This window comes from Ovis canadensis, chromosome 1, assembly GCF_042477335.2.
Source record: "Ovis canadensis isolate MfBH-ARS-UI-01 breed Bighorn chromosome 1, ARS-UI_OviCan_v2, whole genome shotgun sequence".
Taxonomy (NCBI): domain Eukaryota; kingdom Metazoa; phylum Chordata; class Mammalia; order Artiodactyla; family Bovidae; genus Ovis; species Ovis canadensis.
The window spans coordinates 231317519-231389607 of record NC_091245.1 but is presented as its reverse complement, the minus strand read 5'-3'; the positions used below and the strand labels follow the sequence as shown (position 1 = coordinate 231389607).

General features: G+C 40.3%; 1 protein-coding gene across 1 annotated transcript; it reads left to right on the top strand.

The window, feature by feature from the left end:
* Positions 1-26646: 26646 nt before the first annotated feature.
* Positions 26647-51029, top strand: IQCJ (IQ motif containing J). The gene is made up of 3 exons (XM_069561768.1): positions 26647-26705; positions 35889-35969; positions 49503-51029. The coding sequence occupies exons 2-3, from the start codon at positions 35902-35904 to the stop codon at positions 49813-49815; spliced, it is 381 nt and encodes a 126-aa protein (XP_069417869.1). The 5' UTR covers positions 26647-26705; positions 35889-35901; the 3' UTR covers positions 49816-51029.
* Positions 51030-72089: the final 21060 nt, after the last annotated feature.

Sequence of the window (72089 nt, the reverse complement as noted above, 5' to 3'; positions counted from 1 at the left end):
TCTTTCCTAGTGCAGCTTTGGTGGCAGTCACTGTTCCAAGTATTTTATATAATCAATACATGTAAGTCTTAAAAACAACCCTATATGGTAGTTTTTGCTATTATTACCATTTTAAACACGACGAAGCAAAAAGGTTAATTAACTTGAATGTTTCAGTTCATATAGCTAGCAAGAAGAGTTACTGGGATTTGAACCCAGGTAATCTGGCTCTGGATTCTGAGTTCTTAATGAATAGCTGAATAAACAAGTATAGTTGAACTAGTACAGAGTTACAGATGCCGAGAGGCACCATAAGTGTGGCTTTCACTTAGGTGTGCTCTAAGTGAGTATGCTGAATTATTGAGATGGTAATAATCACATTTCCCCAAAGAGAAATTGTGTGTATGTGTGTGTGTTTCTGTGTGTGTGAGAAAGAGAGTGGGGAGGTGAGATGGAGAGAAAGATAACATATTATCAGAAGTTTAAATACACAAGATGCAAGATTATGACAAGTCAGTCAATGAGATGACTCAGGAGCGGTCAGAAATGTAAATATGTAATACTGTGTCATAAGCTTTTGAATCAGCTTGTCTTTGTCTTTTGTATAAGAAGAGAGGACAAGAAGTAGTGTCAGAATCTCCCTGTGGCTTAACCGGATCACTTGAAAATCCCTAGGTGATCTGGCATGGGGAAAAGTGTTTGAGAGTTCAAAGTCTCAGAACTGTTTATATCGTCAGTGGGGTAAATAAAAAAAGTAGGCATAATTTTCTATTTCAAACTTTATTTCAGAGTTGTATGGATTGAAACTTTTTATTAGTTTTCATTGCTGTTGTAATGAATAATTTTAAACTTAGTGGCTTAAACAACACAAATTTATTATCTTGTCTACCTGATGGTCAGAAGTCTGAAATAAGTGGGTTTTACTGAGCTACAATCAAGTGTATAGAAGCCTGCATTCCTTCTAGAATCTCTCAAGGAGAACCTGCCCCCTCCTTCTAGAGACTGTCAGTGTTCCTTGTCTCCTGGCCCCTTCCTCAATCTTCAGTGCCAGCAGCAGAGCATCATCAAATCTCTATTCTCACTCTGACTCTATTTCCTTCCTATAAAGATGCATGTGATTACATTAGCCCATCTGTATAATTGGTCTTCCCAGGTGGTTCAGTGGTAAAGAATTCGCCTGCTAATGCAAAAGATGTAGGAGACTCGGGTTTGATCCCTGGGTTGGGAAGATCTCCGAGGGGAGGAAATGGCAATACACTCCAGTATTCTTGCCTGGAAAATTCCATGGACAGAGGAGCTTGGCAGGCTACAGTCCATGGGTCACAAAGAGACACTACTGAGTAACTGAGCACATACCTGGATAATCTGCAATAATCCCCCCATCTCAAGACTCTTAATCACATCTGTACTGTCCCTTTTGCTACATAAGGGAACACAGATTCCAGGAACATCATTCAGGGTGGGGACCATTATTCTGTCTATGACGAATATGAATGATATCTGAGAAAAGCATGAGTAGCCAAAGGACATCCGGTTGAGAGCATTGTAGAAAATAAATCCAAAGACTTAGATTTTTTAATTCAAACTTACAATGTGAAAATAAACTACTTTTAAAGAGAATTGTGTTGCAGGAAGGATGGAGGGAAGTCTTCCCAGTTAGAAGCTTGGGACTATCCTATCTCAGTTCAGTACATATCAAAGTTACTGGCCTTCTATACAGGAGACTAGACTAGGACCCCACATCCTCTGACCTGTAGTTAAAAGAGAGGACCACCTCTAGATGTATAAGAGAGACAAGACTATCTGGTGCTTAACAGAGGAGGCAGAGGTAAATTTTGTGTCATCAATGAGCAAACTTCAAAAAGGTTATCTGAGAAAGAGAAAGAGTCAACTCCAGATCTTTCAAAAGGATCACAACGTTTTTCCAATAAAGCATTAAGGGTCTCTCCTTTGCTAGAGGCTTTAATTTTTTTTTTTTTTTTCTAACTGTACTGGCTTGTATCCCTGACATAATGGAATGGCTGATCTCATCAGGATATACACACAGGCTTGCTCATATTTCTGTATATGAGAAGTGACTTTTGGTCTAAGCTAAAACAACTTCTTTATAACTTCCAGTTCACATACAAGTCTGCAATATTCGCCAGCGGTTGGTCCCATGGGATGAGGCCCTGGATGAGTGAAAGTGAAAGCCTAGTTAAATGGGATGCTTTCCTCTGCACTCAGGAATATCTCTGGAGCAATTTGACGGGTTTCTCTCTGCCCTTTATGTTTTTTGAAATTTTTCTCTGTTGAGGCATGAATAAATCCTAATGGACAAGCAGTGAGTCTACAGCAGGTCTGTTTCATTCTTTGTATGTCTCAGATTTCCATGACATGTGCTCCCCGATATTTCCTTTTTCACTCTCACATTAGACTTTGAGAGGCAGCCTCTGTAAGCAGATTAGAAATGGGAGGAGTTTTATAGTTTCTGGTCTTACTTACATTTAGATCTTTAATCCATTTTGAGTTTATTTTTGTGTATGGTGTTAGAAAGTGTTCTAGTTTCATTCTTTGTACACCCGTGGAGGATTCATGTTGATGTATGGCAAAACCAATACAGTATTGTAAAGTAAAATAAAGTAATAAATAAATAAATAAATAAATATATATATTTTTTTGTTTAATGGGAGAAGATTATGGGATTGAAGTCAATGCATAGTTCTCTATGGTCTCTGTTTTGGTCTGAATTTTGCAACCCTCCTCCCCTGAAAAAATTCCTGTACTGACATCCTAGGTGACTGTGTTTGGAGATAGGGCCTTTAAAGAGGTATGCGGGCATGCTAAATCACTTCAATTGTGTCTGACTCTTTGTAACCCTATGGACTACTATGGACTGTAGCCCTCCAGGCTTCTCTGTCCATGGGATTCTCCAGGCAAGAATACTGGAGAATCAGAGAGCTTTTCTTGTATCTGCTTCATCTCAGCTGCTTTCAGCTCAATAATTAAAATGTCAAAGTGGCATATTTGGGGGGTAATATTGCCTTCTTCAGGGCATCTTCCTGACCAGGGATTGAAACCACAGCTCTTATGTCTCCAGCTTTGGTAGTCAGGTTCTTTACCACTAGCACCACCTGGGAATCCCTTTAACGACATAATTGAGGTTAAGTGAGGTCATTAGGGTGGAGGCCCTAATCCAACAGGACTAGTGTCCTTATAAAAGGAGAAAGAAAGGGAAGTATATACATAGAGAAAAGTACATGTGAGGACATAGCAAGAGGAGATGTCTCAGGAGAAATCAACCCTGTTGGGACCTTGATCTTGAACTTCCAGCCTCCAGAACTGTGAGAAAATAAATTTTTGTTGGTTGAACCACCCAGTCTACAGTATTTTGCTTTGGGAGTCCCAGAAAACAAATACACTGTCTTATTTCTAGTCATGAAACAGCTGAACTGGAAACACTTCAGGTAGTATCAAAGGGTGGTTGCTCCATCGGCCTGGGTCTCAATCTCAGCACAACAAAGACACAGCAGCTCAACAGTGGATCTCTGATGAATATGGAACACAGGCAAACACTTTAACTCTGTGGGTTTAGAACACTAAGATTTGGGGCTGCATATCCTGGCTGCTGACTATGGTGGTTGTTATTTTCATCTTCAATATTGGAAAATAAAGTTGATAGTTTAGGTGACTTGCCCAAGTTCTTCTGTGTCCTGAACTAAAGCTTCCATTTCTTTCCTAGACTCCTTCCTTAGCAGTTGTCATTTACATGTTTGGTTTGTAGGGGAGGGAAAAAAATCTTTTTCCTCTGCTTCTTTTAGATTCTCAGACTTGGGTGCCTTTATTAGACTGACAAAAGACAGAGTAACAGTGAGAGAATATCAAACAGAAGCTGATTAACATATGCATTACATAGACATGTGGGAGCACTCAGCAATGAGTAACTCAAAGGAGTGCTTAGAACTTGGGTTTCATAGCATCTTAACAAAAGAACAGTATTTTTTTAGAGCACACAAGAGAGGAAAGAAACTTTCCTAGAAAGTTTCTAGGGCAGCAAACTGTGAAAGTAGTAAATGTATGATGGGACTAATGATAGATAAGTGCTAGTTTCAGCAAGATGTGTTATGTAGATTCCTCTGGTGGTCCCTGCACTGATAAAGGTTCAGAATTGTCTCTGGAGATTACCGCCTGTCCTTCCTGGTGAAGAGGGAAGGGGAGGGACCTTTATAAATTTATGTCTTGCTTTAAGGCAAGTAGGAAAGGTCAGAGAGCTTTTCGTGTATCTGCTTCATCTCAGCTGCTTTCAGCTCAATAATTAAAATGTCAAAGAGGCATATTTAGGATAGCATATTGTGCTACCCTTCAATTTCTTTCAGGATTTGAAAGACCTAATGATATAAAGGAAAAATCTGTTATGGAGAGGATAACAGTCAGGTTGCCAACATTTGAAAGGTTATTTAGAATAATCCAGCAGAGAGCAGGTAAATTAGGAAGTCAGAAACAACAACACCTGGGTTTTGTTTTTGTATCTTTCAAATTTCAAACAGAATGTGACATTATTTATAGTCTTGAAGTGAGAACATGTCTGAGTTCAAATGCCCACCCTTCTGTATAATCTTAGACAAGTACTTAACCTTTCAGAGTGTTAGCATCTTCCTCTTTAAAATGATGATGATTGAAATAGTGTCATAGGCTTGTGGGGGAGAATTTGGTTGTGTCATAAATGTAAGGTTCCTGATATAGGATAGATGCTCCGTTAACTTCCAGACACCTTCTCCAGTACCACAGATGCTTAACAAGAGACCTTCAAGAATTACGTAATGCTTTTCTGAAAAGTTGTTCTTAAAATTGTATCTCAGCCCTAGAATTCTGAAGGAAAAAGCCTGAAGGTGATTGAGTCTGAGAGTTTTCCTACAGAAAGTGAAGTGATTATAAATTGCAACAAGTTTTTCTGAGTAGAGACAAACACTGGGGCTTTAAAAGGCACAGACTTCTTCGCACAGACTTCATGGAGATATGAATATAGAATGCATGTCAGCTTTCTATTTGGTCCAGATTCTTCCAAATGACAAAAAACCCTGCTGTCTCAGTCCCTTAAGCCAGACCACAGTGGCTATTAAGAGAAGTTTCTCCTCTATTCATTCTTTCCAATCTGGTGGGATTATCCTAGATCCAGCCTCTCTGCCAGGGAGATGACAGAGCCCAAGAAAGAATTGAAAATAAAGAGAGAAACAATTTTAGAATTGAACATGAAACTAGAAGACACATGAGTGAATACGTACACAGACCCATAAGAGAAAGAAAAAAGTAAAAAAGAGAAAAATGCTTAAAATCCAAAAGAAATGGAAGAGAAAAAAAAGATTTAAGAGAATATGACAAATACTTAGGACATGTAAGAAAGGTCTAACATACTCAGTCCCTAAAGAAGAAAATAAAATCAAGGAAACCAAATAACATAATTCATCAGGAAATTTTGCCAAAATAATTATTTATAACTATATGTTGAAAGAGAATCCTGTGTACCCAAACCTATCAATCCATAATGTCAAATATCAAGATATATTCTAGTGAACTTTTTCAACGAAAAAGAAAAATAGCCATTGAATATCTAGGCAGGAAGAACATGTGATTTACAAGGAAAAAAGTTAGATTACCTTTAGATTTTTCATTAGGTCCAAAGAAAATGGAGTAACATATTTAAGAGATTCAAGTAAAAAAAAAGTATGCCAAAGAGTTTATGTATTCGAAATAAATTTTCCAAGTGTAAAAGTCTCTGTAGGGGACGAAAAAGCCTTTCCTCTACTCCAAGTTAGTTAGCTGGGGCTTGGAATAAACTGATAACAGGTAGATTAACAGGAAAAAAAAAGACCATTACTATAAACAACATTTATTATTAATATGACATACACAGGGGTATCACAAGGGAAAGTAAATACTCTAAAAGCAGTGAGCTTTGAGAGTTTCTATAGCATCATAATAGGGGAAGGGGAGGGGATTGATTTTTAGGGAGGATGAATGGACCCTTAGAAAACTGGCTGGGAGAGGTGGTCATTTGTGATCAAGTTGTGTGTGGTGTGGGCCTTGCATCTGCTCTCTGTGATGGTCAATAAACCTCCCAGGGAAGGGATTTGTGACAATCAGCTTCCTTTTGGAGGATCTGTCTTAAAGCAGATAAGAGGAGTTCAGAGAAAGCCTGTCCCTACTTTTGCTATTTTTCAACTTCCTCCAGCTCAAAATAATCAGTGTAACAAGCATCACATTTTGGAGTGGCATGAGCTAAACTTCTTCAGTACAAACTCTTACAGACATATAAGAACGTAGGGAATTTTGTTTCTAAGAGAAATTTACTAGAGAAAAAACTTCTGAGAACCAAACTGATTAGAGAGATGCAAGCTGAGGGCGTGGTGGTCTTTATTAAACATAAACTCACTGAGTAATTAAGATTAAGGTCAGGATCAAAAAAGGGAGGATATAGTATACAATGGCCACAGGCAACAATGTAGATATAATAAAGCTATTTAAAGAAGTGAGGGATCAAAATGAGGATGACATATGTAAAAATCTATTTTTGGTAACTGTAGTGGGTGGTAGTGGTATTACTAATATTACATTTGTAAGTTCTTCTGTGTATAATGTTATTATGTAGTGACTAATTATGCAGGATTCTAATTCTATTATCTCCTATGTCCTTGAGACCAGGACTTCAGTGTGAGAGATGGAAATAGAGATATTTATGAAAGAGGTTAAGCTAAAACTCTGCAGTCCTGAAATTGAATTGGAAATCTCAGTAGGAGCCCGTGAGGTATTTTATTATATATCCTATCTCAGTCTACTGAAAAGTCCTTGAAATAATGACCAGTGCAGTGATAATGAGCATTCCTACTGCCCAGATGATGATATTAAAATACCATTTCCCACTAAAAGAAACCAGGGCTTCTTGAAGAAATGGCTGATTCCTGGTTTGTGGCAGGAAATATATAAGTCTGGATTATTTTGTCAGAGTAAGCAGCCAGGAAGCTATCAGAGATTACAAGGCTGTATCAGAAGGACATAGGAGCCAGTTTGAAGGGGATTCTCAATGCTCCAAAATGGCACAATTTGAGTTTTAATAATAAGAAACACAACAAAAATTAAAATATGTAATATTTAATAATAAGGAAAAAACAAATTTAAGTTCATAAATTCCTAGTTAGAAAAATAATTGGCCATGTTTGCAGGATGACAGAGAACCACTTCATCTTGAAAACTGTTAAAACAATCAAAATTTACCCTGCCTCTCCTATATCAATCTACTAGTGGGTAAGCAAATAGTAAGTAAGGGAAAGTTTCTTTATAAAATTATTTTATATATTAAATACAATAAAATCATTTAATTAGCACACTATCATTTTGCAACTCACTCCCCAAAATTAATGGATATAGACTAAGCAGGCACTAGGGTCTTACCAGATGGCTCAGTGATAAGGAATCCACCTGCCAACACTAGAGATGTAGGAGATGTGGGTTCAATCCCTGGGTGGGGAGATTGAAATGACAACCCACTTCAGTATTCTTGCCTGGAAAGTCTGATGGACAGAGGAGCCTGGTGGGCTACAATCCATGGAGTCACAAAGAGTCAGACATGACTGAGCAACTGAGCAGATGAAGCACTAAGCTTTAGTGGTTACTATCATCAGAGATATATCAGACCATGATGACCTCCTGATGAGAGGAAACACAGCCACCCAAGTGCATGCCTAGAGGACCCAACTAAAATCTGATGATGCCTCTGGATCCAACTGTATGCACAAATTCATCATGAATATATAAACCAGTGAAATCCAGACTAGGAAACTCTGTAATTCAACTTGCCTGAGTTTTTCAACAAACATACTTTTAGAAAAAGAAAGAAATAAAGGGAGAATCTGTAAATTTAAAAAAAAATCAAGTACATATCAAAAAAATTTAATGGGGAAAACAAAGTATTGGCAAGGATGCAGAGAAATAGGCTAACTCCTGTACCTCTGGTGGGAATGTAAAATAGCACAGTCACTCTGGACAATAGTTTCAACAGTTTCTTCTAAAATTAAAAACACACCAATCATATGACCCAGAAATTGCATTCTTTGGCATTTATCCTAGAGAAGGAAAAAGTTATGTTTATACCGACATCTATATATGAATGTGCATAGCAGCTTTATTCATGATAGTCAGAAATTGGAAACAATCTAAATGTTCTTCAATGGATGACTGGTTAAACAAACTGCGATATGTCCATACTGTGGAATACTACTCAACAATAAAATGGAACAACACAGTAAAGAATCTGCCTGCAGTGTGGGAGACCTGGGTTTGATCCCTGGGTTGGGAAGATCCCTGGCAGGAGGGCATGGCAACCCACTCCAGTATTCTTGCCTGGAGAATCACATGGGCAGAGGAGCCTGGTGGGCTGTAGTCTATGGTGTTGCAAAGAGTTGGACATGACTGAGCAACTAAGCACAACACAGCATTCAACAATAAAATGGAACAGTACTATTAATACACACCACAACATGAATAGACCTCAAGGATATTATGTTATGTGATAAATACTCTCAAAAATTACATGACTTATGGATGCATTCAGGAATATTCTGGGAAGAAATTATGGAAATGGAAAACAGATTACTAGTTGGCAGGAACAGGATTGGGAAGAGGAAGAGGTGGCTGTGGCTAAAAAGGGGCACATAAGGGAGGCTTGTGGTGATTAACAGGTATCCTGATTGTGGAGGTCACTGCACAAAGCTACATGTGTGATAAATACTGCATAGTATTATAAACACATACACACATAAATGAGTGAATATAAAATTGATTAAATTTGAATAAGTTCTGTGAATTGTATCAATGCCAATTTCACAGTGCTCCCAGTGCACAATAGTTATTCAAGATGCTAATATTGGTGGGAGGCAGGGAGAGTGAAGGGTGCATGAAACCGCATTGTAAATTTTTTGTAATTCCCTGAGAATCTATAATTATTTCTCAAGAAGTTTTAAAAATAGGCAAAGCTAGACCATAGTGGTTAAGTCTGTGCAACTGGATGAGAAAACTATCGCAAAATGAGAGGAAGTGGCTCCTGTGTAAGTTGTGGTGAAAGTGGTTCTGGAGGGAGTGAGGAGGGAGTTGTAATCAGAATGGACATGTGAAGGGGCTTCTGACTTGTTTCGTGAAGTTCTCTTTATTAGGAGATAGTGATAGGAATATGCATAATAATAACTGACCAACTTTACCTTTTTTGTGCAAGTTTTGTGTCTGTGGTGTGCATGGTCATACTTGTGTACACTCTCTGGATGTGCTTTTGTTTGTGGAGCAGAGGAAGAGGTGAGCAGGGACCATTTAAGCACACACAGTAGATTGCATTCAGCTAATACTAGACAGCTGCTGAAATCGGAAGGCTTAATGAGCTGGTGTAACAGTCTTAGGTTTATGTCTTTGCATTAACAGGGAAAACCTCCAAATGATCCAGGTTTAAGAAATAAGATGCATTCTGAATGGTTAAAATTAGATTATTTCGGTAGCAATGAACGTAGACAATACCATGCTTCACCTTGAGAATGCTTGTTTTTAAAGATATCAGGAAATCCATAGTTTTGGCTGTGGTGAATTATAACTTAATGAATTTGCAATTATCATAAATTATTAAGCCACCACAAAATTGCAGCTAATTGGATTCCAAGGCCTATTAAAGCTTATAACCACTTACATTGATATTTTCAAGACCTTCTAACAGAGTGAGAATCTTTATTATTTTTTGTGTAGGATCAGGGTGGGGGTGGAAGCATGACTATTTTCCTTAAAGCAGGTGTCCCAGAATGCATTTGCCTGCCCCACTCACCTTGCATCTGGGTAAATACTGGGGTGTATTATAATGGCCTTTAAATGTGACATTGTAGATTCATTCATCTAAGGCTGTCTCCCTGCTTTAGCTCTTCAAAGCTGCTTGATGGCAGAGAATGACCAGGTCCAGAGTGGACTCTAAACAGATGCTAGATGGATGGAGCCTATTGTGTGCATCAAGTTTTTCTTGAAGACTGTGGCTGAGAGCATTCTTCAGAGAAGATTCTGCCAGATTTTCATATAGCAAAGGAGAAACATTTACCTGAAAACTATGGGGTGTAAATTTTTTGTCAAAGAAGGATTGTGTTTTCAGAAGAGCTTTCTGTTATTGGTAGGGACATGGAAGTTACAGAGCAGGTGTGCATGAAATCACTGGAGAATTCAGAATGAAATCCTCAATTTGAAGATTTTACAGATATTGAGAGTGACTATTTCATTTGAATAGGGAGGGCTAAGTGATAGTCAGTAAGGCAATTTAACATGAAGAGAGAGACAAGAGATGAGCAGTCTAGTCACCAGGCTGGGGATGGGAGCTTCAGGGAGCTGCTCAGAAAAGTTAATACCACTCATGGGTTTAGTAATCCAGATGCCATTCCATATTGTGTTCCAATAAGTTATTTTTATTTTCTTCTTATTTATCTCTTTTTATTTTTTTGTTCCAGTAATTTCTTATTCTCTCTTCTCTTTTCTTCTTCATCTTCCACCTTTAGATAACCACTCATTTTTGCCCCCATGTATTCCCTCTTGGTTTTTAGATAACAATGTCACTGTATCTTGAGTACATAGAGATTGCATGTCTAAAAGATGTAATAGTAATTTTAATAAAAGAGAGATCAACTGAAGTTAATATCCTCTTTGGTGTTCTTTCTGAACATTCTGCTATAGCTGTTGAAAGAAACATCAATTCCAACATACCTCAGTTCAGAATAAATTACTTCTTATCAAGTTGTTCAGCTACTTGTTATGAAGCAATCTGGGCAATCACTAAAATCATGAAATGTAATGAGGAATTTTCATGTATAAGCAGAATAAAGTCATCTCATTGGGAATTTCTTTTGTTTTTGAAAAGTGATGTCCTGTTTATTTGCCCTTCAGCATGGGTTTCTCTGCTCAAGAAAATTAACACTTAATTTAGAATGGATAATCTATAGAAGGAAGCATTATTATTCAGTATGATCTGCCTTTGGTGTTACTAGATGTACGTGATACTGAATTATTAATAGGTTATAGTGTGCAAGGATTAACTAGGCATTCTTGTTTGTGATGATGTCATGGCTGATCGTGTGACAAGCCAGATTCAGACACCCTGTCTTCTGTTCTCTTGTCTGCCTGCCTGCCTCATCTCTGCCTCCCTGTAGACATGTCATGCTTATGGAACTAGCCCCTGATATGTGCCCTAGAACTACGGCGCCATTTCCATCACCTTTGCACCCTGCACGCAGGCACACCATTCTAGCCAGCTGGTAGGAGCAAGCGCTCCACCATGAGCACATGGACCCACTCACCTCCTTTTCTTGGCCCTCTTCGGATATCATCGTTCAGACTCTCTTGTCACACGCACAAGGGTCCGCCTTATTTGACTGATCTGCATTGTGTTCTGAGTGTCAAAGTATTTAAACCAGTTTTTGAGTAAAAACAATCTTAAGACAACTCCTTGGCTACTTAAAACTCACCTTTCCTCCTCTGGTTGTTTTTGGACCTTTCAAGGGGCAGGTGGATGGCTGTGTCTGCTTGTCTTTTCCCTGGGCTCCATTGTTTCCTCATGCCTAGCACAGTGCCGGACATGAAGGATTATATTTTCATTAAATCATGAGTGAAACCATGAAAAAATGACTAAAGGACAGCTTGCTGACTTGTGGAGCCTCTTCTTCACGTTCTTCCTCAATCTGTTTTCAGTTTCATACTTCCTGTGTTGTGGCCTCCATTCACTGCTAAGTGTCTTTGTCTTCTTTTAATGACTGTTTATTAAATATCCCTCTTAGCAGTCAACTTATTGCTGAGTCCTAGAATTATGCTGGGCGCTAAATTTATCATATTGATGTACCCTTGAGATCATAATCCAAGCTCAGAAAGCTCAGCATTCACTGGATCTGATGGGCAATCAGTTGTAGGAGTGAGTTTTCCCTTCCATAAGTACAGTGATGTCTACTTCATTTGATCTCATATGGACAGACATACATGGATTCCACTTCCCTCTTCAAAACCAATGAGTGCCACAAGAGAACTAGAAATAGCCTTTCTGTAGAAATATAGTCCTATGGCAATGAAAAGAACAGTGTTACCCTTACAGGTACAAAATGTTTCTTTTTTTAATTCATTGTTGATAGAAATCATACTATTGCACACTGCTCAGCAATATTAGTTTTAAAAATACATGAGAGTCACTTTCTTTCCTGACTAGGGTCAGTTCAGTTCAATCATTCAGTCATGTCCAACTCTTTGCAACCCCGTGAATCACAGCACGCCAGGCCTCCCTGTCCATCACCAACTCCCAGAGTTCACTTAGACTCACGTCCATCGAGTCCGTGATGCCATCCAGCCATCTCATCCTCTGTCGTCCCCTTCTCCTCCTGCCCCCAATCCCTCCCAGCATCAGAGTCTTTTCCAATGAGTCAACTCTTGACATGAGGTGGCCAAAGTACTGGAGTTTCAGCTTTAGCATCATTCCTTCCAAAGAAATCCAGAGCTGATCTCCTTCAGAATGGACTGGTTGGATCTCCTTGCAGTCCAAGGGACTCTCAAGAGTCTTCTCCAACACCACAGTTCAAAAGCATCAATTCTTTGGTGCTCAGCTTTCTTCACAGTCCAACTCACACATCCATACATGACCACTGGAAAAACCATAGCCCTGACTAGGGTAGTGCTTATCGAATTCTCAGACAGAAATATCAAAAGCATAAAATAGTGAACATGTATATAACCCACTTCAGTATTCTTGCCTGGGAAATCCCATGAACAGAGGAGCCTGATGGGCTACAGTCCATGGGGTCGCAAAGAGTTAGATATGAATTAGCAACTGAGCACATATTATTATTAGGGGTTATGAGAAGAAGTTGCCATAAGGAAACCTAAACCTTATTTTAGGCCTTCTGTTTTTATTTTAAAAATTGATGTAAAACTTGAACTGCATTTTAAAACCTTGCATTTGTTATCCTTGGGATAAACTGATGCCCTGGGAAATTGTGTCCTAATCTCGGGTTCCTAGTTCCCCTGGCCTGTTGCTCGCACACCCTAGTTTGCCAGATTCAGAAGTAGGGTTTGCAAGCTTGAAAGATACTTACACTTAATGAAAAAAATTTTTTACTCTTAAACATTTAGGTAATATTAAGGAAAATAAAATACAAAATATATGAGCCACATAAGGGCTATACCCAGTGTAAACAAATACAAGGTTTCAGGAAATTAAAATTACTTTAAAAGGGGAGAACTTGCAGGAAGTTTTCGAGAAAAGGCAGCATTCCAGGCAGTAAGAATTTTCCATTGCGTGTTCAGTGAAAATATAGATCAGGATCCACTTTCTAGTTTTTCTGTTTCTTCTTCCCACATTTAGTCTGAGAACATCTCAACTCACAACTTCTGATAATCTCATTTTTTTGAATTTTTTTATTTGCTGGAAGTTAGGAAACACATTAGATTTGCTGAAGAATTGTTTTCTTTTAAAAAAATATATAAGAGGATAGTTGATTTACAAGAATTGTTTTCTAAAGAAAACTCTAAATGAAGACTTCACAGGTAATATGGATGGGTTTAGGGACTGTGTGAGGAATTCAGAGGACCAAAAGACATGTTCTAGTGTAGTATGGAGTTTTCCAAGAGCCTGCACTCCAGATAGTTGAGGTGATGTTGTAGTATTTGATGATAAAATATATACTATAATGCATTATTACTCTTTTGCTTCTGCTTTTAAAAATATCTTTATCATTGTTTTATTTCAACTCATGTGTGGACTGACTCTTTTTAAGTTTTTGAGCACTTGATCTTCCATTTGAGTTTTAATGACTTGTTGATGTTCTAAGAGGATTAAGTGGGATAGGGAGGTGAGATGATCAGGGAAAGGAGTTGGAGGGACAGATGGGGCAGGTCACACAGAACCTCGTATGCGGTCCTTCTAGGCCCAGTGGCTTAAGCTCTTCCTATAGGTGAAGGGAGGCAAGAAAGGATTCAAACAGGGGACTGACCCAAGGATGAGGTTAGCATTTAGGTTGTCCCATCTGGCAGCTGATAAATCCTCAACCAGGGACAGTGGAAACAGAGAAGGTGTGCTCTAGACAGAGTTAGCAATTCTGGTTGGCAGAATAGGGTGACTAATGGGCAATGGGTTTAGAGCGGGCCAGGGGAAGGTGTCGGAGAAGGCAATGGCACCCCACTCCAGCACTCTTGCCTGGAAACTCCCATGGATGGAGGAGCCTGGTAGGCTGCAGTCCATGGGGTCACTAAGAGTCGGACTCGACTGAGCGACTTCACTTTCACTTTTCACTTTCATGCATTGGAGAAGGAAATGGCAACCCACTCCAGTGTTCTTGCCTGGAGAATCCCAGGGATGGTGGAGCCCAGTGGGCTGCCGTCTGTGGGATCGCACAGAGTCGCACACGACTGAAGCGACTTAGTGGCAGCGGCAGCAGCAGCAGGGGAAGGTTTTGAGGTATAGACCCATGTTTGAAAGGGCTACAGAAGTATACTAATAAAAACCATGAAAATAACAAACATACTGAGCACCCACTCTGTGCCTAGTGAAAGGCTGAATGACTTACATGAATTTTGAATCATCACGCCTCACAGCAATCCTTGGAATTTGGTACAATTAGTGTCCTCATTTTGAAGATGATGAAACTGAGGGGACAGCCAGGCCAAGAGCTCACAACTAGAACTGAGAGAGATGGCAGCACAAGAATGACAAGAGAGATGTCATTGCTGTCCTTAGGAACACAGGCACTTAAGGAATTTCTTTATGAGTGGCCAGCACTTTATTGTACACAAAACACTTTAAAATATGTCATTTTAGTTGCTCATCACAAAACACTTTGTACTAGAGGTTGTCATCATTTTACAAATGACGGAAGTGAGGTGAGAGGTGTGAGTCAGCTGTCTAAGTTCACACAGTGGGTAGATGACATGTCTGACTCAAGTAAGAAGTCTGAGTACTTTGCAACCTGTATGACTTCTGCTTTACAAGCACCACTGGTGAGAGATTGCTGCTGCTCACACTGTCCATGTCATTCATCAGGAAAGAGTGAAAAGGAAAGAATCTGAAATCAGACTGCTTGGGTTAACATGCCATTTCTCCTGTAAGACCTTGGTCGAGTTACTTAATCTCTCAGAGTCTGTTTTCTTATCCAGGTAATGGGAATAATAATCACATCTTTTGCTATTTTTATGGGGCTGAAGTCATAATTTTCAAAAGATAATTTATGCAAAATGCTTGGCACCTGGTAAAATTCAATAAATGTTAGTGGTAATAACAGTAGTTCAAAGAAATGACATGCAATTAGCTGTGGAAGGAAATATTAAAATATACAAAATGGCATTTGCAATGAACTTGAAAGGATTTCAGAAGGAATCGAAGGAGCGATGCTGGGGTTATGAAATTAACAGTTATTTTTAATCCTGAAGATGATTTTTGTTTAGGCTGGCAGTAGGGTTTATGAGCAGGAGTGTTAAATTATTAGAAATGTACTTTAAAAAAAAGCGTTTAGACAAGCCAGTGCAACCCGTTCTTGGTGAGATTCAGGAAAGATCCTGAATCCACTGGGAGTGGAGAGAACAGAGGGAGTGGTGAACAGGTCTGAGGTGCTGCAGGTGTGTTAGGAGAGCTCTTCCCAGCAGGCACTTGGGCTGCTTTCCTGCAGTATCACTTGATGAGTACCCAAGAAACCCAAACTCATTTTCTGATTGGACTAAGCCAAAAATCTAATCTGGACAGCATTTGCTGCACTACAGTGAAATGCATTCCAGAACCTTTGCTTCAGGAGTCACATGTTGTTCTGATTACCTGCACTTTCTTTTGACATTTGGCACAGGAAACCTGGACGTGAGATTCACTCATCCACCTTTGCTGTTCTGTCTGCATTCTCAGAGGGGTTTATTTGCTGGCTTGTGTGCTTATGGGTATTAGAATTTTCTGCTTGAATCATGGTATCTAGATTTTTTCCCCTCAAAATGCATAAATATATAAGATGCAAAAATATCTATGCTTACTCCTTGGAAGGAAAGTTGTGACCAACCTAGATAGCATATTCAAAAGCAGAGATATTTTGCCAACAAAGGTCTATTTAGTCAAGGCTATGGTTTTTCCAGTGGTCATGTATGGATGTGAGAGTTGGACTGTTAAGAAGTCTGAGCACTGAAGAATTGATGCTTTTGAACCGTGGTATTGGAGAAGACTCTTGAGAGTCCCTTGGATTGCAAGGAGATCCAATCAGTCCATCCTAAAGGAGACCAGTCCTGGGTATTCATTGGAAGGACTGATGCTGAGGCTGAAACTCCAATACTTTGGCCACCTCATGCGAAGAGTTGACTCATTGGAAAAGACCCTGATGCTGGGAGGGATTGGTGGCAGGAAGAAAAGGGGACAACAGAGGATGAGATGGCTGGATGGCATCACCGACTCGATGCCCCATGACTTTAGGTGAACTCCGGGAGTTGGTGATGAGGGAGGCCTGGCATGCTGCGATTCATGAAGTTGCAAAGAGTCGGACACAACTGAGCAACTGAACTGACTGAGTGATTGTGACTTAGTATTTCAGCCTCAGTTGAGTCTTCATGGTTGTCCTGCTGAAATTAAGCTGAACTAACTTTGAGTAGAGTGAACAGGAATGTGCATCGTCAGTCGTGTCCAACTCTTGCAACTCTATGGGCTGTAGACCTCTAGGCTCCTCTCTCCATGGGATTTTCAAGGCAAGACTACAAGATTGTGTTTCCATTTCCTATTCCAGGCGATCTTCCCAAGTTGGGATACAAACCTGCATCTCCTGTGTCTCCTGCATTGCAGGAGCCATCCAGGAAGCCTGGATTGGTTGAGTAGAGTAACCAAGATTACTACTAATAGTGTTTTAATTCCTCATATCCTAGATTTAGTCAAAGTGGTTAGACTCTTTGTAATGTGCTGGGGCTTCGTTCCTTAACAGTAACTTTAGAATGTCAGTGATTCTAAAAGCTAGCAAAAGTCCTTGAGAACATCATGCACAATCTTAGGAAAAGGACACGGGGGACATTTAAGCCTAGAGGACGCTTTTCCACATGACTTTGGGCTGGCTACCCTGTCTGACAATCCTGGATCCACTGGTGCCGAATAGTGAAAGTGGATGGAGTTGTAGATGCTTGTTCAGATTAGAGCATAGGGTTGACTTCGATGATCTGGTTATAGGTGTACCCTCCCATCCATCACTCCAGGAGAATCTTAGGAGCTGATATCATATCAGATTCAAGGTGACCAATGATTGGAACAGTTATAACTGGATTTTTACTTCAGATGTTTCTCTTTGGCATCTGTTCAAATGAGCTCAGGTGTTTGGCATGCTCAGCATTGGCAGTCGAAGGCTTTTATGTCCTAATGCCTATGATGAGAGCCTGATTGGTCAAACTAGATTAAAGAATGAGCTATCACAATGATGCCTAGCATCATACTGTATGTTCTTAAGTCTGTAGGTTTCACTATGTATGAGGTGATGAATAATCATGCTACTGAGACCTTGCATAGTGAAACCAGGATCACCTCACTAAGTGATTGTCACCATAAAACCACAGCCCCCAATGCATCTCACTGGACATTCAGAATGTTCTAAAAGTGCTAGAAACAGGCAAGTCAAATCTCTTTCGAAGTCTGCTACCTCATATATGCTTCATGTGCCTATAGCTTACCTGAATGAATCTTTTAAATGAGCTGTTGATGTCCTATTAGCCATTTTTTCCCTCCCAAAGAAATTCACATTCAGCTGCAAGGTAACTTCCCCGTGTAAAATTTACAGGTCTGTCAGCCATAAAAAACATTAATGCATAATACATAAACAAAATGTATGTGCTTTTTGCAAAAAAAAAAAAAAAAGAAAGAAAGAAAAGCCAAAGAAAAAAAGAAAGGAGTTTAGCCTCTGCTTTCCAAAGGGAGAAAACATGAATCTTGCATTTTTATTTTTGATGCCTTTTTGCCTTTAAATATATGAGATGACTGTTAATGCTCATATTCACAGCAGGGGTAGGAGGGAAGTGCAGTAAATTGTAAAGCACATTTACATTATAACAAGACCCATGGAAGCATTGTAATTCACACAGTTATTTCAACAGAGGTTTGGACTCCCTCCAATTTAATTTTCTGAAGTTGGGCTGTGCAGCTGGGTCATTCCTGGTCTAATCTGGGAAATGTATCTCTTAAGGCTGTGGATCAGAATGCCAGCCTCCCAGCTGTCACCAAGGAGCATCATTTACAGCCACTGAGGTCCTAGAGCAGAGCATCAGACTCACTTTATGTGGACACAGCAGCCTAGCTACTAGCTTCATAAATCCTGTGGCAAAGAGTAATAATCAATATTTCATGTTTAATGATGCAGAGCTAAAATTAGTATAGATTTTATGTCTTCTACTTTTCCAAATTATGCAAACATTAGTAACCCCTTTTTTAGTGCCCTTATTACACTTCCATTAAAAAAAGGGCAATGGGCTGGTGGTGGAGGGGATTGAGGAAGCCTGGTGGTGTTTAATTGAATGATTGAATAGTCAAAAGTAATTTTGGCATTTAACTTTTGTTAAATAGCTACCCTTAGGTTAATATGAAATTATTCCCAACTCAAAAATGATGAATGAAAGTGGTATTGGTTTTGTCACCCATAGCTACACAATGAAGTAAATTGTAGATTGTTGCTATGGGTTTTAAGTTACCTTAAATGCTCTGGGATATGCTGAGAATAAAATGGCAAGGGCATAATTCAGAAAAGTTAAAAGGTTGCCGCTTAGACACAAGTGCACTTTAGAGAGAAAGCAATTTTGAGTGAATTTCTGATTTTAAACTTGTCCAAAGAACATCCCCTGCTTGTTTAGACAGTGAAAGTGGCAGAGACAGGAAAAAACAAGTAGAGTGTTTATTATTGGTCAGGTTAAGGGGCTGACCAAGTGGCCACAGAGATGCATTTGTCTAACCTCTTTGCTGTATTTTCCTGATTGTGACAGGAGAAAACCTACAGGATTAAGGTGGGAGGGGGAAGCCAGAATCCATCATCCAGTCTAGCATTTCACACCAAAGCGACTTCAGAAGGACTCTGATGACAGAGGGAAGCATGGGCTTTGTTTGGCAAGTAGTCAGTCAACTATTCCCCCTTAGAGCAGCCTACATCTCACAGCCCCTTATAACACAGATTTCATTTGGAGAAATGATATTAAGGAATATGGAATGCTCTATGTCCAGGTTGTACTTGAATAGCTCAACTTGCACTTTGTGGAGGGGCTTAGCCCAAATGTCAAAAAGACAGAAATTAAATTGAGCATGGCAGAAATTGTCCCCTGATCTGGTGAGTCAAACTGAGTCATAAAATTGAGCTGGGCCATTGAGTTAGGACAACTTCTCTAATAGAGATCAGCCATCAAACAGACATGTTCTTATGTTAATGAATGTGATTAATTAACGTTAATTTAATTTGTTGGATTATATTAATGGGAAAGGAATTGCATGGATAGGACAAACAAAAGCAATCTTAGTATCCTTGAGACATGTGAGCCAGAGTCCAGGGGGACGGCAGATGACTCACTTAGAAGGATGATTTGAAGAGCTGGATTGAGTGACTATAGATTTGGGCAGGATGTAGGGAGAACCACAGAGAATGGTGAAGCATCTGGGGCTATCAACAGCTGGAAGGGCCAGAAGAAGGAAGGAGAAGGAGGGAAGAGAGGGAAAAAAGTGTTTTGGAGGGACAAGAAAATGGAGCAGTTATGGGAATGTGACAAGAATGACTGTGTGAGAGAGGCCACGCCCCCACAGGCGCTATGGCCTGCAGTGACTCGAGCCTTTATGGAAGGCAGTAAAAGAAGGAAGCACAGAGGAGAAATACTCCAGCTTCTCTCTTCTGTTCCCTTCTGATCTACTGCCAGTGCCTCCCACTGCTCAAAGCCTATTCAAACCACAGAACCAAGGGACCTGCATGATAAAGTCTAATTTTGAGCCTCCCAGAGCATAGAAGAGAATGGAGATGATGAGTAAGTGTGTAAATGGGAAGATGCTGGTCAAGGTCCCATGTGCAGTTATGCAAGACAAGCAGACTCTGAAGATCTAATGCACGGCAGTGTACTGTACTTAACAATGCTTCAGTGTAAATCTGAAATGTGCTAATAAGGCAGATCTTAGGTATGCTCACCACCACCAAAAACAAAAAAGAAAAAACAAAGAAATTGGCAGGGATAGAAGGTGATAAATATGTTAATTAGCTTCATTGTGATCATTATTGTACAATGTATACATATATCAGGTATGTACCTTAAATATATACAATTTGTAACTCTCAGGTATGCCCAAGTAAAGCTGGAAAAGGTATGATGTTAAATAAAAAAGAAAGCTAAAGAACGATTAAAAAACAAACAAACAAAAGAGGTGGAGAGGCAGGGAAAAATCACCGGAGGACATGGAACATCTTGAGATTTGGAGGGAACGTTAAGCCACTAAGGTTTCTTTTCATCTCATTTAGCTCAATTCATTTATTCAGCATATATTCAGTAGGCACAACCTAAATGCATCATTTGGGGAGTAGGAACCTCAAGGTGAATAAATCACCACCCCTGATTTTGAAAAGCCCAGTGGTGGGGTGGGTCAGGTAATGAGGTAAGGCTAAACCAGGGATCACCATCACCACAGGATGCTGAGGAGGCAGGGTGAGGTACCGGATCCTCTTGTTGAGTTAGGGAATGCTCTATGGAGGAGGGGAAAGTGGGGCGGGGGGTGCTTTCTGAAGGAAGAATGAGAGTGGGCCAATAGAAGAGTTGGGGCCCCAGCGTCCCCCAGTGTAAGAGAGCATGTGAGTTCAGGATTGGGTGAAGTTTCACAGGACCAGACTTGGTGAGGGAGGGCCTGGTAAGACAAACAAGCTCTGGCTGAGATCCTGGAATCCATCTGAAAGCACCTGGGAGCCATGCTGGTTTCTAATATGAAATAGCATGCTTGGATGTGAGACTGAGGCAACAAAGACTAGTGAGAGAAACCAGGGTTGGGAAAGACCAACATGTATAAGTTTTTAATGGTAAATCGATGGAAAACTATCAGAGTGAAACTCCAAGCAAAGATCCATGGAATAAGCCAGTTTCTTTGTCCATCTCCCGGAAATCAAGGATACGGTGTGGAACTTGCAGGCCAATTGAGCTGAAGTGTTTGTATAGTTAGCTTAAATGACCAAATGATGAAATCAGTCCTCCAAATTGTCAGCAGAGCAGCTGTTCAGAAAGCTCTTGTTAGTCGTTGACCTTATGTTTAATATGATTTCCTAGAACGTGGACAGTCAGATTGAATAAAGTGCTGCTCCAAAGCCTTCCTTCTCCCTCCCCAAAACTCCCTGCAATGAAAAACACAAAGGAAAGAGAGTGGCTGGCCCCAAGTGCAGAAACCTGTTCCTTCCTGCCCCACAGATGCCCAGGGAAAAAGAAAAGAAACCCACGGGCACATGCAGGAGAAGAACGTGCCAGGACCACCACAACACAGTCTCTTTCCTAATCCTGAAACAGGTGGGAAACGAGGAAAAGTTCAGGGCCTAAAAATCCACCTCTGGTTTTCAAGAACTAAGGATCCTTATCCAGCCTATTTCCTCTCTGTATAACAGTGGCTTTAAGCCTGACCTTTTCTATGACCTGGATTTATTGCTCTGGTCGCTGGAGGTGGGGTGGGATATGCTGAAGGATTAGTTGGGAGGAGTGGAGGGTTGGGAGAAAATAAAGAATAGAGGGGGCTTCCCAGGTAGTGCTAGGGATAAAGAATCTGCCTGCCAGTGCAGGAGCTGCAGGAGCCATGGCTTCAATCCCTGAGTCAGGAAGATCCTTCAGAGTAGGAAATGGCAACCCACTCCATTATTTTTACCTGGACAATTTTATGGATAGAGGAGTCTGTCAGGCTACATTCCATGGGGTCACAATGAGTTGGATAAAACTGAGTGACTGACAGTGAGAGAGTAGAGGTGGAGACTTACTCTTAGGAACCAGAGTCTAGAAACCAGAGTCTGTAGGGTTGAAGGGTAAGTTTTACCTTGAAAATAAAATGTGTAAGAGTGAAAAGGATGCTGTGTCTCTCTTTGTCTACCCTTTAGTCATCTCTATCTTCATAGCCATTCACCATATATAGCTGCCTATGTATCAATATGATGCTGAGGGAATTAAGACAGATACAAAAGAATAGACAAATATATGTGAAATTCTAGTACAGGCAAAATTAACCTATGGTAAGCACCTATGCCCTAATAAAAATTAATTAAAAAATTAATTTATGGTGATAAAAATCAGAACAGGAGTGCCTTTGGGAGAGGGGAATGGATTGAACAGGGACACGAAGAAACCTTCAGGAGTGAAGTAAATGTTTCATTTGGGGTGGTAAGTCTACCAATGTATGCATTTGTCAAAACTCGTTGTGCTGTACACTTATGATGTGTGCTTTTCGCTCACTTAAAAAAGCAAACCCAAATGCTCAATGGTCGTGCTGGTTGATATAAGGAGAAGTGAATGAAGAGGGATAACTTGGGAAGCAGGGAGATAGGAGATTCTCACAGTTGCCTTAGACCAGACTGAGGAGTAGTGGTCAATTTCTGGATATATTTTGAACTTGGGACCCACATAATTAGCTGATTGATTGACCTTGGATTGAGAGAGGAAGGAAGGAGTAGAGGCTGACTTCTAGGTTTTAGGAGTCATATCGCTGCATGTCTAGGTGAATATTGATGTCATTTGTTAAAATGAGGAAGAAGTGGTGAAGCAGGAGATTTGGGTGGGAGGGCCTAGACAGTGAAAGCAAGACTTTGGTTTCAACTTGAGATGCCTGTCAGCCAGGCACACAGAACTCCCAGGAAGGCAGATCGATGTGTCAGATGGCATTTAGAGGAGAGGTCAGGTGCAAGCACAGATTTAAAGCTGAGGACTGGATAAGACCTCCTGAGGAGAGAAGATAGATGAGAAGGACCAGAGCCCTTGGACAGGCTGCTGGTGTGTTTCCAGAAGAGTGAGGTTTTATAGGATGAAGAGGATCTGGGAACAGCAGGGAGGAGCAAAAATGGCCCTATCCCTCCTCCAGAGTATTGTATATAGCACATGGGGAGGAGATGGCCACCTCTACAGAGGACTGCAGAGGAGACAGGGTGCTCAGGATCAGCCAGGTTTAGATAATTAAGGGAATGTTCAAAGAAACTGAGGAGATAGAGGATTTTAATGATGATGGACTGTGAGTTGCAAAGGGTTCAGTGGAAAGACTGGAGGGACTGGGGAGAGTTAGGTGACTGGGTCAAATGTGGGGTTGTACAGTAGCGTAAGAAGTTAAAGAAAATGGGTAATTCACCACATTAACAAATTGAAAAATAAAAGCCATATGATTATCTCAATAGATGCAGAGAAGGCCTTTGACAAAATTCAACATCCATTTATGATAGAAACTCTCCAGAAAGCAGGAATAGAAGGAACATACCTCAACATAATAACAGCTATATACGACAAACCCACAGCAAACATTATCCTCAATGGTGAAAAATTGAAAGCATTTCCCCTAAAGTCAGGAACAAGACAAGGGTGCCCACTTTCACCACTACTATTCAACATAGTTCTGGAAGTTTTGGCCACAGCAATCAGAGCAGAAAAATAAATAAAAGGAATCCAAATTGGAAAAGAAGAAGTTAAACTTTCACTGTTTGCAGATGACATGATCCTCTACATAGAAAACCCTAAAGACTCCACCAGAAAATTACTATTCATTACTAATCAATGAATATAGTAAAGTTGCAGGATATAAAATCAACACACAGAAATCCCTTGCATTCCTATACACTAATAATGAGAAAGCAGAAAAAGAAATTAAGGAAACAATTCCATTCACCATTGCAACAAAAAGAATAAAATACTTAGGAATTTATCTACCTAAAGAAACTAAAGACCTATATATAGAAAACTATAAAACACTGGTGAAAGAAATCAAAGAGGACACTAATAGATGGAGAAATATACGGTGTTCATGGATTGGAAGAATCAATATAGTGAAAATGAGTATACTACCCAAAGCAATCTACAGATTCAATGCAATCCCTATCAAGCTACCAGCGGTATCTTTCACAGAACTAGAACAAATAATTTCAAGATTTGTATGGAAATACAAAAAACCTCGAATAGCCAAAGCAATCTTGAGAAAGAAGAATGGAACTGGAGGAATCAACTTGCCTGACTTCAGGCTCTACTACAAAGCCACAGTCATCAAGACAGTATGGTACTGGCACAAAGACAGACATATAGATCAATGGAACATAATAGAAAGCCCAGAGATAAATCCACACACATATGGACACCTTATCTTTGACAAAGGAGGCAAGAATATACAATGGAGTAAAGACAATCTCTTTAACAAGTGATGCTGGGAAAACTGGTCAATCACTTGTAAAAGAATGAAACTAGATCACTTTCTAACACCGCACACAAAAATAAACTCAAAATGGATTAAAGATCTAAACATAAAACCAGAAACTATAAAACTAAAGAAGAACATAGGCAAAACACTCTCAGACATAAATCACAGCAGGATCCTCTATGATCCACCTCCCAGAATTCTGGAAATAAAAGCAAAAATAAACAAATGGGATCTAATTAAAATTAAAAGCTTCTGCACAACAAAGGAAAATACAAGCAAGGTGAAAAGACAGCCTTCTGAATGGGAGAAAATAATAGCAAATGAAGCAACTGACAAACAACTAATCTCAAAAATATACAAGCAACTCCTGAAGCTCAATTCCAGAAAAATAAACGACCCAATCAAAAAAATGGGCCAAAGAACTAAATAGACATTTCTCCAAAGAAGACATACGGATGGCTAACAAACACATGAAAAGATGCTCAATATCACTCATTATTAGAGAAATGCAAATCAAAACCACAATTAGGTACCACTTCACACCAGTCAGAATGGCTGCAATCCAAAAGTCTGCAAGCAATAAATGCTGGAGAGGGTGTGGAGAAAAGGGAACCCTCCTACACTGTTGGTGGGAATGCAAACTAGTACAGCCACTATGGAGAACAGTGTGGAGATTCCTTAAAAAGTTGCAAATAGAACTGCCTTATGACCCAGCAATCCCACTCCTGGGCATACACACTGAGGAAACCAGAAAGGAAAGAGACACATGTACCCCAATGTTCATCGCAGCACTGTTTATAATAGCCAGGACTTGGAAACAACCTAGATGTCCATTAGCAGATGAATGGATAAGAAAGCTGTGGTACATATACACAATGGAGTATTACTCAGCTATTAAAAAGAATACATTTGAATCAGTTCTAATGAGATGGATGAAACTGGAGCCGATTATACAGAATGAAGTAAGGCAGAAAGTAAAACACCAATACAGTATACTGACACATATATATGAAATTTAGAAAGATGGTAATGATGACCCTGTATGTGAGACAGCAAAAGAGACACAGATGTGTACAGCAGACTTTTGGACTCTGAGGGAGAGGGAGAGGGTGAGATGATCTGGGAGAATGGCATTGAAACATGTATACTATCATGTAGGAAATGAATTGCCAATTTATGTCCGATGCAGGATACAGGATGCTTGGGGCTGGTGCACGGGGATGACCCAGAGAGATGTTATGGGGAGGGAGGTGGGAGGGGGGTTCATATTTGGGAACGCATGTACATCCGTGGTGGATTCATGTCAATGTATGGCAAAACCAATACAGCATTGTAGAGTAGAATAAAGTAAAAAGAAAAAAAATAAAGCTAGAGAAACAACAACAACAAAAAAATAAATAAAAAAGAAAGAAAGAAAATGGGTAACTGAGGAGACTCAGATGGCTGATGGGTTGGAAACATGTTGGGACTAGTCTTGATGGTCTTTCAGAGGTGAATGAGTAGTTAGTGCATATTGGGGCTTCCTCTTGGCATTTCAGCCATTTGTGGTGATGAGACAAGCAGGTTGATCTCAAGGAACTGTGGTCTTCCCAGGTCCAGACTTCTGTGCATGCCTACATGCTAATTCTCCTCAGTCATGTCTGGCTCTTTGTGATCCTATGAACTGTAGCTCTCTGTGGGCCTTCCTTAAATCCTGCTGTGACTGAAAACAAGTCTGGAGACAGGCAGTCTCACCAGGAACCTGGGCTGACTTCTGTCTCATCCCTGAAGCAATCGCTGTGGCTGAGGGAATGGGATTACTGAGACTGGATGCCTGAAATTCAGGGAAGGAGTGTGTGCATGTGTTTGCTTGTGTGTGTGTGTGTGTGTCTGAGCACTGGGGCTGAGGTAACCAAGAGTTACCAAGAGACAAGAGATGGTGTTTGCTAAATGGCCAAACCCATTCCACCTCGCCCCTCGCCCAGCAACCAGTAAACACAATACTGTTGATAAGAGTAAATTTGGGAGGTGTGTGGGTGGATCTGTATAAACATATTGCCACTCTGGAAAAATAACAGGAGGCATTATCTTTAGCTGTTAAAAAAATATCATACAATGTAAGTGGAAGAACTGCATTTTAATCTGATCAAGGATAAAATTGTATGTGAAACACTCATCCATTGCAAAGTCCAGAACTCATAACAGTGATTATATCAATTTTGGTAGCAATGTTCCTGAAATATTACCCATAAGTACATGGAGTCCACTTGTAAGACATTTTTTTTTCTTTTTTACAGGAAGAATTGAAAAGATTGCAGAACCCCTTGAAACAAGTTAATGATGGAAAGTATTTACTTGAAAAGTAAGTAAAAATACTAAAGTTGAAATGCTGGCATTAAAAAAAAAAACTATTCACAAGGCAAAAATTAGGATATTATTTGATCAGGACCCAGAAATGTGGCTCATTTGAGACATAATCAAACAGACTTATGGCTACTTGAGCTACAGTACGCAGACTGTACTGATTAACAGAGTGACATGATTCCTGGAGATGTATCTGATGGTACGTGTGAGGGCTTGAAACTTAACCCTACTCTATCTTTGGCTTTTAATCAGGGATGTGTAGAGAAGGAAGTCATAAAATTTGTAAAAACACAAGGGTAACACTGAGACTGATAGAATGACCATTCAAAATAATACTGCAGAGTGGCACAAAACTGAGCTGGAATTAAAAGCAGAATGAAAGAGAAGAAATTGAACAGAGATTAAAAGTACAGTCTTTTATTTAGATTTTAAAGAAAAATGTACAATTAGAGCTTGTAAAAGACATATTCTGACTTCTGTGTCAGTGAATGCTTAGAGGTTTTATCTGACATTAAAGACCATGATTTTATATGGCTTCTAAAAATATCACCATAATAGTCTGAGTAGTAGGTATATACTATCAAGATAAAAGAAGAAAAAAATGAGCTATCATTAATTGAGCATTTACAGTGTACTTGGTACGAATGGATGCTTATGGATGTTTCCTCAGCAAACTCTGATGATGACCTTTCGATATTATTATTTCCATTTTACCCATAAGAAAAGAGACCCAGGGAACTTTCAGCACTTGTCTAAGGACACTCAGCTGAGAGTGGTGAGGATGAGAATGAAAGTCGGGTTCAGTGCCTCCAGAGCTCATGCTGGTAACCAGTAAGTCCCATGTCATTGTTGTTATTCAGTCACTAAATCCTGTCTGACTCTGCAACCTCATGGACTCATGGACTATAGCACACCAGGCTCCTCTGTCCTCCACCATATCCTGGATTTTGTTCAAATTCATGTCCGTTGGGTCAGTGATGCTATTAATACCTAACTGTCTCATCCTCTGCTGCTCCGTTCTCCTTTTGTCTTCAAAGGGAGTCCCATGGCCAGGTCCATGTGGGGGTCACCACATTTTTCTCTGGGTACCACATTTAAAAAACATAGGGCATCAAAGGGTTAAAACTGTGAGGGTTCTGGGACCATGTAAAACTACTGCAAAGAGGTGAGGATGTGTAGCTTGGAGAAAAGAGATCTTGGAGGGGACATATGCTGCTGCTAAGTTGCTTCAGTCGTGTCTGACCCTGTGCAACCCCAGAGATGGCAGCCCACTAGGCTCCCCCGTCCCTGGGATTCTCCAGGCAAGAACACTGGAGTGGGTTGCCATTTCCTTCTCCAGTGCATGAAAGTGAAAAGTGAAAGTGAAGTCGCTCCGTCATGTCTGACTCTTAGTGACCCCATAGACTGCAGCCTACCAGGTTCCTCCGTCTACGGAATTTGCCAGGCATGAGTACTGGAGTGGATTGCCATTGCCTTCTCTGAGGGGACATATACCTATACTTAAACATTTGAAGAAATTTTCCTATAAAAGAGGAACTACATTGTTTTTCTTGTTTTAGAAAGCAGAACAAGGATTAATGAGCAGGATATATGGAGCAATAGGTGGTGACACAGAAAAAAGAATGAATTTAGTAAAAATTCAACCTGCTCAACAGAGAGCACTTTTTTTGTTAGGCAGTGAGGTAATAGACACTGGAAGTGCCTAAGAAGAGTGCACATGGCCATCTGAGATGCTGTTGAAAACATTTCTGCACATTGGAAAAGCTTGATTTGATTCCTCTTTCTGCTTTTTCCTGGCTTTATGAGTCTGCACAAATTACTTAATCATCCTGAGCCCATTTCCCCATCTTTGAAAATGAAGCTAAGAATGCTGGCTTGACAGTCTTATTGAGCACATGAAATGTGGCACCCATGATAGCATGGTGCCTTCAGTATCAGCTCCTTCCCCAGCCATATGGGGGCTGTTTGAATTAGCCAGCCTCTCAGGGGTCCATAGCCATCCCATGGCAATTCTAAGAATTCTCCATGCTACCACTTGAAGAACAGTTCATTTGATCAAATAAAGATGCTGACTTATCTATGGATTTGATTTATCTTTGTTATGCAGGTTCTCAATAATTTGGGTAAATAAGAATAAAATAGTTTGATTTTCCTCTTCTCCCTCATCACCATCATCACTACTTATTTGTAAACAATAATAACTGAAGATTTTTTGGCTGAAACTAGAAAGAAGATTTTTCTTCTATGGAGATTAATTAGTATAATAAAGACATTAAATCAGTGGTTCTTCATCCTGGCTACACTTCGAATCACCAGGGAGTTTAATAGAAATACCAGCCCAGACAAGTCAAATATGAATCCCTGGGGCTGAGGTCCAAGAATCAGTATTTTTTGAAAGCTTCCTTGGTGTGATACTAATGAGGATCTGGGGTTGAGAACCAGTGGTCTACATATATTTTAGAATTTTTTTTTTTTAGTTATTCAATAATCTCATTTAGCTTAATTCTCTGAGGACACACTTTCTCTGTGATGTTCAGCTCAGCTCGTTTACTTTTTAAATCTGACTATACTGTTTTGTCATTATTGATTTTAATGTGGGAAGTGAACTCTAGCAGTTTTTTTCTGCTAATTGACCACAACTCTGTATCAAACCCCTGGCTAACACCAGCATGTATCTTTCCCAGCATATCTCTCAGGAAGATATGCGAAGACTAGTGGTCAATATGTGGACTTCTGCCTCCTTGCCCTCCCTCTGTTTTTCTCTCGAATTATCTAGAAATCCAAGAAAGCTAAAAGCTTCTGAAAATGGCCAATCTGTTTTGTACACTTGTATTCCCCAGTCATGATTGAGGAATTCGAGGGATGGGATTCAGAGTCTTCTCTCAAAACACATAGGCCTGTGGGCCAAGCTTCTCTTTCATGCTTGTCCTAACCACTCTGTCCATTTGCCTGGAATTCTGGTCCATTTCAGGGCCACACTGTGTCCTTGAAAGCTGTCAGATTTGATTGAGAAATTGGGGTACTTTGAGCGAGCAGATTAGGCATTTCATTATGGCTGTAGCTGACTTGGGTGCTGATGTAAATCATCTCAGCTACTTGAAATGACCATAAGTTAAGCGATAGTGGTGTCATGGCAGTTGATCTGTTATTCCCCCTTGGAACATTACATTTATTCTGAATGCTCAACAGGATTTTGTGGTAGACAGTTGGTAGGAAGGGAGGGGAGGCTGCAACTCTATTCTGCTGCTGCTGCTGCTAAGTCACTTCAGCCATGTCTGACTCTGTGTGACCCCATAGATGGCAGCCTACCAGGCTCCCCTGTCCCTGGGATCCTCCAGGCAAGAACGCTGGAGTAGGTTGCCATTTCCTTCTCCAAGGCAACTCTATTCTACTTGAGACCATATGCAGGAGCTTTGGGTGCATTTTTCTCTCTGTCTGTCTGTCTGTCTTTCTCTCAGTGAAGTTTGGCATATTCCCTTAAACAGAGAAGAGCAACTACTAAGGCCATTAATCAGGAAGAAGGCTGCTTGTGACTCTGTTGTTTTTGAAAATCATTTATTAACTTAAGACCTTAGTTTGAGTGCTATTTTTTGTAAATATTGAACCAGGCTGGGTGTGAGAGTAGGAAATTCATGATTGCAAGTCACACAGTCTTCTGACATACTAATATAATCATTTTATTGTGCTGTGCTTAGTCACTCAGTCGTGTCTGACTCTTTGTGACTCCATCCATAGACTGTAGCCCGCCAGGCTTCTCTGTCCATGAGATTCTCCAGGCAAGAATACTGGAGTGGATTGCCATGCCCTCCTCCAGGGGATCTTCCCAACCCAAAGATCGAACCCAGGTCTTCCACATTGCAGGCGGATTCTTTACTGTCTGAGCCAGCAGTAAAGTCCAAGAATACTGGAGCAGCTAGCGTATCTCATCTCCAGGGGAACTTCCTGACCCAAAAATCGAGCCAGGGTATTCTGCATTGCAGGAGGATTCTTTACCAGATGAGCTACCTGGGAATCCCCAATCACTTTATTACCCACTGGCAATTATTGATTGAATGAATTAAAGTTATCTAGTTTAAACCTATTGGCGTTTGTAGTGTATCACTTCCTGAGGATGCATAAATTAACAAACATTAACAAATTTGCTAATATTATAAAAAATGTTCTCATTATGGACTTGAGCCTTGTCTTTGGTTGCTGTGTATAGCAACAGGTCCCACAATACTTCATGTATATCTTTATTGCCCAAATTGTTAATTTCTTATTGTAATAATACAATATTTTAAAGTATCCTTTTTACAGGGCCGTTGTTCCCACAAGACCATAGAATTATAAAAATAAGGCTTTTAATGCCTACCACCACTGGCTTAGGTCTCTGTGGTGCCCTTTAATAACAGCTGTCACATTTTTAGTTACTTTTTCAATATATATCTCCTAAACTGTAAGAACAGTAGCCATGTCTAAGCTTTTCATCATTGTGTCCCCACGTTTTGCATCATTCGTGGCACAGAGGAGACATTTATTATATCTTTAAATGAGCAAATAAAGTTAATAATGGACCCTGAATACCAGTGGCACAGACCAGACAAGGGTGTTTTTTTCCTTTGCCCCTGAGCATCCCACTTGAGCAACCACAGCACTATGCTGGGCTGTTGGCAGCATGCAGTGGCCATATCTAATCTACCATGTTTTCCCCATCACTTGGGTATTCCTTTCTCGAGAGGAGAAAATACATTCGTTATTCTAATGATGTCTCTAGCACAATTTTTTTTCTTATCCTTTTCTCTTCTTTACTGTGACTATAATCCTGGTCTTTATTATCTGGCCAATTTGAATACTCAACTAAATGATTGCCTTCATTCTCCTTGCTCACTCCCACCACAAGCCATTCTAAAACATCCCATTCATCTCATTTTCCTGCTTCAAGTTCTTTGTTTCCCTGTAGCAACATTTTTCAAACTGTAGATCACAATCCACTGATGATTTGTTAAACTGATTTGTTGGTCACCATTGACCTTTTAAAAAATCTGAAATATAATTTAAAAATATCAGAGTATATTTTATGTAGTTGGAGAATTCATAATTCCTGAAACTTTCATTTCAGTTTTAAACACACAGGCACATACACATACACCATTACCACATGATTAGTTGTCAAATATTTTATGGTAACCACAGTCAGTAGAAGTTTAGTAAAGTCTGATATTAAAATCTTCCAAATGGTACTTTGTAGTGGCGAGACTTGAGTTTTAATGTGATTTCTGTTGACTTGCACATAACCTCTCTGAGCTTCAGATTTCTCACCTCTATGCTATGGAAAATAATGCTTGACTAATAGAGGCCACTGGGAGAACTAAATGAGATGCAAAATGTCACAACAGTGTTTTGTACACATTGTGTGACCAGTGACTATTAGTTTTCTGCTTATACAAACTTATTTCCTTTTATATTCCCACTTGTATTGTCCCCTTCCACAATATTTTTTGTTGTTCAAAAATAGCCTGAACATTTCACTTCTACTCTTTTTTCCAAAGAACATAGGTCACTTTTATAATCATTTAACAATGGCATTTCAAATCATTTCAATGAAAGAATACATTCATTTGTTTAGTTTGATGCTCACAGTCATGGAAATGAATTGCCATCAGAGGTCCCAATAATGTCAGTAGAGTCACTTTCAATGAATCATTTTGCTGTCCCAATAAAGTCACAGGTGAACAAGATCCTTTAGGTGGTGTAGGAAGATACTGGATCTAACTGGGTCCAACCAATAACTGCATCCCAGATCCACTTACCTGAGTGGCCAGGCCAGGTAAATAGCTTCCTGCCCTCCTCTCCCTTTTCTCACACTTTCAGAATGGGACCTCAGTGGGATTTAGTCCTGCCTGGGCCTGCCTAGGTTGTGTTTCTGAAATCAATGACCTAATTTTTTAATTGATACTTAGTTAATTCACAATATTATATTAATTTCAGGTATGCAACATAATGATTTACAATTCTATAGATTATAGCATCCGGTCCCATCACTTCATGGGAAATAGATGGGGAATCAGTGGAAACAGTGTCAGACTTTATTTTTTTGGGCTCCAAAATCACTGCAGATGGTGACTGCAGCCATGAATTTAAAAGATGCTTACTCTTTGGAAGAAAAGTTAGGACCAACCTAGATAGCATATTCAAAAGCAGAGACATTACTTTGCCGACTAAGGTCTGTCTAGTCAAGGCTATGGTTTTTCTACTAGTCATGTATGGATGTGAGAGTTGGACTGTGAAGAAGTATAAGCACCGAAGAATTGATGCTTTTGAACTGTGGTGTTGGAGAAGACTCTTGAGGATCCCTTGGACTGCAAGGCGATCCAACCAGTCCATTCTGAAGGAGATCAGCTGTGGGATTTTTTTGGAAGGAATGATGCTAAAGCTGAAACTCCAGTACTTTGGCCACCTCATGCAAAGAGTTGACTCATTGGAAAAGACTTTGATACTCGGAGGGATTGGGGGCAGGAGGAGAAGGGGACGACAGAGGATGAGATGGCTGGATGGCATCACTGACTCGATGGACGTGAGTCTGAGTGAACTCCGGGAGTTGGTGTCGGACAGGGTGGCCTGGCATGCTGCGATTCATGGGTTGCAAAGAGTGGGACATGACTGAGCGACTGAACTGAACTGAAAGTCATTATAAAATATTGTCTATATTCCTCTTGCTGTACAATATATTCTTGTAGCTTATTTACTTCATACATATTAAGAGTAGTTTGTACCTTGTAATACTCTGCTTCTGCTTTGTTATATCCACTCATGTGTTTTATGTTTTAGATTCAGCATCTAAGTGATAACATACAGTATGTCTTTGTCTGACTTATTCATTAAGCATAATACCCTCCAGGTCCATCCATGTTGCTGCAAAGGACAAAATGTCATTCTTTTTATAGCAGAATAGTATTTCATGGTATGTCTATACCACATCTCCTTTATTCATTCATCTTTTGGTGGATACTTCGGTTACTTCCCTATCTTGGCTATTGTAAATAATGCTGTCATGAACATTGGGGCATGTGCAGCAGTATCTTTTTAAATTAGTGTTTTTGTTTTCTTTGGATTTTACTCCTTTATTTTAATATCTTCCTCATCAGCTGAGTTCAGTTGCTCAGTCGTGTCTATTTGTGACCCCATGGGCTGCAGCACGCCAGGGTTCCCTGTTCTTCGCCAATTCCCAGCGCTTGCTCAAACTCGTGTCCATTGAGTTGGTGATGCCACCCAACCATCTCGTCCTCTGTCATTCCCTTCTCCTCCTGCCTTCAGTCTTTCCCAGCATCAGAGTCTTTTCCAATGAGTCAGTTCTTCGCATCAGGTGGCCAAAGTATTGGAGCTTCAACTTTAGCATCAGTCCTTCCAATGAATATTCAGGATTGATTTCCTTTAGGATTTCCTGGTTGGATCTCTTTGCAGTTCAAGGGACTCTCAAGAGTCTTCTCCAACATCACAGTTCAAAAGCATTGATTCTTTGACACTCAACTTTCTTTATGGTCTAACTCTCACATCCATACATAACTACGGGAAAAACCATAGCTTTGACTATACAAACTTCATCAGTAAAGTAATGTCTCTGCTTTTTAACATGCTGTCTATGTTTGTCATAGCTTTTATTCCAAGGAGCTAGCATCTTTTAATTTCATGGCTGCAGTCACTATCTGCAGTGATTTTGGAATCTAACAAAATAAAGTCTGTCACTGTTTCCATTGTGTCCCCATCTATCTGCCATGAAGGGATGGGACCAGATGCCATGATCTTAGTTTTTTGAATGTTGAGTTTTAAGCCAGCTTTTTCATTCTCTTTCACTTTCATTGAGAGGTTCTTTAGTTCCTCTTCACTTTCTGCCATAAGGTTGGTGTAATCTGTGTATCTGAGGTTATTGGTGTTTCTCCCAGCAATCTTGATTCCAGTGTGTGTTTTATCCAGCCCAGCATTTTGCATGATGTGCTCTGCATATAAGTTAAATAAGCAGGTTGACAATAATACAGCCTTGAGTTGCTCCTTTCCTGATTGGAACCATGTCCACTTGTAACTGTTGCTTCTTGACCTGCATACAGATTTCTCACGAGGCAGATAAGGTGGTCTGGTATTCCCATCTCTTGAAGAATTTTCCACAGTTTGTTATGATCCACATAGCAAAGGCTTTAGTGTGGTCAATGAAGCAAAGTAAATTTTTTTTATTTTCTTGCCTTTTCTATGACCCAGTGAATGTTGGCAATTTGATCTCTTATTCCTCTGCTTTTTCTAAATCCAATTTGAACATTTGGATGTTCTCCATTCATGTACTGTTGAAGCCTCACTTGGAGAATTTTCAGCATCACTTTGCTAGCGTGTGAGATGAGTACAATTGTTTGGTAGTTTGAGCATTCTTTGGCATTGCCTTTCTTTGGGATTGGAATGAAAACTGACCTTTTCCAGTCCTGTGGCCACTGCTGAGTTTTCCAAATTTGCTGGCCTGTTGAGTGCAACACTTTAACAGCATCATCTTTTAGGATCTTCCTCATAGGTATTACCTTTACATGTTAACTTACTAATCCCTGTCCATTCTTCAAGACCCAGCATAGCTGCTATAGTCTTCCTTGACCATTGTAGCACCCAGTTGTTGTCTTAGGTTCATAGGAGCAATGGCATATATTCACAGTTCCTCCATCTTTATCCAGGGCTGACTGATGCTTTGTTCATAGTGGGAGCCCTGAAAAAGCTTACAGAATGAAAGGAGAAAAGGTTCAGTGGTGGTGACACCATTGGGAACGAATGAGACTCTCTCTATAACTTACTAGTTAGTCAATATCATGGGATTTGTAACATTCTACTCATGGCTTTTATTCCTCTGAAATAGTTTAATATTCTGCCTTTGTCTTTGTGTAAAGTAAATGATTTACATGACTTAGATATGAATGTTGAGTTAAGTGGTAGAAATAAAAAGAAAAGCAATCTTAAAAGGCAAAACCACATTTTCTTTCTATGGTATGGTTATTTATCTACTATCCATCAATAAGAATTTTTAGGACTGTATTAATAAAATGAACAAAAGTGTATATGTACTTGCGTTGTCAATTACATATGTCAATTACAGTGTCAATTTGGCACTTTTATTGATGTAAATGACAGCTTTATGGATTCATTTATATTGAGGCATTATTTCTGTTTGTAGTCACCAACTGGCCATGGATGTGGAGAATAACATTCAAAAGTGTCACCTCAATCTACAGCCCTTGGACTCAAAGGTGAAAATGTAAGTTATTTTAAAGTTCACATTAAAATTTTTGTGTTTTTCCAGTTCTTACTCTATTAATCTCTGAACTATTCTGGAGTTCATGGGTATAAGAATCACACATTTATTCACAATTATATTTATATATTACACAGTATTTCTTCCCAGTTGTAAGTAGCAACAAAGCTGTTTTGAGCACACAGTACCATTGATGGATAACGTAGGGAAGTATTTGATGATCATCACTTTGTTTCTTGGTTTTTCCCTTTCAGGCAAAGTAACATTCTTCAAATCTCACTAGTATTTTTCACTGCCTTTCTTCTTAGTAACTTGATTTTTTCCACCTTAGACCATGTCTTTTACACACACACATGCACACTCTTTCCACCCGCTTCCTTCTGTTTCCAGTCCAGCTCTTGTCCAGTTATTTTGAGAAAAAAATCCTTTCCTTTTCTTTCTCACTTCTTGTCCTTTCCTTTCTTACTCTCTCTTAATATTGGTTAACGAGATTCTCCTTCTCCCACTGCAAATGACTAAAGCATAAACATACTGCTATATACACCTCAGTATTAACAAAAATAAAACTAATGAGATCCAAAGACAGACAGGCTGTATTCTAGAACAAAATAACAACCTTCTAAATGAGCGTCGAAGGATTGATGCTTTTGAACTGTGGTGTTGGAGAAGACTCTTGAGAGTTCCTTGGACTGCAAAGAGATTCAACCAGTCCACTCTGGGATTGGGGGCAGGAGGAAAAGGGGACGACAGAGGATGATATGACTGGATGGCATCACAGACTCGATGGATGTGAGTCTGAGTGAACTCCGGGAGTTGGTGATGGACAGGGAGGCCTGGCGTGCTGCGATTCATGGGGTCGCAAAGAGTGGGACACGACTGAGCGACTGAACTGAACTGAAAACTTCATTAAGAAAGGACCCATCAGAGTTGCTTTGGTTGGCTGGTTGGTTTAGTCACTAAATCATGTCCGACTCTTGTGACCCCATGGACTGTAGCCTGCCAGGCTGCTCTGTCCATGGGACTCTGTAAGCAAGAATAGTGGGTTGCCATTTCCTTCTCCAAACAGTCACTTTAGAAGCAATTTTAAACTGTTTATGTTTGTACTCTGTGATCCCTTCCCTTTCAGATTTTTTCTTTGGGCATAAGTTATGAGCCTTACCGTGAGTGTATATAGTCTTTCTCTCTCTCTCCCCCTCTCCCTCACCTTCCCTCCCTCCTTCCCCCTCTCTCTCTCTCTCCTTCTCTCCCTCTCTCTCTGTCTCTCTCTCTGTCTCTCTCTCTCTCTCTCTCTCTCACACACACACACACACACACACACACACACACACACACAGAGCTTACCACTCAGAAAAGCATGTATCTGGAGAATCTGAACATGTCTGTTCTTGGTCAGGAACACTGATCATTTGCAAAAAGCCCAAAGAGGAATCTTTTAGGAAAGAAGTCACCTTGAAGAGGGGAGCATTGAGGTGTACAACTTTGAAAAAAGTAAGCCATTGCTGAATGTAGGAATTGAAACAGAAATGATGCAGATATATAATATCCTGCTGGATAAAAGCAAATATGAATACGCACCCCTATAAAGCTACATTAACCTTGGTTACCAGTAAAAAGCTTGCCTCTGGGTGAGCACACAGGGCTGCCTCTCAAGGTAAAGTTCAGATGTGGCTTCTTAACCAGTCAGGCCCCCTGCTAAGGAGCTGTGTGTCACACTTACTTAGGGAATAATGAATCAGGCTACCAAATCGTTTTATGTAAGCTGTATGTCAGCCTCATTCCACAAGATGTTAGTTTTCAAACATAGGTTGCTTTATTGCTAGGAATTTTCTCATTAAGATAACGTCCTCTTAACTGAAAAAGCACTGGAAAGGAAGTTTGGCTGTGTGAAAAATTAAAGTGATTAATTTGTATGCTGAAATGAAGTTAAGAAACCTCCCTGGTCTTTTTTAGTTTTCATCTTCTCCAATCTGTAGAGAGAGAGGGGCAGGTGCCAGAGAGAGGAGCAGGCAAAGAAAAAAAAAGAATCTCCGTGCCTAAGAGCCTAGTAGCTCCGAGAATCTGGGATTTTATGTGTAGCTGGCATGATAGAGGAGTCTCAGCTCAGTGAGGTGCAAACAGAATGGTTTTATCTCTTCTAATAACTCTGAACCCCATTTCCACTCAGTGGAGGGGGATGAGGGAGAGAAAACTTAATCTTACCCAATAATGGAATTTGAGTCCCATCGGAGAATTGACTCCAGTTCAGTGACTCTTGTCTAATCTGGTTATTAAATTCTTAACTCTCATGACAGTTTGAACACCTCCCCTCTACATGCATTATATCTTCCCTACAGCTGTGCAGCCAGCTCCCTTCCCTTCCCTCTCATCTTTCACTTTCTCTGTCTCCCCTCCTTCCTCCTCCCCTCCCCTCCTGGTGTCACCTCTCCCACCTTCTGAGTGCTAAGCACCAAGGCTGCTCCAGGTTTCCTGTTGATGGTGAGCTTTCACACCCTAGGCAGTTCCTTCCTTAAAAGAGTTGGGACTCTGTGGGAAGGGTTGCTGGCTCTCCCCTGAGCCCCCAGCAGTGGCGTGGGTTGCACCCCTCACTGTGTCTCTTGCTTTGCTGATGGTCTTCCCCAGGCTGACCTTGGCATTCTCAACAAGGAGTTGAGAATATCTTGGCATACACCCATTCCTGCTTCTCAAGGGACCTTTAGACCTACAGAGCCTTGGATATGAAAGGTGGGGTTTTATTCCATGTTCCAGAGTTACTGTCAAACTTCATAGGCTTTCTGTTATGGTCTTCTGTCTTCTCTTGGTGGGAACCAGCTGGAAACCTATCTTTCCCAGGTAGAAGGGGTATGGGGAAAAGGAGAAGCTGGGGTTACTACATCATAACATTTGCTTTCCTGTAGACTCTTCAATCCCCTCCCTGATGAGGCGAGAGAGTAGGTTCCAGTGAAGGATTTCTGGACAGTCCAGCTCCTACAAGCCCCAAGATGGGATGTACTCTGGCAGGCCAATCTCTGGTGGGGGTCAGCAGGAGCAGGAAAGGATCTCAGTCATTCCCTCACACTCAGAACAACATTAAAAGGAGGCAGTTTAATAAGAGCACCTCCCTGGTGGTTCACTTGGTAAAGAATCTGCCAGCAACACAGGAGACCCAGGTTCAATCCCTGAATGGGGAAGATCCCCTGGAGAAGGAAATGGCAACACACTCCAGTATTCTTGCCTGGAAAATCCCATGGACAGAGGGATCTGGCAAGCTGCAGTCCATGGGGTAACAAAGAATTAGACATGACTTAGAGACGTAGTCCTTAGTCAGGAAAGTACACCACAGATCTCATCAGGGGCCTTGAAGAAAAAGAGAAAAGTCTAGACTCTTGTTCATTTAATTAATAGTACTTTGGGGGAACCTTGCTTTGCTAGGAGGTTTAGTGAAATGATTCCCTGGTGGCTCAGATGGTAAAGCATCTGCCTGCAATGTGGGAGACCCGGGTTCGCTCCCCAGGTCGGGAAGATCCCCTGGAGAAGGAAATGGCAACCCACTCCAGTACCCTCGCCTAGAAAATGGATGGAGGACCTCCATGGATGGAGGACCCTGGTGGGCTACAGTCCATGGGGTTGCAAAGAGTCAGACACGACTGAGCGACTTCACTTCACTTAGAGACTAAACCACCATAACCAGAAGGTGGCAATGCAAAGTATTTGCCACCTGGAAGGAAGTAGAGGCCTGTGGGGGAAGGAACAAGTGTGTTAAGAGTGGAATTTAGAGGAAATATCAGGAAGAGCAAATCCCCTGGCTCAAGAATGCTGCCGCTAAGAGGTAATTTTGTGTTTTAGACTCGGAGGATCAAAGAACTGCATCAAAAGGGCGAAAGCAATCAGGATTGCACAGCTATTAATAAAAAGTCACTTTGGGGAGGTGAAAGGCAGGAAGATCAAGCAAAGGAAAGCCTCTTAAGTCAGAAAACTTAGTAAAAGCAAAAGCAATAGTGAAAGCACCATGACAAATGCTCCCATGCAGTCCTAAGACAGAAAGCATTCTTTAAACAATTTTGTTTTAATTGAAGTATATTTGCTTTACAATATTATGTTGGTTTCTGCCATACATCAACATGAATCAGCCATAGGTATACATATGTCCCCTCCCACCTCCCACCCCATCCCATCCCTCTAGGTTGTCACAGAGCACAAGGTTTGAGCTAGGGCCAAGGCTACGCAAGGGTCTGGGAATGAGTGCACACAGCAGAGAAGTGCAGGTTTTAGCAGGGAGGCCTGGCTGCAGAGGAAGGGAATGGACCCTCCAAACCCCTTCAAATCCCTGCCCTTCACATCAGGGTCACTCCTTGCATGTTGCAACGAGACCTAAAGTGCATCTTCTGAACACAGGCCATCATTTAAAAATTGTTTATTAACTCTGTGTGGTCTGTCTCTTTATGTTCTTAACAATATGTTTATTTTGTAATGGAATAACATAAAAAAGTCTTCTCATTAAATATGTTCAATTCCTCTCCTTACTTGTTATTAGTATATTTTATTTAGTGATGAAATAACATTTCGACTCTAAAAGGGAGAGAGACAGAGACAGACAGACATAGTCTTGAGAAGGAAGACAGTTCCCCAAATAAAGTCAAACTCGAATCTCAGTAAAACCTGAAGTGCCTTTGTTTGAAAGTACTACCTATCAATTTTTGTCAAAAGATTCATTAAAAGAAGCCATGAGGGATGAGAGGTTGAGAGAGCAGACTTTGAAGCTAGAGCACCCTAGCTTCAAATCCAGCCCTGCTCCTTGTCTGCTGAGTGACCTTGGGAGCATTGCTTATCTCTCTGGGCCTTCATTGCATTCTTCTATAAAATGAGAACACGAACCATATCTTAAAGAATCGTAGTGAGCTTTTAGTGAGAAAATCTAAGAAAAACATTTACTCTAGTGTGTCTTCCCCATGCAACTGTACCTTTTCTAAACATATTTTTATATCAAATTGGGCTAATAAAATATTTCCTGTAAAGATCCTCAGAAATCCAGTATATCATATGCTGCAGCCCACTAGACTCCTCTGTCCATAGGATTCTCCCAGCAAGAATACTGGAGCAGGTTGTCATTTCCTCTTCTAGGGGATTTCCTGTCCCAGTGATAGAATTTGAACCTCTTGAATTGGCAGGCAGTTTCTTTACCATTTAGCCACCAGGGAAGCCCTTATGATTTACACCTATTACTTAAAAATATTTGAAAGTGTCTGGTTTTCTTAAGTAATTATCATGATTTATCTAGAACCTCTATTTGTCAAATTTGGGGCTAAGTGACTTAAATATAAATACCATATCTTTGACTCCTTGCAAGAATTATGAAGACATTATTGTTGTTCCCATTTTGCGCATCAGCAAAATGCAGGCCTGAAAGTTTAGTACTTTTCCCAAGGCCACAGCTAATAAGAAGTAAAACTGAGCAAGAACCTACATCACTCTAATCTGCCTGCAATGCAGGAGATCCAAGATCAATCCTTGAATTGAGAAGATCCCCTGGAGCAGGGCATGGCAACCCACTCCAGTGTTCTTGCCTAGAGAATCCCATGGACAGAGGAGCCTGGAGGGCTACAGTCCCTAAGGCTCACAAACAGTCAGACATGGCTGAGTGACTAAGCATGTGCAAACACGTTTAGTTTCCGGGAGGTTCTGCTTCAAGACATCAACACACAAATATCGTGAACTATGTCCTCCCACAGACACACTGAATCTACAACTACGAATGGAACAATTCCCTCTGGGTGGGGGGAGGAGGGTGGGGAATTAAAAACTGGTGGAGTGACCCCTTCACATTGGGCAGACAAGAGGAAAACCACATCAAAGTGGATAGGAAAGACTGAGACACAATCTCTCCATGAAATGCTGGTGTGATGACTCCTATTTGGGAGTGCACTCAAAACCTTGCGCTTCTCTCTGAGGAGACAAAGAGCTATACTCTGCATTGAACACCCCAACTTTCATGACTGGCCCCTGAGAGATGAGTCCCAAAAGCGTTTGGCTTTGAAGACTGTTTAGCTCATGCTCACGAGATCCTAGAGGTTATGGTGAACTGAGGAACCTCTCTTAAAGAGCCTGCATGCAGATTCACCCACTCTAGGGCTCAGCACAGAAGCATCCTTTAAAAAAGTGCCCAGACTTCATGTCAAAGGAACTCATTTGCTGATTTGAAAGCTGGTCAGCCCCAGCACACAGGTGCCCTTTTATAGCAGAGGAGTAGGATATGGACCACAACCAGTGGAGAAAGTGTTCTTATAAACAGTTACCACTCCCTGGGCACAGTGAGAGGGAGCAGACCCAGGAGCTCAGTCTTGGTGTGAAACAGGAGGCTTCTAATTAAGCGCACATCTAAGGGCTGACTGTAAACCTTTCCTGAGACACTGGGGGGTGGGCACTATCTTCAAGCTGTCCCTCGGCCATACTCCAGAGCTTCAGTGTCTCTTGCAGAGGAGCTCTTGTGAGTGTCCGGGGCCCCAGTTTTTACATCTGGTGCCCTGGATATTGGGCTTCCTTGGTGACTCCGTGGATAAAGAATCTACCCAAAACGCAGAAGACTCAGGAGCCTCGGGTTTGATCCCTGGGTCAGGAAGATCCCCTGGAGGAGGGCATGGCAATCCACTCCAGTATTCTTGCCTGGAGAATTCCATGGACAGAGGAGTCTGGTGTGCTACAGTCTTTGGGGTCCCAAAATAGTTGGACACGGCTGACGCAATTGAGTATGCATGCCCTGGTTATTGTGACTGCCACCCAGGGAATGTTACCCCTTGATCCCTTCCTGGCTCTGGAGGCCAGCAGGGCTTGTGCTTATGGTCCCACAAGACTGTGTATATTTATACTTTGTTTTGAAAGCTGCTCCCTGAAGGTCTAGCTTCCAATGAGTCCAAATCTAGGTGCTGACTGAGATCCTGTCCTTTGTGGCACTCACTGCTCTGTGTGTGCATAATCAATTGTTCAGGCATGTCTGATTCTCTGTAACCCTGGACTCTGTAACCCTGTAGTCCTCCAGGCTCCTCTGTCCATAGGAGTTTCCAGGCAAGAATACTGGAGTGGGTTGCCATTTCCTCCGCAATGGGATCTTCCTGACCCAGGGACTGAACTCACGTCTCCTGCGTGGGCACACCCTTAGCTACTGGGAGTTATTAAAAATGAAATGGGTTGTTTGGATAAGCAGAAGCTTGGGAGACAATCAAGAGCTGGGGCAAGGTTGAATGATAAGGTTTATTTCCTACACAAAGCCAACCCTTCAAGACTGGGAGAGGGGCCTGTTTCATCTAATACATAGAAACCGGTAGTTGCAAGTAACAGAAACTCAACTCAAACTAAGTTGTATATAAAAAAAGAGATTTTTATTATATTACCTAACATAAACACCCAGGGGGCACAGTCACCAGGCATCTCTGTCTTCTGTAAGCTCTTTTCTCTTCATTCTCTCCCAGCATTGTAGCAAACTGGTCATGGATAGCTCCAGGTTACCAATCGCAAACCTCCAGGTGCAAGAGGGGGCTTCTCTTTCTGTAGCCTCTTGTTGCCTGGCTTGAACCATGTGAGCTTCTATGAACCAATCGCTGCCCTCTGGGTGTTCAGTCTGGCACACAAGCTGCTCTCTACAGTGGAGGGGTGGGGTCTGCCTCATCCATAGCTCATTGGTTGAAGGTTGGTGGGTCCCCATGGAGAAATGGTGCTGGAACCAAGAGAAGGAGGATGTTGGGCAGGCAAAACCTACCAGTATGATAATAATAATATTAGTGGAGCCTTCACCACAGCCCACATGTGGTAGGACTGAGTGGGAGAATGCATGCAAAAGGAGCTGTAGAAAATCAATTGTTTCAGAAGATACTTAGACTTGTGTTTTCTTTGATGGTGCCCTCTTTTCTTATCCTCAAATTCCACTTACTTTGGGTAATAAAGTATTTTTAAAATTATTTAGTATTTAGTAAGTTTCACACAAGAATCCAGATTTCTGGCTGCCTTTGAAAAGCTGAAGGTCTGGTAACTACAGACTGTGCCTTGATGGGGGATTCCCCCTCACAAGGGGCAGGTATTGCCCAGTCTTGCCCCCACCTGACCCTGTTGACATCGGGATCCTCTTCCTGTCTTTATAACCTCATGCTCTGCCATCTTTTCTGGGATCCTCCTGCATCCTGCCTGGTACCTTCACTTCCATGCCTTTGTCCAAGGTCTTTTCCTCTTCCTCCCTTGCAGTCTAAATCCCATCCATCCTTGAAAACTAATTGAAAACCAGGACACCCTCAAACCTCCTCTAAGCATCCCAACTCTCAGAGTGTTCTCTTCTGCTCTTCTCTGTAAGGACATCCAGAGATGACCAGAGCTGCCCAGGCTGTGAGTCCCCAAGTAGCTGTGAGTGTGGGAGAGAAGCACCTGCCCTGTGAAACTGACAAAGAAAGGGTAGAGGCAAATGATTATGCCATCCCTGAGACAAGGGAAGATACATTGGAATTGAGCTGGCAAAGAAATTGAAACATGTATTTATCATCTCTTTTGAAGTAAATTTCTGTACTTTATTTATAATTCAACATATGGGAACACACAGAGAGTACTCCCTCTCTGCAACCAGCTTTTACAGCAATGTATTGATGGTATTGCTTAGTTTCAGAAGTAAAAATGTCAAGGTAGTTGGTGTTCAGGGTTTCTACTGCAGCTGTAAAGGAGACTTGTGAGTAGGAATTGTCATAAAGCTGGAATAAGAGAGTGAAAGTCATTCCCTTTGACCGAGGGACAAATGCCTCTGCATTTTGTTTTAATTCTCTCCTACAGTAAAATAACATTTAGAGATGGTATTCTGAGGGCTAATATTAGGCTAACTTAATCTATGAACATCATATCAGTGCAAAGAGGGATAAGTGTATGATGCAAATACTTTTCTATGATTCAGAGAGTAATAATAGCAAGGCTCTACCATTCAAAAAAAATAGTGTAGAAATAGTGTAGCAATTTAGAATAGTAGCTTAGAGTGATGTGACTGGCCTTTCATTTTTGACCCCTAAATTTAAAGAAAAAAGAACAAAATCTAATATGCTTTCGACTAAGTAAAACTGTTTTCATATATGTAGACAAGGATAATAAGGTAAATATTCAAAAATTGATATAGCTTTTTAATTAAGGAAGTGAGTGGACTTATATCAATAGATATTTTAATGCCTATTTTATAGGTATTTGTATATATGTGATTCTGATGCTGGGAAAGATTGAGGGCAGGAATAGAAAGGGGCTACAGAGTTCCAAAGAAGAGCAAGGAGAGATAGGAAAGTCTTCCTTAGTGATCAATGCAAGGAAATAGAGGAAAACAACAGAATGGGAAAGACTAGAGACTTCTTCAAGAAAATTAGAGATATCGAGAGAACATTTCACGCAAAGATGGGCTCGATAAAGGGCAGAAATGGTATGGACCTAACAGAGGCAGAAGATATTAAGAAGAGGTGGCAAGAATACACAGAACTATACAAAAAAGATCTTCATGACCCAGATAACCTCGATGGTGTGATCACTCACCTAGAGCCAGACATCCTGGAATGTGAAGTCAAGTGGGCCTTGGAAAGCATCACTACGAACAAAGCTAGTGGAGGTCATGGAATTCCAGTTGAGCTATTTCAAATCCTGAAAGATGATGCTGTGAAAGTGCTGCACTCAATATGCCAGCAAATTTGGAAAACTCAGCAGTGGCCACAGGACTGGAAAAGGTCAGTTTTCATTCCAATCCCAAAGAAAGGCAATGCCAAAGAATGCTCAAACTACTGCACAATTGCACTCATCTCACATGCTAGTAAAGTAAAGCTCAAAATTCTCCAAGCCAGGCCTCGGCAATACTTGAACCGTGAACTCTCCGATGTTCAAGCTGGTTTTAGAAATGGCAGAGGGACCAGAGATCAAATTGCCAACATCTGCTAGATCATGGAAAAAGCAAGAGAGTTCCAGGAAAACATCTATTTCTGCTTTATTGACTATGCCAAAGCCTTTGACTGTGTGGATCACAATAAACTGTGGAAAATTATGAGAGATGGGAATACCAGACCACCTGACCTATGTCTTGAGAAACCTGTATGCAGGTCAGGAAGCAACAGTTAGAAGTGGACATGAAACAACAGACTGGTTCCAAATAGGAAAAGGAGTACGTCAAGGCTGTACATTGTCACCCTGCTTATTTAACTACTATGCAGAGTACATCATGAGAAACGCTGGACTGGAAGAAACACAAGCTGGAATCAAGATTGCCGGGAGAAATATCAATAACCTCAGATATGCAGATGACACCAGCCTTATGGCAGAAAGTGAAGAGGAACTAAAGAGCCTCTTGATGAAAGTGAAAGAGGAGAATGAAAAAGTTGGCTTAAAGCTCAACATTCAGAAAATTAAGATCATGGCATCTGGTCCCATCATTTCATGGCAAATAGATGGGGGAAACAGTGGAAACAGTAGCTGACTTTATTTTGGGGACTCCAGAATCACTGCAGATGATGATTGCATCCATGAAATTAAAAGACTCTTACTCCTTGGAAGGAAAGTTATGACCAACCTAGATAGCATATTCAAAAGCAGAGACATTACTTTGCCGACTAAGGTCCATCTAGTCAAGACTATGGTTTTTCCAGTGGTCATGTATGGATGTGAGAGTTGAACTGTGAAGAAAGCTGAGCACTGAAGAATTGATGCTTTTGAACTGCGGTGTTGGAGAAGACTCTTGAGAGTCCCTTGGACTGCAAGGAGATCCAACCAATCCATCCTAAAGGAGATCAGTCCTGGGTATTCATTGGAAGGACTGATGTTGAAGCTGAAACTCCAGTACTTTGGCCACCTCATGTGAAGAATTGACTCATTGGAAAAGACTTTGATGCTGGGAGGGATTGGGGGCAGGAGGAGAAGGGGACAACAGAGGATGAGATGGTTGGATCGCTTCACAGACTTGATGGACATGAGTCTGGGTAAACTCTGGGAGTTGGTGATGGACAGGGAGGCCTGGTGTGCTGCCATTCATGGGGTCGCAAAGAGTGGGATTCAACTGAGCAACAGAACTGAACTGAACAGAGGATGAAATGGTTGGATGGCATCCCTGATTCATTGGATGTTAGTTTGAGAAAACTCTGGGAAATATTGAAGGACAGGGAAACCTGGTGCTCTGCAGTCCATGGGGTCACAAAGAGTCGGATACTAACTAGAGAATAAACAACAAATAACAAATGTCACATTTTATCAGTTAAGAAAAGAAGATGATATTCCTCCACTTGGAAGGAAAAAATACTCTTTTCTTAATCTTCGACTTAAGGAAAACTGGCATGTCATTTTCCAGATCCCATAACTACAAGGGAGAAGAGAATGCTTTAAATTCTTTGCAGATCTCACCTGGATTTTTGTCCAGCGTTTTGTTTTGTTTTGTTTTGTTTTGTTTTGTTTTGTTTTGTTTTTTGAAGGTGTCATGCTGCCCCCTGCTGTTCATCAAGCTAAAATGTAACTTCTCAAAGTGAAAGTCGCTCAGTCTTGTTGGACTCTTTGTGACCCCGTAGACTATACAGTCCATGGAATTCTCCAGGCCTGAATACTGGAGTGGGTAGCCTTTGCCTTCTCCAGGGGATCTTCCCAACCCAGGGACTGAACCCAGGTCTCCCGCATTGCGGGTGGATTCTTTACCAGCTGAGCCACAAGGGAAGCCCAACTTCTCAAAAGGCTACAATATTTTCTTTCTATATTTTCCGAATAACCAAGGCAATTAAAACGTGGGGCTTGGAGAGAGGAATACTTCATAGTCCTATAAACGTATGGGTATCCTATAGGTTGTCAGTATTCTCTATTTTTTAGGTTACTTTTTTAAAATCACATGCTTTAAAGTCCTTGATGGGCAGGTTTACAAGCTGTAGGTATCCTAAGGCGGCAGAACTTCTCAGCAGCGCTCTGGCATTTGCCCAGCGCTTCAAGCACTTTGGATGACATGGAAATTAGCTGCCAAAAGTTTGATACTCCCTTAGTAAAATGGATCCCAGAAGAAACAATGGGATTACCACACTCAGCCACCCTTACAGGACCCTCTTAATCTTACAGGAGTCTCTCTGAGATCCTGTTTAAAAATTTAAACCAAAGGAAAATAAATAAATAAGGGTACATTTTGAGAAAACATTAAATAAGAAAACAGTGACTATCTATGACCCAAGTCAAGAAGCTCCTGGCCTCTAAGCTCCTGGCCTCTAAGCTCCTGGCCTTCAGCTTCCAGAAGCTGAAGTTTCATAGTTTCAGGGAAAATTGGCCTCTGATCCCAAGATTGTTTCACTGTAGCTTCTGAACTTTTCCTTGAACATTATAACTCACAAAGCCTTAATAAATTAGGAAACACATACCAATGTTTATGTGTTCTGTATGTCCTCTGATTGTGGAGAATGGACAGTCTCTGAACCATTCTAGCCAAATGAAAACAAATGTTGTTTATACAAAAACACCTTCAGTGACTTTGGTTGTATGTGGAAGAATTAAGATCGAATGCTTCCAGGAGTTGAGAAGAGATCATGAGCGAATCAGTGCAGCCATTTAAAACTATTTTCAAAAGCTGAATCCTGACAATTGGTGGTCATGTCTAGCAACTCCCAGGAGAAAACAGATTCAGTTCCCTGGTCACATGTGAAAATCTAGATATTAATCTCTTCAAAGATTAGAAACTAGTCCAAATGGAGAAATTCACTTAGCCCTCATGAAGAAGTGAAGTGAAGTTACTCAGTCGTGTCCTAGTCTTTGCGACGCCATGGACTGTAGCCTACCAGGCTCCTCCCTCCAGGGGATTTTCCAGGCAAAAATGAAGAAGAGGTTTCTGTTATTCAGATCAGAAGATGACTCTTTTGAGAGTTACTAACCATAGGACATAAAAAACTTCCTTGGGTAAAATCTCAAGAAGCCACCTAACCATGAGTTAATTTTCTGAATAGTATATAACAGTCTCAAATATTTCTGTCTTCTCTGTCCACGTCTTTGTTTATTCATCATACATTACTGGTTTCCTTCCACAGTATGTAACATCTATGACCGCAGGGCACTTGCCTGTCTTGTCCCAGAGCAGAGCCAATGCATTTGGTCACATAGACTATACCATCTAACATCATGGAACACCCCTCACCTTGAAGTCGATGTGAATGGCCCCCTAGGGCTGTGCTGTCTCCTCTATCCAGAGCCAAGTGCTGACCCTGGCACAGAACAGTTCTTCAACAATAATTCATTATTCTCACTTGAAAACGTGGTGAGAAACTGAAAGGTTTTGTGTCCCATAAGTCAAAGCATGTACATTTACATGTGCTAACTGATTGCACTTTGACAGATGACTTTTTCTGACTAAGTTGTTTCTTGTAGACTGGTTTAGTTCAGGTAAGCTTGTGAAGGTCAAACCAGTAACACAGACAGCCTGGGCCTTCTGACTTTCCATGTCACATTCTCTGTGCTTCAGGTTCCTGGTCAGAGTCAGTTCCTTTGGACTCCTCGTGCTTGTCAGAGGCTGAGTCTGTGACCGGAGTGACGGGGCCTGTGCTTTCTGTTTGTTTTCGGCAGCATTCAGCGAGCGTGGCGTGAATACCTGCAGCGGCAGGAGCCCCTGGAGAAGCGGAGCCCGTCGCCACCCTCTGTGTCCTCGGACAAGCTGAGCAGCTCTGTCAGCATGAACACCTTCTCAGACGGCAGCACCCCCGTGAGTGCACATTCCCTTCTCCTGACCTGGCTGGCCTCCGGCGCTTTGGTCTCCAGGGCTTTGGCTCCAAGAGAGGAATCTGGGGATGTGAGCAGGTGGCTTGTGATCTACAAGCTGCTTGTTTGCTGTGGTGAGGGTTTTGCCATCTCAAAGATGTGGGTCATGAAGGCAAAGTGAACTTTATCAAGGCTTAGGGAATTGACTGCATTTGAAATCAGTCTAAACCATTCATTTGTGTGTTGGCATTCCTCTGTTACTGAGAATATTTTTTTACTTTTCTTGATGATAGTGTGTTCCTTTTAATCTGCGCAGTTGGTAGCCTTTTGTGGCACGAATAGGATAGATTAGCTTGGTTACTAGGATTTTAAAGAGAACTTTCATGAGAAGAATTGAAAGGGGTCTTGGAATCAGAGATTGCATCTTAAAGGCTTTCAGGGCCAGGTAAGTAACCCATGTGACTGATGGGGACTGAGTTGTGACTGGCTCACCTAAAGGGACATCCCCCCCTACACACACACACACACACACACACACACACACACACTTCCCCTGGTTCCTGGAAGTGTGTTTCCAAGTGTTGCCAAAGATCATTCTCCTTCTTCAGAAGATTTTTAAATCTTGGTGACCAGTAAGAAAATTTTAAATGTAAATAGACCATGCCTGTACACCACAATTTTCCAAGGTCCACTAGTTTAAGAACTCTGGAGTACAGGGTTGAGGAATGGAGGAATTTGAGGGAAGCCTCTGTTTAAAAAAACAACAACAAACACTAAATGTATAAGGAAATAAATGATCAGGCAATTGTAACACAGAGTTGTGTGGATTTAGCCATTGTGATCGGTTTCCATAGTCAATGGAGTACTGAAATAGGAAGAGAAATGAACTATACAAGTGTATTGTTATTTTTTAAAAATCATCCTTGACTACTTTGTAATCAAGTTTATTTGGTTGTAAAAATGCTTCCCAACAGCCAAAATAATGCATTCACATTGGGATCAAGCAAAGGTACTTTGAAATGTTTTCAGATGATTGCATTGCATATTCTTTAATAAATGGCTTTATCTAGTTATGGATTCTAAAGAGAGAAGTAAGCTAAGTTTATGGCTGTGCAAATAACGGTGGCAGAAGATCTATTTTTAGCTGACATTAGAAATGGAATATGGTGAATCTGCACTTTTTAAAGACAGTTTTGGTAGGCGGCATGTGTTGTCTTAACTGGCCTCAGTGTCACTAGAGGGTGCTCATGAACCACTTTGGAAAATGTCTGAGTTTAGCAAAGTTTGTATTTAATTCTTGATTTGTCAGTGAAAAAGAATGTGAAAATTGAGTGTTTAGGATACCTTCACTGTGAATGTTGATAGAAGGTACAAAGTAAACGACTTTGAAGCCTTGATTTGAGTGATGGAAACTGAGTATGAGAAATCACTCTGCGCCTGAGTTAAAGGTTTGAGTTTACTACCACCTTTGTGCTTTCTCAGCCCTAATTCCAGACAATATCAACTGTCTAGAAATCCCTGATGGTTTTGGTATTGCTTTAGGATAGTTAACCTTTTGGCTTATTGAAATTCTGGAAGAATCTATGTTGGCTTTATATTTATGCTGCTGCACTGCTTTGATTCTAGCACCTCAAGTGTTTTTGTGCCTAAAATGCATGTTCTTCCCCCTCGTTGGTCTATGTTTATGTGTATCTTTGCACAGCTTTGCTAATGGTTTTGCCTTATTTAATGTAGCCTAGACTCCAGGTGCCCTGAGGTTTCTTAGTAGCAGAGATTTTCCCTTTCTGGTGTGCCCAGCAATTTGGTTTCCCATAAGGTATGTCACACTGAATTGAGAGTGGCACCCTGCTCCACCACCATGTCATCCTGCCTTAGCTCTGTGCCCATGGACAAAGATGACTCTATTTCCTGTGTGGGAGTCTGGCTCACTCCTGACTGCCTACAAACACTGAAAATCAAAACAGACTTTCAAAAATCATTACTGGAATTAGCTTCAGAAAGCAAGCAGATACTGCCCAGAATTCTAATGCTGACTATGAGAACAACTTTGGTATTGATGATGGCGATGGTGTGACACTAAATACAGACTAAAACATGAAAATATAAGATGTTGGCACATTCCCAAGACTCTCATTTGTCAGGCAGGTAAAATACCAAGGCCACAATTGTTTAAAACTTTATGCTTCATTGTTTGGAACTGGTATAACTAAGCTTGTTTTATCTTCCATGATTACCCCTTTGCTGAGGCTTCATTCCAAAAGATTCATTCATTCTCACATCTTTTGTTGGTGACAGTCCCATGAAAAGAAAGTGACTTTGCTCTACCTTGACTGACCTGCCACACGCACTGGGTTCATGTATATTCTCAGGGGAGCCCCAGATAGGAAGACTTGGTTTTACCACCCTCTGATGAGTAGACCTCAAGTTTACAGACGGGATAAGGATGACCCCTAGCTCACCTTGGCTAAGCCTGTCATAAAGAGAAGAGCTTTTTTCAAATAATCAGAAAGTCCTTTGGAACTTCAGGGTTAGAAGCCTTTGGTCCAAGTCAAATTCTGTCAATGAGGTGTCTCCCTAGGGGCTTTCCCAGGCCCCTGTCTCCTGCGGGATCCTCTCAGCTTGCTGAACCGCAGCCCTCTTCATCTGTCACTGTTGCTGCCGAGACCATTGTCTGTCTTCTCCAGGCTGATCAGCTGCCTGTTTCCTTCTAAGCCTCTACTAACCTCTAACACAGCCTCAGTTGGAGGCCAGTCTGCCCTTGCCTAACCCGTGGGCCTTGCCAGCTGCTCACCCGCCCCATGCCTATAATGACTGCAATTACTGTTCATCCTAGCTGTCTGCTCTGGGCATGTGCTACATGGGAAGCCAGAAACCTGATCCAGGGGGGTCCTTGTGCTGAGCTGAGAATGATGCTTTTGCATGCTCCTGTTCTCTTTTGGCCAAGCATGTAGTTAATGCAGTCCTTAGAACGTTTCGGCTGTAAATTAAACAGCGACAGTAATGTTTCCGTATGAGCTCTCAAATTCATCATCTTAGTAAGAACTGAGCACTTGTTGTGTGCCAGGCACTTCACTAATGCTTTCTGTGGATTATTTCCTTTAATCGTCTCTATGACCACATAAAGGAGGTACTGTTATTATCTCCATTTTACAGATGATGAAAATGAGACTTTGAGAGATAACCAGCTTGCCTTGGGTTACGCACTGGGCTGGAGCCTGCATGCTTTACTGTTCTACTATATTGCAGCACTTGAAAAATAAACCTTCATTTAGACACGGTCAAGCAGTGAAAGACACAATCATTGCATTAATGCATTTCTAGGACTGTTTTACAATTTAGTAGGTATAAACAGTGAATGAAATAATTGAAAAAAGAACGCTCATTTGATTTTATAAATTGCCTCATTCAATGCTCTTTGATTAAAACCTCAAACCTCAGCTGCTCAATGCCAAATTAAAGAGCAACAGGAGGGAAGATAATATTAAGTTATGTTAGCAATTTGCATATTAAGTGCCCTTTACCACAGTGTATCATGTGGTAATAGAAAAATTTGTTTTAGAAATAACAATTTTGAATAGCAGCTGTTATTAAGAAAAGGAACTTGTGGGTATCAAAGTGAGAAGCAAAGAATAACTTTTTTAACCATAAAAATATTAGTTATTGCATAGAGGACAACACTGGAAAATGCTTTGTGCTTTGTTTGTTTGTTTTTTTCTTAAGCAAATTCATGTGACCAAATACTGTTTTAGTTCCCTGTTTTAAGAAATCTGTGATTTTTGCAATAGGATATCATGGAAAGAAACTATAGAATGGTACCTTGTAAAGCATTAGGTTTATACCTTTTTTACAAATCAATAGCATATCTCTGCATAAATACAAAAAAAAAAAAATGTCTCATTGTTTGAAGACATTCTGAGTCCTTTTTGTTTTGACAGGATTCCCTTTGCCTGGGCCGTCCTTCCTGGCCACACCCACTTTCCCCTATTGGTTCCCATACTGTTACCGTCTGGCCTGTAGGGGGCAGTGTGGATCAGAGAATAGAGCCCTGGCTTGGTAAGAGGACCTGAGGACCTGACTTAAAATAACATTTCTGCCACTTCTTGTGAGTCTAAGGTTATCACTCGAGAGGCCCTTCTTCAAGGACTTCCCTGGTGGTTCAGACAGTAAAGCGTCTGCCTAGAGTGCGGGAGACCTGGGTTCGATCCCTGGGTCAGGAAGATCCCCTGAAGAAGGAAATGGTAACCCAGTCCAGTACTCTTGCCTGGAAAATCCCATGGACGGAGGAGCGTAGTATGCTACAGTCCATGGGGATCGCAAAAAGTCAGACATGACTGAGCGACTTCGCTTCACTGCTTCAACTGCCAACTGGAAATGAGATTTAGAGACAGAGATAGATTGTTATTGCTGTGAAGATTAAATGGCACTGCATATGTAAAACAGCACAGAGCCTGGGCCCTGAGGTCTCTCAATAAATGTTAGTCAGTTCTGAGCCCACTCTTGAAAACGCTCCATGCCTTCAAAACACTGTGGATAACTTGTGAGGAGCACAGGTGACTTTTTTACCTTGATTCCCATTGAGGGAGCCGGGGCTGCGTGCAGCCTGCTTTCAATTCACCAGATGAATCCATGAGAATCAAATTGTGCCCTAAAGTGTGTGTGTGTGTGTGTGTGTGTGTGTGTGTGTGTGTATTTCATATGTTCAGGGTATATATGTATACGTGTATAGGTTTTGAGATTGGAGCTGTACTTTAAAAAGTAATATATTATGCATTTATTTTAGTATTGATCCTTTAAAAACAAATTTTCAATGCTAAAATTTGAAGTCAGGTGCAAGCACTTTTGCCTCTAAATGAGTTTCTTTTGATAAATCACACCCACATACGTAGTAAAAGAAAAATTTTGTTGTTCAGTCACTCAGTTTTGTCCGACTCTTTGCGACCTCTGGACTGCAGCATGCCAGGCTTCCCTGTCCTGCACTATCTCCCAGAATTTGCTCAACCTCATGTGCATGAAGTCGATGATGCCACCCAACCATCTCATCCTCTGTCTTCCCCTTCTCCCCCTGCCCTCTTTCTTTCCCAGCACCAGGGTCTTTTGCAGTGAGTCGGCTCTTTGCATCAGGGGGCCAAAGTATAAGAGCTTCAGCTTCAGCATCAGTCCTTCCAATGAATATTTAGGGTTGATTTTCTTTAGGATTGACTGGTTTGAAAAGAAAATCTAGATTATTCTACTCACTTCAGACCTGAGGAAAAACAAATGGGGGGCTCTGCAGCATGTTGGGGAGAACAGGGTTTCCTGGCCTCACCTCTCAGGCAGGCCAATGCAGAAAGTGCCTTTCCAGCAGCTGCCCACATCCCCACAACCACCACCACCACGAGTCCCTACTTCACTCCTGGTCAGGAGCAATTACAGTTCTTGTGCTTCTTGAGCAGTTTCTGTAGTTCTTATAATTCTTGACCAGGTTCAGGAGCAGTGGTCTGGACCAGCTCAAGACCCTGATACCCCTAATTGTCCTGGTGAAAAGCTGTGGAGCCCTCATATTCATGGGGCTATTGGAATGGTCCTAGCTTCCAGCATAAGTGCTGGGTAGTCAATAACAGGCAGCCAGGTGACCCACCGTACCTATATTAGTGTGCCTATATTAAATATGCTTAATTATCCTCAAGTTTTATTATCCTTTTTGACATTTACAACCTCTAGGCTTTAAATGTGACTTCCCTGGTGGCTCAGATGGTAAAGCATCTGCCTACAATGCAGGAGACCCACGTTCAATCCCTGGGTCGGGAAGATCCATACATCAGGAAAAATCTAGTAACTAAAGGGAGAAAGTCTTCTTACAAAGTTGCACTTGTTTTAGGAGGAAACTCAGGCCCTGAAAGACTGGACTTCCAGTACAGTCTTGAGAGCTGTGACATTATAGAGAATATAAGCCTTGTGCTACTTAATAATTTAATAACCTAGATTTTCCAGGTCAGGGACAACCTACAGTATTATGCTCAGCTGTTATAAATTTAGGTTCCATGAGTTCTAATGCTTCTGCACCCAAGTTCTATCTATCTAGTCTTTCAGATCATGAAATAGCACAAATTTTTTGTTGATCTCTTTGTTTCAAATTTTGGTTCAGTGAATTTAGTCAGTTCAGTCACTCAGTCGTATCCGACTCTTTGTGACCCCATGAATCGCGGCACGCCAGGCCTCCCTGTCCATCACCAACTCCCAGAGTTCACCCAAACTCATGTGCATCAAGTTGGTGATGTTTTGTCTGACTCTTTGCAGCCTCTTGGACTGCAGCATGCCAGGCTTCCCTATCGTGCACTATCTCCCAGAATTTGCTCAACCTCATGTGCAGTAAGTTGATGATGCCATCTATCCATCTCATACTCTGTCGTCCCCTTCTCCTCCTGCCCCCAATCCCTCCCAGCATCAGGGTCTTTTCCAGTGAGTCAACTCTTTGCATGAGGTGGCCAAAGTATTGGAGTTTCAGCTTTAGCATCAGTCCTTCCAATGAACACCCAGGACTGATCTCCTTTAGGATGGACTGGTTGGATCTCCTTGTACTCCAAGAGACTCTCAAGAGTCTTTTCCAACACCACAGTTCAAAAGCATCAATTCTTCAGTGCTCAGCTTTCTTCACAGTCCAACTCTCACATCCATACATGACCACTGGAAAAACCATAGCCTTAACTAGATGGACCTTTGTTGGCAAAGTAATGTCTCTGCTTTTGAATATGCTATCTAGGTTGGTCATAACTTTCCTTCCAAGGAGTAAGTGTCTTTTATCTGCAGTGATTTTGGAGCCCCCCAAAATAAAGTCAGCCACTGTTTCCCCATCTATTTCCCATGAAGTGATGGGACCAGAGGCCATGATCTTCGTTTTCTGAATGTTGAGCTTGAAGCCAACTTTTCCACTCTCCTCTTTCACTTTCATCAAGAGGCTTTTTAGCTCCTCTTCACTTTCTGCCATACGAGTGGTGTCATCTGCATATCTGAGGTTATTGATATTTCTCCCAGCAATCTTGATTCCAGCTTGTGCTTCCTCCAGCCCAACGTTTCTCATGATGTACTCTGCATATAAGTTAAACAAGCAGGGTGACAATATGCAGCCTTGACGTACTCCTCTTCCCACTTGGAACCAGTCTGTTGTTCCATGTCCAGTTCTGTTTCTTTCTGACCTGCATATAGGTTTCTCAAGAGTAATCATATGTAAAAAGAGAAGACTTCTTGATATAGAAGTAAATACATTTTTCTCTTCTTCAAACTAGGGTCTTAGAGAACAAGTGTTTTCTTTTTCAAACTTTTAGAAATTATGTAATTTATAACCGTATATGACAGTGTGAATGAATAAAATGGAATTGTACAAAAATAATATGTTTCTATAAATTATTGAAGTATAGTTGGTTTACAATGTTGTATTAATTTCTACTGTGTAGCAAAGTGATTCAGTTATAAATATATAATTCATTTTCATATTCTTTTCCATTATGATTTATATTGAATATAGTTCCCTGTGCTATACAATAGGATCTTATTGTTTTTCCATCCTACATATAATAGTTTGCATCTGCTAACCCCAAACCCCCAATCCTTCACTTCACCACTCCCCCTCCCTTGGCAACCGCAAGTCTCCATGTTTGAGCAGCTGTTCATATTTCATACAGAAGTTCATTCATGTCATATTTTAGATTTCACATATAAGTGATACCATATGGCACTGGTCTTTCTCTTTCTGATTTAGTTAGTATGATAATCTCCAGGTTCATCCAAATGGCATTATTTCATTCTTTTCTATGGCTGAGTAATATTCCATTGTATATATGTACCACATGTTTTTTCCATTCATCTGTCAACAGACATTTAGGTGGTTTCCATATCTGGTTATTGTAAATAGTGCTGCTGTGAACATTGGTGTACAGGTATCTTTTTGAATTATGGTTTTCTCCTATATATTCCCAGAAATGGGATTTCAGGATCATGTGGCAACTCTACTTTTAGTTTTTTGAGGAACCTCCATACTGTTTTCCTTAGTGGCTGCACAAATTTACATTCCCACCAACAGTGTAGGAAGGTTCCCTTTTCTCCATGTCCTCTCCAGCACAAAATAGTATCTGTATACCACAAACACTCTCTTCTTTATGTATTTGAATATTGGTTGGTAATACTGATTCCTTTTCCCAAATCACCCTTTTGACTTAATGATTTGTGGACATTTTTCTTGTTTGGTTTAAAGGTGAGCATGTTGTTTCAGTTTAAGGATTAAAAAATTATTTTAAGAACTGCTAACATTGAACATTTCCTGAGTTCAGAATGATATGCAAAATTGACAATTCCTTATTTGATAACTGACTTATTCATCCATAGTAAAATCATAAATCCTTCTAAGCAGTCTAAAAGTTATTGACCTTGGGGTACAGATGCAAAAGTCTAGGCATTAAGTACTTCATTTTACACGAAGAGAGTTGAAACAGAATTTGTTCTTTTTGAAGTTTACCTCAAGTCCAGTCTCAGCATTTGTCCTCATAAAGATCCTGTCCTTAATTCTGCAGCTTAGGTGAGATAAAATGTTGAATCCCTAGTGTAGAACCAGATGCACCTTCTGTTACAAAACCTGTTTCATCATCGTAAATCAGCATTTTACTCTTTGGATGAGCATTGAGATGCTTTAGAATTCAAGGATAAATTGGATGTGGTGGAACTGGAGTGAGGTCTGTTAATGTATGCTTTTTTCCTGGATAGCTCACTGGACTAAGACTCTTTGAAAGTGAAAGTGAAATTGTTCAGTCATGTCCAACTCTGCGAGTCCATGGACTATAGCCTTCCAGGCAAGAATACTGGAGTGGGTTGCCATTTCCTTCTCCAGGAGATCTTCTCGACCTAGGGATTGAACCCAGATCTCCAGCATTGTAGGCAGACGCTTTACCGTCTGAGCTACCAGGGAAGTCACTCTTTAGGATATAGATTTTGTAAATAAGACATCTTGAGGGGAAGGGGAGTCATTCACATCCTTGGGTTAAGTCTACAGCATTTGTTCACTCATTCAACAAATATTCGAGTGCCTACTGTGTGCTGGGCCTTTCCTAGCACTGGAGGCAAAAATGACCACCTAAATACACACAACTTCTGCCCTTGCATAATTTACAAAATTCCCCAGTAATGGTTGGCAATTCTTTTAACAGATGTACTGACAAATTAAAAGAGATCCTTAATAACATTTCAGTGATTAATTGTATAGATGGTTTAGGTACAAAAATCTGACTGCTAAAATATCTTCCAGAGAAGGATTTCCCAAAATGTAAAACCTGCAGTACTAGTCTCATAAGATATTGATAGATGCTAATTCTGTGAGCGGTGAAATAAGTCAATTTATTTACTTCAGGACTTATTGGGGCCTTACTAATAAGCTAATACACATTTTGAATTTAAAGAAGGTAGTCATGTCTCCATGTTTCCCAAACTTCTTTGACCAGGAAACTCATTAAGAGTAACATCTTATTGGATTACTGATCCATGGAACACTACTAGAATCAAATTGAATCAAATTCTAAGAACTGGAGTTTCTAAGTGGCTCAATAATAATATAAATTGAATAGTGCATTTTGAAAACTTCCAATGAAACTTTTACACATGACATCTCCTTTTTTTTTTTTTTAAATAGGTCTCTATCAGAGAGCTATATGATGCAAAATTTACTCAATTGGTTCACATATAAAACTTATTACATTAACTGGCTACAAAGACCAAGCCTAGTCAACAACATAGCAGTGTCAGGAGATGGGGTTTTAGGGAGTTAATAAATAACTCCTTTTCTGCCTTTAATTTGGAAACATAGTTTGAAAAGAAAGCAATTCAGGCAGAGGGATGTAGAAATCTGAGCTTTATTTCCTGTCAAAACTGGATTTGAGAGTGTACTTAGGACTTGCAGCCATAGTGCTTTCTGCTACTAAACTTTGGCTTTAGGGAAACTTACCAATCCCAGGAAGCACTAAATACTGCCAACCTCACCCACAGATCTTGTGCAGGGAGGTGGATCCCATTAAAAAGCAGAGGGAGAATGATGCTCGTTGCCAGGACCTTTGCCTAATCCTCCAATTAGAGTAAATCCTTCCACCTTCCTGAAATGGATTAAAGGGTAGAAATCAAAGACTGGTAGTATTTAGGACATTTCTTTCTCATGGAAACCTGAAGAGAAGGGAAGAAAGGAACCTCCAACACTGGATGCTTCATGCAGCAATAGTTGGCCTTTTATTATGACAAATATTAATATCATAAATATTTTGTGCTTCCCTTGCATTTAGATAATTGTATACTTTGTAATTGATGCATTATTGCAGTTTTCTGAATAAGGATTATTTTTGAGAGCATAAAAAAATACAGCTTATATAACCACAGTAGATATTTTGAATCAAACTATCTGGGAATTCTGTATTTTTTATTTTAATATTCTAGGTAACTTTCATTATCACTGAAGTACAGAAAACACTGAGTTATAGAAATTGCAAAAAAATCTATTTTATTTAAGAAACTTACATGATCATCCAGGTGATCAATATTTTTTCAAATTTTCATGTCGATATTTTTGTATTGTAATGATGTGCCTTGAGGAGGTGCTTAGGCAAATTTCCATAGTTTCGATAACAAAACACCCACTATTGTTTTAATAGAATTTTCCCAGTGGCACTCTTTGTGTTGAAAATTCTATTTTCTCTTTCTAAGATTTGTGGTTCTTTTCTTTCTCAAAAATATAAATACAGTGCTCACCAAGGAAGGCTTCTGTTGTTTGATCCATTTTGGTTTATATTAAAAGAGGATACATTCAGTAAACACTGATTAGATTAGTTTCAATTTATTCTTCACTTTGACTTTGAGAGCTCTTAGTTGGCATGAAAAGATATCTGATAATTTGATTATTAGTTGACAAGAATGTCAACTATAACTGAAAACCCTAAATTACTATGTGTGACTACATAGTTGAGAAAGAGAAAATATATTACACTACACAGAATAGAAATAGATATTTGTCATTATTACACATCCTTTAAGCTAATATCTGTGTATACAACTTATTACCAGTTACATGTAAAATTTATAGTATAGCTAAAGTCTTGTTACTTTATTCAAAGCTGAAAAACTTCTAGAAATAGTGAGTAAAAAAGTTTCCTACCAACATTTGAAAACATATTCAAATCCTTTGTGAGATAGTATTAGTAAAAATTTTGTCTATGAAAATTTTAAATTCCATCAAGTAAAATGTCTGCAGTTGAGGACAGTTGCCTTAATTTTTATTTTGCAATTTTCACGGATTGATGTTACAACATAATTTTTAAAAACTTGCTAAAAATTCTGAGAGATGTTTTAGAAGTAGATTTTCTATCTCTGCAAGTCCTCTCATTCCCTTCATATCTCTGTGAGGGGAAATCCCTTCTTTGCTATCTTCACCATGGGTTGATTACAACCTAAAGGAGCAGCAGAAGCTGATCTTAATTTAAAGAGAAATTCTGCTTCACATGTGGGGAATAAATTGATTTTCTCTTTATGGTATTGATAGGGTTAAGTATATTGATAGAAGACCACACTGTTTAATGCAAGTAGATTTTCAAGAAAATCACCATGCCAAATACTTCACTGGAAGGACTTCATCTACATACAGCAGCAACTGTGACCTGCTTTAGAGATGACATCATTGGGTGTCATGTGGCTCTTTATACGTTTCAGCCTCAGAAAGAGATAATCTGTGAAAGCCTTACGAGCCTGATTTCTGCTGTCATAATCTTCAGCAGACAGAGGCTGGGGCCAGAGTGAGGCATACCTGTTTACACAGTGTGTGCAGTGCCTTGTGGAATTCTGAGCTTTATTTCATTTTATTATATTTTTATCAAAAAAATAGAGGCAATGATAGAATGAAGCGAATTGGCTTCTTTGGACTAATGGGAGCTTGTTTTCTGCATTAAGATCAAGAACTTTTCTGGAATCCTCTCTTCTCTAAATAGCCTTGTAGTCTCTCTCTCTCTCTCTTTTTTCCCCCAAATTTGAAGAACATTGACAAAAATCAGCAAACTTCATCTCCCAAAGAGCTTTCCCTCTTTCTTGTCAATACTTGAAGACTTGTGCTCCAAAATCTTCTTTGAGCTGCCTGCGTATCGTGGTTGATAACTGAAGAGCAAAGCATCTCGTTTGTAGTATGTGTTACAGAAATTCTTCAGATAACTTCACTTGCTAACGCAGTCATTTATGGATTTCTTGCAAAGCCAGTTTGAATAAACAACTCTTTCCTCTCAAATGGGCAAGAGTAGCTCTTCAGCACCATGGAGAGGTCTGGCCAGCGAACAACGCCGACGTGGGACTGTGACCAGGGCAAGCAATCTGACAGTGTAAGTTTTCCAAATGTCTATCATCTATTTTAGGTTTATCATATTTTTACAAGTAGAAAGAGGAAACTCCAAACTCTAACCAAGTCAGTCTAAGCTATAAAAAGTGATGGTGTTCATCACATTTCAAATTCAGGGTTAACCATTTAACAATACAATATTAGAAAGTGTTAGTATGTTAATTTGAAGAATGGCTTTCTTATTGCAGCAGTTGATACGTGAATGTCAACTATGACTAGATTTTGATAATCTGAGTTTCTGTTTTAATTTTTCATAAATTAATTTCAGTTGTACAAAACAATTGCTTTGAATAGCATTTTTATATACTTATTTAAATAGCCCTAAAAGTACAGTTTGTTGCCTTCTGTAAATACAAGGCTGTCTTTGGAAAGTTTTTCTGATTCACACTTGTTTGAAAGGACAGTTTTAAACTTTTAAATTGCAGATTTTATTTTACTTGCCAAAAGAGAAAGTGTCTGGGTATTCTAATGTTGGCATTCATAGAGTATATCTGATGACTTACAAAGCTTTAAACTTACTGGTATAAAATATATACAGTAAAAGCCGATAGTAAGTGGAAAGGGCAGATCCTTTTATAAAATGATTAGATATGGACCACTGGAGAGGTACTTTTAGCATCTCTGAAGTATTTAATTTGTTTCAAAGTAGTCCAATTTAACTGTTCAAGCCAGAAATTTAAAAAATAGTTTATTCAAAATATCTTATAACAACCTCGTTAAAACTGTCAAAGGTGTAGTTCTATGATGCTGTTATATCACACAGGCAATGAAGAAATGATACTTTGAATTGCTATGAAGAATGATCTCCATAGATATTTTGATTAACTATTCAAATTTGTCTAAGGGAACAGAGTGTCATAAAAAAGCAATTTAACAAATAATTATCTTTTCTCAGGACAATTAAGTGAGGTTTGGAACAATATGGTGAAGCATTTATTTTAAAGTCTAATAAAGCTCCATTTTATATTATTGTAATACGGAATTTATTTCCCTCAGTAGTTCTCCTCATATGTAAAAACCATTATAAATGTAACTTACTTAACTAAACAGCTAATTCAAATATAATTAATTTCTCTATTATAACTTTCAAGTAAATTTACTGTTACTTCTTAACTCCAGAAATTTGGCATTTGATTTTTGGATAAGTGGCACTTAAACATTTTGACAGTGTGTTTGGTGCAAAATTTTGGAGACTTATGACTTAGTTTTATATTAAGGAGCTCTTGTTATATATTTTTGTCAGCTTTGCTTAATAGATCCACTGATGATTTCTTTAATTGATGTCAATGTTTAAAAGAACTCCATTTTTGAAAATAATTAAAGATAGATTTATGATTCTAGTTCTTTGAGTTTTATTTCCCTATATTTTATAATTATCCTTTGATTTTTGAGATGAATAAGTAGAGCCTTTTGCACACTGTTGAGCACACTTTTGTTATTTTAAAACTTTAATTGTGGCTTTATGAATAAACTGTATCCATTTCTTGCAGTGGTAGACTTTGGACAAACTGCTCTGGCTAATTAGACTGTAATATTCTAATTTAGAAGATTTGAGGCTCATATTGTAAGATGTACCTTCTTTATTCTCTGAAATGGGAGGAAATGTACCTGATTCAGAAGCATATTTTCTAGCCGTCTTTTCTCTGTCTCTATCTCTCAGGGATGTGATTTACTTATGATATTGTCTTAACATTTTATATTTCTTGCTTTTTTGCACACATTTTAGTGATGTATTTATAACAATAGCTATCTAACATATACATTTTCTAGTTGAGATATGGTTGTCTGTATATTTATTTAACCAGAAATTGTTGCTACATGACAGACCACAAACATGTTTTGGCTTCTGCTTTGATAGCCTTTCAATCATTGTTGAAATAGCATAAGTCATTTGAACAATAGAAAAATGTCCAGAGCTATTTAGACTGTGAACTATTCTCATTTCTTTTTCTCTTTTTCTGTTTTGATATTTTATAACATTCTGGTGGTAGCAGATGTGTGTGAACAATCTTAAATTTAGTTGAGTGACATTTTGTTTTTCTTGCCAATGTAAAAATATGCTCATGAATCTTTTTTTGTGGTTCACCCACCCTTGCAAAGGCTTTGTAACCTTTGGCTACAAAGGACTTTAGGGCGTATTTACTTATTGAAGGTTTCCTTGGTGGCTCAGATGGTATAGAATCTGCCTGCAATGCAGGAGACCTGGGTTCAATCCCTGGGTCAGGAAGATCCCCTGGAGAAGGGAATGGCAACCCACTCCAATAGACTTGCCTGGAGACTCCCATGGACAGAGGAGCCAGGAGGGCTACAGTCCATGGGGTCACAAAGAGTCGGTTGCGACTGAGCAACTAACACCTTCACTTACATAATGAAAATAACTCTAGTTAGGATGCTTTGCAGGGCAGCTGAACATAAGGGGAGCTAACTGACAAGGGTGGTTCTTTCTATTGATCTCCACCTTTTTTGACACTAAGAGAGAGAAGTTAGTTCTGCGAAATAGTTCTTCTAGCCCAGGTACTCACAGATGCATTTCTGCTGCATGTCTCCATCCCAGCTTCCAGCCAGAAGCAGCTCTCCCAGCTACAGTTCCAACAGGAGCAGTCTCACTAAAGGAGAGCCTGCAAGTGGAATGTGCTATACGAAGCTCCCAAAGGGTAGCTTTTTAGAGGAAAATGGGTATTCTTAGGGATTATTTCAATAAGGCAGGACCCTGACTGGTTCCAAATGGATTCTAGGCTTGTTGTAATAAGTAAGGGTAGGGCTCAGATTACATCAGGTGCCCTGGGTCAGTGCTTCTGCATAGAGGTTACCACCACGTGATTTTTGTCCTCAGTTACCATGTTTTCTTGTTAATATACCTTCTTTCTTTCTTTTGTAACCTACAAGGGCCATTCCTACTTTACAGGACACGTTGGACCTAAGTAGATATGACCTAACTGGTTTGAGATTTATATTAAATACTGCTAGAAACTGCAGAGTAACCTGAACTGTTTCAGGAAACTAAACAGAGCTTAGAGACTTTCTAAGGGAAGCTAAAATACCAGAAATATCCTCCAAAGAGACAGAAGTCTGTATCATGCTTTTCTCATTGTAACTCGTCTTTCAAATCCCATCCCCTCCATATGAAGCTCCATAAGTCAACTCAAGCCGCAGCATGTAAAACATATCCAGGCAGCCAGTCACTGGGATGGATTCAGGCCATTTCCATCTTGTCTACCTTCTCCTGTGCTCCTAATTCTCATCGTACGTGTATCTTCTTAAAATTTTTTACTGGAGTATAGTTGATTAACAGTTTTGTGTTAATTTCAGTGAACAAAGTGAGTCAGTGAGTCATATATATATATATATATATATATATACACACATGTATTTTTAGATTTCACTCTCTTTTAGATTTCACTTGTTTCTTTGACACCATCTAATCTGTACTTCTACACTTGACACAGTACATTACACAGCTCCTGACTCCATTAATAAGACCTGTCTTGATGGAAAACCCATTTTGAATGCAACACTCTGCAGTTAACTCAGTAACATGCTTCTCCAGCATACTCTTCTGGTGCTTGATGTCTGACCCCTGTGCACCACAGGAAACATCTCTGTTCCTGGAGTTTCATTTTGGGTGCAGCAGAACTGATAGAACTATACTGGGCAGATCATGGTGCTGGCACAGAGAACATGTCCTTTGACCATTCACGACTTACTAAGTATGTTTATATTTTAAGATATGGTCTAAGATAGACTCAGACTAGTGATTTGAGCATAGCTAGAAAAAGAACATCAAGTTTCAATACCTTACAGCAAGTCATACGAACAAACCTTATTTAACTTTTGGGGGGACTATGAGGAATATAAACATAGGCATTGTATCTGGACTTCAGTACAACTATGAAGATTTTTTCTGATATCTCTGTGGAGAAGGTAATCATTGTGGATGGAATAATAATACAAATTGGTAATTTTGTAGCTGGTTATATAGCCTTACCAAAATTGTGTTAACTGATGAACCAGAGCTAGCCCAGAGATGTGTCTAGTGGTCTGTCATAGATTTCTGTTATAAGCATTATTTTAATTAATGATCTTAAATATAATACTTTTATTATCTCTTATTTCATAATTGAGGACATGTCATGCAGGAGAGGAGAGACAGTTTTCCTAAGGTCAGCTAGCAGGTCAGCTGCAAAAGTAGAGCTGTTAAGAGAAACCAGATTTTTCTGACTCCTGAGCAATTTGTTTTCAGATATGTGATCACCAAGGAACCCTAGTGCTGAGCAATTAGTGAAAGTTTTATTGAGAATTTTTTTTTCTTTGCTTAAAATAAGAACAACTTTTTAAACTTTGAAACTGTCACTCAATGACATCGACTTTCCCTGGAAACAGTAAGCTTGTCACCAGAAATATACATGCACAGAACAGATGGACCACATAGAATGAATGCTATAGAAGGGGACTCTATGTTGTGGCGAGGGGCGTGGGTTTGGGTGTGTAGTGACTGGACTAGATCTCTAAGGTCTCTTTCAACTTGAACATGGAGAGGAGACAGTGCAGTTTCCTCACTAAAAAGAGAAAACAAGACTAATTTCTTTGTTCAACAGACATTAGGTACACATTTAAGGTACTGTTTGAGTCTAAAAACTGATCACCCATGTCTAACTGAGCCACCAAGAAACAACTCTCTTGAGAAGGAGTAAGAAAATGGGGAGATTGAGAAATGGATTAAAAATAGAAGGGTGGGAAAAAAGACTCAGGAGAGAGAGTAGGTTGCATTACTTGGATCTATTTGAGAAGAAAACTGGGCTAAAGGGGTAAAAGCTGAACCTAAGTTAAAATTTGTCTTTTCATTATCTCTAGCATGAAGATACTTCAATGCAAGAAAAAGAAACAAAAATTTAGGATTTCTTGACCTCTAATAAATTCCATAATTCTATTCACGATTGTCAAATCTCTAATGAACTTTGTTGCCTGCATCCTTTCAACCTGTGTAGCTATAGCTGCATAATTGACCCTTAGAGATTTTATCCCAGTTGTTATGTGTATTTTTCCTAATTGAGAGAAATTTCAAAGCTGTGGACTATTGACTCAGGGGCTCAACACTGAGTCAGCCTTGCTGCTGGTGCTGCCCCGAATTTGACTCTGTCCTTGATTAACTGAGTTTGTACTATGTATTGTATATTTATGCTACGTTGTAATAAGCATGTGCATGCTAAGTCACTTCAGTTGTGTCCGACTCTTGGCAACCCCATGAAGCTCCTCCATCGGGTTGCCATTTCCTTCTCCAAGAGATCTTCCTAATCCAGGGATCAAACCCAGGTCTCCCACACTGCAGACAGATTCTTTACCATCTAAGCCACCATGGAAGCCCTTTCTACAGCATTAGTCATTGCCTATTTCAATCTTCCAGGTTACAAACTACAGAATCTGAGCCTAGTTAATTTCAGCTAAAAATGAATTCATTAGATATCAACTCTCTTTGTGAATTAGCAGGAAGACTGGAGACTCAGGCTCAGGAAACAAAGAGGCACTAAGGGAAATTGTTCAGCCAGAACTCCAGGCAAAGGCACATCTGAGGGAAAGCATGGCAACAGCATGGTTGGAGCACTGCAGTGGTCATAGTGAAGTGAAGTGAAGTCACTCAGTCGTGTCCGACTCTTCGCGACCCCTGTGGACTGTAGCCCACCAGACTCCTCCGTCCATGGGATTCTCCAGGCAAGAATACTGGAGTGGGTTGCCATTTCCTTCTCCAGGGGATCTTCCCGACCCAGGGATTGAACCAAGGTCTCCCGCATTGCAGGCAGACGCTATAACCTTTGAGCCAGCAGGGAAGCGCTACGGAGCTCTAAAATGTGCCCTCTTCTCTGACACATCCCTCCGGATGCAGAGTCCTTACTAGGGCCATCCCATGGACTGGTTTAGATCCTCTGTTTGAATCCAGATTGCTAGGCTGCAGGAAAAGGGAGTTACTTTTGTAATGAAGGGTAAAGTCCTGTTCCTTGCTGTAATTTCTGTAATAGTGGAATTTATAATTATGGGATGGGGACTCAGAAACACTGAAAAAAAGAAGAGGTCTACTCTGCCTGCTGTTGTAAGATGCCCCTGATGCCACATTTGATCTTCTCATGGCCCATGCCAAGCTCACTGATTCCAACTGGCCACATGCCTACACTATGCCTTATTGCTATGCCTAGACTATGCCTTGTTGTTCCCCCTGGAGTGTTTTGATCACTTTTGCCAGCTTATTACCCCAACCCACCTAGCATTCTGTGTGAAACTTGCTTTGGCCCTTTTAAATGCTAGCTTTTCAGGTCCTTTCCTACAACACTTGGCATTGTTTTGAGAAGTAAATTCAGACCTGGGTCCTATGTGATAAGTCTTGTGACCATTGCCCCAATTTGACCCATCTTCTGTGGGGTTTCTCATCTGTAAAATGAGTAAGTCGGCTCAATTCCTTAGTCTCAAAGGGACGCTGATGGTGCTTAACAAGATGGTGCTTCAAGATATTTGGAACACAGGGTGGCATTATCACATTATTATTTTCACAAGCTGTTCACCTGAAGGGAGAAAATAAAGAGTGGAAATTTAATGCCAGAGAGGGTTTTTGGCACTTTGTCAATTTGACATTAGCTTTGAGGGATTTTGGAATTTTGCCTGAAATTTTCAGTACCAAGCAGCTAAAAGCTGTGTTTTTCTGGGCTTATGATATTCCTGTCCCCAGGGATGGCATTCAGCATTTGTGAGGGATGAGCTGTGCCAGACCCATTTTCCAATGTGCCACCAACAGACACAAAAAAAGCAGTGCACACTCTGTGAATTGCTGCTTGTACCCACATTTCACACTTGGAACAGCGCCTCTGACTTGTGCCAGCAGGAAATGGATGAGAGAGGAGTGATCCACGTAGGCTGTGTGTAGGAAGCTGTCTGACACGTGGGTGGTTTGTGGCTGGGCAGCTCCTGTTTGAGTGGTCAGATGGACCCTACTGAAGGTCACAGAACCTTTTTTAGACCTTTCAAATTTACCCACATCACAGTCCTCTTTGAAAGAGAGCTATTGGTTATGCAAATGTCACATTTGCCAACTAAACTGAAGAGTGGGCTAATTAGAAGTAGAGAGGAGAAGTACATACTTTTGGAACTTCATTTTAATGGTTTTTGGAAGGAAGAGAAGGCAGGAAAATGTGTTGGGATCCGGGAAAGCGTTTGTTCATGTGATTGAAGTTTAAGCCTTGTGATGGTAATTACATGGAAAGGTTATAAATGATTTCCTTTGTTTGGACCAGAATCATTTTCAAATACATAGGCTTCCACATATGAGCCTTAAATACATATTTATGTGTATTTTTAAAGTGATAATATGCCATCCATATATTAAACTAATAGTTGTTAATAGAAATTGTTCAGTGTCAAGCGCTAAAAAGTACAGTTTTGAACACGCTTACTCCTACCAAATAGGTCTTGCTTGTTCGTAAAGAATGACTTATCCAAATTTTGTCAGTGAAAGAAGGAAGCTACTTGCATTTCAAAACAAAATACAGTGACCACCAGTTCATCTAACACTGTTGAAAAATGAAGCTTCTACATAAATGAAACCTACCAATAATGGCAGGTTACTTTATTTTTCAATCAACATATTTCAAATGACAGTATTCTAAATTACATTATAAAACTCTCTGCTCATTTTATAGCAAGGCTTATTTGCTTCTTAATACATATTTATGCTCATTTTAGAAAATATACACAGAAGTTTAAAAATATCCCTCCCCCTTAACCCAATAGAAAGTGGCTACCATTATTAACAGGATTAGATGATTGGATGGCATCACTAACTTGACACATATGAGTCTGAGCAAGCTCCGGTAGTTGGTGATGGACAGGGAAGCCTGGTGTGCTACAGTCCATGGAGTCACAAGGAGTCAGACATGACTGAGTGACTAAACTGAACTGACCAAAATTAATATTTTGATGAACTGTTGTCTAACCTGCAGTCCCACTCCTGAGTATCAGTTCAGTCACTTAGTCATGTCCAACTTGTAACCCCATGGACTGCAGCACACCAGGCTTCCCTGTCCATCACCAACTCCCAGAGCTTGCTCAAACTCATGTCCATTGAGTCAGTGATGCCATCCAACCATCTCATCCTCTGTCGTCCCCTTCTCCTCCTGCCTTCAATCTTTCCCAGCATCAGGGTCTTTTCCAATGAGTCGGTTCTTTGTATCAGGTGGCCAAAGTATTGGAGTTTCAGCTTTAGCATCAGTCCTACCAATGAATATTCAGGAATGATTTCCTTTAGGACAGACTGGTTTGATTTCCTTCCATTCCAAGGGACTCTCAAGAGTCTTCTCTAGCACCACAGTTCTAAAGCATCCATTCTCTGACACTCAGCTTTCTTTATAGTCCAACTCTCACATCCATACATGACTACCAGAAAAACCATAGCTTTGACTAGATGGACCTTTGTTGGCGAAGTAATATCTTTGCTTTATACTATGCTGTCTAGGTTGGTTATAGCTTTTCTTCCAAGGAGCAAGTGTCTTTTAATTTCATGGCTGCAGTCACCATCTACAGTGATTTGGAGCCCCCCAAATTAAAGTCTCTCACTGTTTCCATTGTTTCCCTATCTATTTGCCATGAAGTGATGGGACTGGATGCCATGATCTTAGTTATCTGAATGTTGAGTTTTAAGCCAACATTTTTACTCTCCTCTTTCACTTTAACCAAGAGATTCTTTAGTTCTTCTTTGTTTTCTGCCATAAGGGTGGTGTCATCTGTGTATCTGAGGTTATTGATATTTCTCCCAGCAATCTTGATTCCAGCTTGTGCTTCACCCAGCCTGGCATTTCGCATAATGTACTCTGCATAAGCAGGGTAACAATTACAGCCTTGACGAAGTCCTTTCCCAGCTTGGAATTGATCCATTGTTCTGTGTCCTGTTCTAACTGTTGCTTCCTGACCTGCATACAGGTTTCTCAAGAGGCAGCTCAGGTGGTCTGGTATTCCCATCTCTTGAAGAATTTTCCACAATTTGTTGTGATCCACACAGTCAAAGGCTTTGGCATAGTCAATAAAGCGGAAGTAGATGTTTTTCTGGAACTCTCTTGCTTTTTCAGTGATCCAATGGATATTGGCAATTTGATCTCTGGTTCCTCTGCTGTTTCTAAATTCAGCATCTTGAACATCTGGAAGTTCACAGTTCATGTATTGTTGAAGCCTGGCTTGGAGAATTTTGATCATTACTTTGCTAGCGTGTTAGATGAGCGCAATTGTGTGGTAGTTTGAACATTCTTTGGCATTGCTTATTCTTTGGGATTGGAATGAAAACTGACCTTTTCTAGTACTATAACCACTGCTGAGTTTTTCAAATTTGCTGGCATATTGAGTGTAGCACTTTCACAGCATCATCTTTTAGAATTTGAAATAGCTCAATTGGAATTCCATCACCTCCACTAGCTTTGTTCACAGTGATGCTTCCTAAGGCCCACTTAACTTCACCTTCCAGGATGTCTGGCTCTAGATGAATGATCACACCATCATGATTATCTGGGTCGTGAAGATCTTTTTTGTACAGTTCTTCTGTGTATTCTTGCCACCTCTTCTTAATATCTTCTGCTTCTGTTAGGTCCATAACATTTCTGTCCTTTATTGTGGCCATCTTTCAATGAAATGTTCCCTTGATATCTCTAAAATTGAAGAGATCTCTAGTCTTTCCCATCCTGTTATTTTCTTCAATTTCTTTGCATTGATCACTGAGTAAGACTTTCTTATCTCTCCTTGCTATTCATACTATACTCCTGAATATACATATGGAAAAAACAAAAACTCAATTCAAAAAGATACATTTACCCCAATGTTTACAGCAACACTTTTTATGATATCCAAAACAGGAAAACAACCCAGTGCCCATCAACAGATGATTAGCTTAAGAAGATGTTCTATGTACATAATGGAATATTATTTAGCCATAAAAATAATAAAATATTGCTGCTTGCAGCAACATGGATGGAGCTAGGGAATACTATGCTTAGTGAAATAAATCAGATAAATTTCTTTTTAAAATTACTGTGAGTTAAGATTTTCACACA

Excerpts from the sequence above, each read along its gene's own strand:
- IQCJ (XM_069561768.1), top strand. The coding sequence starts at position 35,902 with ATGGATGTGGAGAATAACATTCAAAAGTGTCACCTCAATCTACAGCCC. Across the intron at positions 35,970-49,502 it reads TTGGACTCAAAGGTGAAAAT|CATTCAGCGAGCGTGGCGTG; the intron begins GTAAGTTATTTT and ends TGTTTTCGGCAG.